The following is a 72,089-nucleotide window of genomic DNA, read 5'->3' as shown; positions in this document are numbered from 1 at the left end:
CTCAGTTCAAAGGAGAAAGTTGTTTATTTCATGAAAATGTATAAGTGTCATTGACCATTGGAATATCTTTCATAGTCCAATTTTATTTTAGCCCACTTCAGTCCTAGTACTCTAACAACTTGCTTGCTACTAGCACATAAAACTGGAAGATCATGCCAAGAAATGCGACCTGAACCTCAAATTCAGAGGCTTATGCTCCCACGGAACCAATCTGGTGATGTTGCCTTTTTGTTTGAGCTTCCTTCTGCCTTAGGCCAACTGGATCATCCTGGCACCAGGGATGCTATGTTGAGCCATAAATACCTGACCCATTTTCTAGCAGCAACAGGCAAGGGGAGAACCAAGATGGCATAGATGACACATGGGAAATGGTTCTAGTTTTGTCCTGCTAAACCAGAACTACAAAGGTAATTTTAAAATGTTCTATGAGAAAAGAGCATGCGGGATTCCCTGTGTTGAGCTTCATCCCACTGTCTGAATAGATAATGAATATTTTCAGATAAACAAAAGGAGTGGGAATAGCAAGCACAATACTAGGAAAGCGTTAAGACAACTGCTGATTGACCTGTACCTTCAACCTGGCTACTCAATATTGTTCCCAATGTGTGGGTTCCCCTTGTATCACCCTACCTAATAAAATTCTCTCCTGTTTCCTCCACAGGGAGGTGATGAACAACTTAGCAAATGTTTGGGAAAGGGCAAGGTAGATTGTCAAATCCTGAAAATGCCAGCTATCAGTGGCATTCTTAGCAACTGGGATAGATGCTATAAGGGGTAAAAGATAAAAATCTCATGACCCCCAGCTCTCTATGAGTGAGAGCCAGTGAAAACTGGCAATAGGATCGCCAACAAGAAAAATCACTGAGCATTGTGCAAGAGGATTAATAACAGAACAAAAATGCAAATGTTTAGGAAAATGCCTGTGCTATTAAGAGAGTCAAAACCAAATGGGGTAATTATGGAGAAGAGGTTACAAATGTCTTAGAAACCGTCAAGGAAAATCATTTTTTTGCCCTCTGCAGGGACTTACCAATGCATTCTCTGTAAATCATCATTAAACCTGCATGGGCCTAATGAGGTAACTCCACATCATCCAGTTATTAAACAAACAAAAAGGTCTGCTCCTACTTTCCAAAGAGCTCTCCAGCCCACGCACCTTTACTTGAGTTCAAATTTAGGAATTAAATACTCTCACTTCTTGTACCAGACTGTACTCAAATCTTTGATTTATGGAGTTGGGAACAGAGAGGTAAAAAGAGAGTTTATTTTTATTAAAAAGTTTATTTTTAATAAAAAATAATAGTTTATTTTTCTCATTGGCATCTATTCACTAATGCTGTTTCTCATAAAGAGAATATAAACTGGAAACACATTTCACTGTTCTAAACACTTGGGGGAAAAACAATATAGTAGAAAAAAATAGGAAAAATGCTAGAATGAATAAGACAAAATTGTGTAGGTGTGTCTCATGTCATAGGTTTTTGCCTCTTCATTATACACTGTTAATTTTTAAATATATTTTGATAGCATAGGAATAAACTAATTCCTATTAGTTTATTTTTTTGTTCTAAAAATCTTTGATAGACTACATATGACCCAGGAGTTTCAAGTTGGCTTTCTGATGCTGGAGTGTACCATTCCTGTATATTCTCAGGGGTACTATATATGGAAAGACACAAAAATGGAAACTACTACCTTGAGACAAGTGGGTACTTGAAATGTATTATTTTAAAAATACTCCCCAAAAGTTTACAGAAGTGGACAATCAGACTATATGATGTGTGTGGCCACTTGGATTCTTAAATTAATAACACTGGTGTATGAAATTTTACTCCTGAAATCCTAGTAATGCACAAAAAACAAAAGACAAAGGAACATGAAGGTTTTATCCAAGACCATTTTTCTTATGTTAGGAAGCTTTTACAAGGCCTCAGTCTCATTATGTAAATTCAGCAGAATGAAAGACTTTTAGATACAGTGAATTCAGCCAAGACTCCTGTCCTTGCCTTTCCCTCGCTTCTTTCTCAAGGAATAGAAACCATTTCCTCTTGGGCCTTTGTCAGGAAATGCAGATGACTAACCAAGCAGGAAGTGCCTCTACCTTTGACATTTTACTTCTGACACCCTGGTTACAGAGATAACAACAGCTGCTACTCTGTCAAAATGCATAAAAGCTGAGTCTTCTCCAAATCACCAAATAGCAAAAATTACAATTTTAATTCTACCTGCATGACCCATTTATTTAGGCCACTTTTTCCCTACTAGTTTATTTTTTGCTGTTCTAAAAATTTTTGGTGGCCCACATTTGTCCCAGAAGTTTCAAGCTGGCTTTCTGCTGCTAGAAAGCAGTGTACGTCGAAAGGAGTGGTATGCATGGCAAGTCACAAAGATAGAAACTACCACCTTGAGACAAGTGGGTACCTGAAATGGCATTAATTTGAATGTTTCAGTTCTGCCTAAATGCTTAGTCAAAGCCTGCATACTGGAAAGACGGCATTCAGAAAAAAGTGACAGAGGAGACCAAGACTACACTGGTGTGCTGAAACCAGCTCACAGTGGCTCACACAGGCAAGCAAGACCAATTGAATGCAGCTCTTCCCAATTCCTTGTTCAGTGACTTCTTGATGTTAGCTAGAAATGAGCCATGTGGAAGTATTTACACCATGGAGATCAGTAAACATCACAAATTAGAGTGTTTTGTTTTGTCCTAGAAAGTCAGTTGTTAAATTTTTACTAGCACAGACCTTCCCTGGCTAAAGGCCTGAGGAAAGTCCATGTTTAAAGAACCATCTTGCTCTCCAAAGCCTTAGAAAGGCCTCTTCTTTCTTGTGATTTCTCAAAGAAGTGCCAGCAAGAAAGGAAGATCCATCCTGTGACTGTTTTTCTTTCCATGCTCTAAAACAACCAAAACTAGAGTTCTGGCCAATTACCTCCTCTCTTAGCTTTGTGTAGTGTATAAACTTCAAAGTGGTTAAACTCCTTTAGCCATACAACTTTTTACACCTTTAATTGTGCTACAATCTGGCCTGTCAAGTTCTGGAATCATTCTGTGAAGACAGTATTTAAATTTTCCTTTTCTTCTGCTTTACCCATCAGGTCCTAACTTTCATTCCTTTCTAAGCAAAGCTTCCCCAAATTGGTTTTCTCTCCTGCTGCGCTGACTCACCTTCCATCCCTCCTTACTCCCAGAGGTCAGCCTGCTTCAGTTTGAGCCTCTGATCCTAGTCAATAATTGTTGCTTCTCCCTGGGGCCATGGCTGGCCCATATCCGCTTCTTTCTCTCTTTTAGGAGTTATGTCCCTAAAATTCCTCCCTTAGCAGCACAGCTATTCTAAGCTGTGAGTCTCAGCCTACATTTCTGAATGATCTTCTCTCCCTTCTTGATTGGGTTGCTTTTCTACCCCAAGTCCCTAAATGCAAGGCTTTTCAAGTAGTCTGAGAAGAGGATCAGCCATTGAATCCACATGGAAATCTCTTTTATAAAAATCAATGTTTGTATTTGTAAATATGATATTCTGTATTCTTTACAGATCCTTTTAAAGTAAGAGATGTTATGTGGAACAACAACTTCCACTGATGACCTCTCCAATGTCCTCAGTTTCCCAATGTATCATATAGCAGCAGTTCTCAAACAGGGATAATTTGCCCCTGAAGGGACATTTGACAAAGTTGGCTATTTTTTTTTTTTAATCTCACAACACAGAGGATGTGCTACTAGCTTCTAGTAGTTAGCCCTGATGGATACTGCTAAACATCATACAATGTACAGAACAGCCCCACAAAATAATGACTTCTCTGGCATAAAATACCAGTGTGCTGAGGTTGGGAAACCCTGACTTAGGATGACTCTCATTGCAGTTTCCCATAGCAGTTCACTGGCTAATGGGAATAAGAGTTGGGTGGTAGCTAAAGGGTACTTAAAGAAACACTTGTTCTTGAGATACATAAGCACAATTTCATTTTGTCAATTTCTTTAGTCACACTTGTTTAACCACTCAATACCTCAAAGGCATAAGGTTTGTTGTACTCGTGTAATTATCTCAACCTTGGGAAAGGAGGGTACCCCATTAGATTTCCAAAAAGTCTTGGCTCTGACCCTCAGTCCTCACTGAGTTCACAGCAGATGAGCAACTCAATCCGTGGATGTGTTTATAATATGCAATAAATAAGCCATAGTATTAGAACTATGTGTATGCATGCAGAGTCAGGAATCTGAATCCTTAACAAGTATGTCAAATACATCACAAGCTCACCCACATTTGGCAATTACTAATTTAGGGGAAATATAAGTTAGGGCCTAGAATCAAAGAGCTCAAAGGTTGAACAACAGTTGTGCTCCTAACTGCTTGAGTGACTGAGTCTTTGCTAAATCTCTTTCAGTTTTCCTGTCTGCAAAATGAGAATACTAATAAAACACTCCCCTTGGGATTCCGAAAACTAAATGAAGTAAGGCAAGCAAAGTGCATAACAAAAATGCCTAGCAGCCAGTAAGCACTTAGCAAATAAGAGATGTTGTTAGTAAACCAACCTTAGGGGTTTTTTTTTTTTTTTGGTTGGAAGAAAAAAAAGGAAGCTAGATTATTTTAACATTAGGGGATTATGGATTATCATCAAATAACCTACTTTTATAAGTACTCCATCAATGTTTGTTGTACTGAATTGAAATGAACTGATTTTAGTAGAGTATACATTTTGTCAGGCCTCTGAGCCCAAGCCAAGCCATCACATCCCCTGTGACTTGCACGTATATGCTCAGATGGCCTGAAATAACTAAGAATCACAAAAGAAGTGAAAATGCCCTGCCCCGCCTTAACTGATGACATTCCACCACAAAAGAAATGTAAATGGCTGGTCCTTGCCTTAAGTGATGACATTACCTTGTGAAAGTCCTTTTCCTGGCTCATCCTGGATCAAAAAGCTCCCCCACTGAGCACCTTGCGACCCCCACTCCTGCCCACCAGAGAACAAACCCCCTTTGACTGTAATTTTCCTTTACCTGCCCAAATCTTATAAAACAGCCCCACCCCTATCTCCCTTCGCTGACTCTTTTCAGACTCAGCCCACCTGCACCCAGGTGAAATAAACAGCCACGTTGCTCACACAAAGCCTGTTTGGTGGTCTCTTCACACCGACATGCATGAAATTTGGTGCCGTGACTCGGATCAGGGGACCTACCTTGGGAGATCAATCCCCTGTTCTCCTGCTCTTTGCTCCGTGAGAAAGATCCACCTACGACCTCAGGTCCCCAGACTGACCAGCCCAAGAAACATCTCACCAATTTCAAATCTGGCAATTGGCCTTTTTTTACTCTCTTCTCCAACTTCCCTCACTATCTCTCAACCTCTTTCTCCTTTCAATCTTGGCGCCACACTTCAATCTCTCCCTTCTCTTAATTTCAATTCCTTTCATTTTCTGGTAGAGACAAAGGAGACACATTTTATCCGTGGACCCAAAACTCCAACGCCAGTCATGGACTAGGGAAGGCAGCCTTCCCTTGGTGTTTAATCATTGCAGGGATGCCTCTCTGATTATTTACCCAGGTTTCAGTGGTGTCAGACCACGCAGGGACGCCTGCCTTGGTCCTTCACCCTTAGCGGCAAGTCCCGCTTTTCTGGGGAAGGGGCAAGTACCCCAACCCCTTCTCTCCGTGTCTCTACCCCTTCTCCACCTTTCTGGGGGGCAAGAAACCCCCAACCCCTTCTCCTTCACCCTTAGCGGCAAGTCCTGCTTTTCTGAGGGAGGGGCAAGTACCCCAACCCCTTATATCGCTGTGCTCCAATCCGTTATTTCTACATCCCAATCTCTTACATCTTGGTGCCCCAATCCCTTATTTCTGTGCCTTGACCTCATATCTCTGTGCCCCCAACCCCTTTCCTGCTTTTCTGGAGGGTAAGAACCCCCGAACCGCTTCCCTCCATGTCTCTACTCTCCCTTTTCTTTAAACTTGCCTCCTTCACTATAGGCAACCTTCCACCCTCCATTCCTCTTTCTTCTCCCTTAGCCTGTGTTCTCAAAAACTTAAAACCTCTTCAACTCACACCTGACCTAAAACCTAAATGCCCTATTTTCTTCTGCAATGCTGCTTGACCCCAATACAAACTGGACAGTAGTTCCAAATAGCCAGAAAACCACACTTTCAATTTTTCCATCCTGCAAGATCTAAATAATTCTTGTCGTAAAATAGGCAAACAGTCTGTGGTCCCTGACGTCCAGGCATTCTTTTACACATCAGTCCCTTCCTAGTCTCTGTGCCCAATGCAACTCATCCCAAATCTTCCTCCTTTCCCTCCTGCCTATCCCCTCAGTCCCAACCCCAAGAGTTGCTGAGTCTTTCTAATCTTCCTTTTCTACAGACTCATCTGACCTCTCACCTCCTCGCCAGGCTGAGCTAGGTCCCAATTCTTCCTCAGCCTCGGCTCCTCCACCCTATAATCCTTTTATCAGCTCCCCTCCTCACACCTGGTCCAGCTTACAGTTTTGTTCCATGACTAGCCCTCCCCCACCTGCCCAGCAATTTCCTCTTAAAATGGTGGCTGGAGCAAAAGGCACAGTCAAGGTTAATACTCCTTTTTCTTTGTCTGACCTCTCCCAAATCAGTTAGTGTTTAGACTCTTTTTCATCAAATATAAAAAACCCAGCCCAGTTCATGGCTCATTCAGCAGCAACCCTGAGACGCTTTACAGCCCTAGACCCTAAAAAGTCAAAAGTCCATCTTATTCTCAATATACATTTTATCACCCAATCTGCTCCCAACATTAAATAAAACTCCAAAAATTAAATTCCAGCCCTCAAACTCTACAACAGGACTTAATTAACCTTGCCTTCAAGGTATACAATAATAGAAAAAAGTTGCAATTCCTTGCCTCCACTGTGAGACAAACCCCAGCCACATCTCCAGCACACAAGAACTTCCAAACGCCTGAACCGCAGTGGCCAGGCATTCCTCCAGAACCTCCTCCCCCAGGAGCTTGCTACAAGTGCCAGAAATCTGGCCACCAGGCCAAGGAATGCCTGCAGCCCAGGATTCCTCCTAAGCCGCGTCCCATCTGTGCGGGACCCCACTGGAAATCAGACTGTCCAACTCACCTGGCAGCCACTCCCAGAGCCCCTGGAACTCTGGCCCAAGGCTCTCTGACTGACTCCTTCCCAGATCTTCTTGGCTTAGCGGCTGAAGACTGACACTGCCCGATCGCCTCAGAAGCCCTGTAGACCATCACGGATGCCGAGCTTCAGGTAACTCACAGTGGAGGGTAAGTCTGTCCCCTTCTTAATCGATACTGAGGCTACTCACTCCACATTACCTTATTTTCAAGGGCTTGTTTCCCTTGCCTCCATAACTGTTGTAGGTATTGATGGCCAGGCTTCTAAACCTCTTAAAACTCCCCAACTCTGTTGTCAACTTAGACAATTCTCTTTAAAGTACTCCTTTTTAGTTATCCCCACCTCCCCAGTTCCCTTATTAGGCTGAGATACTTTAACTAAATTATCTGCTTCCCTGACTATTCCTGGGCTATAGCCACACCTCATTGCTGCCTTTTCCCCCACTTCAAAGCCTCCTTCACATCCTCCTCTCGTATCCCCCCACCTTAACCCACAAGTATGGGATACCTCTACTCCCTCCTTGGCGACCGATCATGCACCCCTTAACATCTCATTAAAACCTAATCACCCTTACCCCACTCAACACCAATATCCCATCCCGCAGCACGCTTTAAAAAGATTAAAGCCTGTTATCACTCGCCTGCTACAGCATGGCCTTTTAAAGCCTATAAACTCTCCTTACAATTCCCCCATTTTACTTGTCCTAAAACCAGATGAGCCTTACAAGTTAGTTCAGGATCTGCGCCTTATCAACCAAATTGTTTTGCCTAGCCACCCTGTGGTGCCAAACCCATATACTCTCCTATCCTCAATACCTCCCTCTACAACCCATTATTCTATTCTAGATCTCAAACATGCTTTCTTTACTATTCCTTTGCACCCTTCATACCAGCCTCTCTTTGCTTTCACTGGGACTGACCCCGACACCCATCAAGCTCAGCAAATTACCTAGGCTGTACTGCTGCAAAGCTTCACAGACAGCCCCCATTACTTTAGTCAAGCCCAAATTTCTTCCTCATCTGTTACCTATCTCGGCATAATTCTCATAAAAACACACGTGCTCTCCCTGCCAATCTCCCTGCCAATCTGACTGATCTCTCAAACCCCAGCACCTTCTACAAAACAACTCCTTTCCTTCCTAGGCATGGTTAGCATGGTCAGAATTCTTACACAAGAGCCAGGACCACACCCTGTAGCCTTTCTGTCCAAACAACTTGACCTTACTGTTTTAGCCTAGCCCTCATGTCTGTGTGCAGCGGCTGCCGCTGCTTTAATACTTTTAGAGGCCCTCAAAATCACAAACTATGCTCAATTCACTCTCTACAGTTCTCATAACTGTAGCTTCCCAGCTCCTTCAGCTGTACTCACTCTTTGTTGAGTCTCCCACAATTACCATTGTTCCTGGCTGGGACCTCAATCCGGCCTCCCACATTATTCCGAATACCACACCTGACCCTCATGACTGCATCTCTCTGATCCACCTGATGTTCACCCCATTTCCCCACATTTCCTTCTTCCCTGTTTCTCACCCTCATCACACTTGGTTTATTGATGGCAGCTGCCCAGGCCTAATCGCCACTCACCAGCAAAGGCAGGTTATGCTATAGTATCTTCCACATCCATCATTGAGGCTACCACTCTGCCCCCCTCCACTACCTCTCAGCAAGCCGAACTAGTTGCCTTAACTCAAGCCCTCACTCTTGCAAAAGGACTACGTGTCAATATCTATACTGATTCTAAGTATGCCTTTCATATTCTGCACCACCATGCGGTCATATGGGCTGAAAGAGGTTTTCTCACTACACAAGGGTCCTCCATCATTAATGCCTATTTAATAAAAACTCTACTCAAGGCTGCTTTACTTCCAAAGGAAGCTGGGGTCATTCACTGCAAGGGGAGTCAAAAGGCATCAGATCCCATTGCTCTAGGCAATGCTTATGCTGATAAAGTGGCTAGACAAGCAGCTAGCTCTCCAACTTCTCTCCCTCATGGCCAGTTTTTCTCTTTCACATCGGTCACTCCCACCTACTCCCCTGCTGAAACTTCCACCTATCAATCTCTTCCCATATAAGGCAAATGGTTCTTAGACCAAGGAAAATATCTCCTTCCAGCCTCACAGGTCCATTCTGTTCTGTCGTCATTTCATAACCTTTTCCATGTAGGTTACAAGCCACTAGCCCATCTCTTAGAACCTCTCATTTCCTTTCCATCGTGGAAATCTATCCTCAAGGAGATCACTTCTCAGTGTTCCATCTGCTATTCTACTACCCCTCATGGATTGTTCAGGCCTCCTCCCTTTCCTACTCATCAAGCTCGGGGATTTGCCCCTGCCCAGGACTGGCAAATTGACTTTACTCACATGCCTCAAGTCAGAAAACTAAAATATCTCTTAGTCTAGGTAGACACTTTCACCGGATGGGTAGAGGCCTTTCCTACAGGGTCTGAGAAGGCCACCGCAGTCATTTCTTCCCTTCTATCAGACATAATTCCTCAGTTTAGCCTTCCCACCTCTATACAGTCTGATAACAGACCAGCCTTTATTAGTCAAATCAGCCAAGCAGTTTTTCAGGCTCTTAGTATTCAGTGAAACCTTTATATCCCTTACAGTCCTCAGTCTTCAGGAAAAGTAGAACAGACTAGTGGTCTCTTAAAAACACACCTCACCAAGCTCAGCCACCAACTTAAAAAGGACTGGACAATACTTTTACCACTTTCCCTTCTCAGAATTCAGGCCTGTCCTCGGAATGCTACAAGGTACAGCCCATTTAAGCTCCTGTATAGATGCTCCTTTTTATTAGGCCCCAGTCTCATTCCAGATACCAGACCAACTTAGACTGTGCCCCAAAAAACTTGTCATCCCTACTATCTTCTGTCTAGTCATACTCCTATTCACCATTCTGAACTACTCATACATGCCCTGCTCTTGTTTACACTGCCGGTTTACACTGTTTCTCCAAGTCATCACACCTGGTATCTCCTGGTGCTATCCCCAAACCGCCACTCTAAACTCTTGAAGTAAATAATCTTTGCTGGCAGGACTATGCTGAATCTCCTTAGGCACTCTCTAATCAGATGTCCTGGGTCCTCCCAATTCTTAGACCTTTTATACCTGTTTTTCTCCTTCTCTTATTCCATTTAGTTTTTCAATTCATACAAAACCGTATCTAGGCCATCACCAATAATTCTACACGGCAAATGTTTCTTCTAACAACCCCACAATATCACCCCTTACCACAAAATCTTCCTTCAGCTTAATCTCTCCCACTCTAGGTTCCCACGACACCCCTAACCCCGCTCGAAGCAGCCCTGAGAAACTTCACCCATTCTCTCTCTCCATACCACCCCCCAAAAATTTTCACCACCCCCACACTTCAACACCATTTTGTTTTATTTTTCTTATTAATATAAGAAGGCAGGAATGTCAGGCCTCTGAGCCTAAGCCAAGCCATCGCATCCCCTGTGACTTGCACCTATATGCCCAGATGGCCTGAAGTAACTGAAGAATCACAAAAGAAGTGAAAATGCCCTGCACCGCCTTAACTGATGACATTCCACCACAAAAGAAGTGTAAATGGCCGGTCCTTGCCTTAAGTGATGACATTACCTTGTCAAAGTCTTTTTCTTGGCTCATCCTGGCTCAAAAAACTCCCCCACTGAGCACCTTGCAACCCCCACTCCTGCCCACCAGAGAACAAACCCCCTTTGACTGTAATTTTCCTTTACCTGCCCAAATCTTATAAAAGAGCCCCACCCCATCTCCCTTCACTGACTCTCTTTTTAGACTCAGCCCACCTGCACCCAGGTGAAATAAACAGCTTTATTGCTCACACAAAGCCTTTTTGGTGGTCTCTTCACACGGACATGCATGAAACATTTATCTCATCATTTGTTACGGAGCAACAATTCAAAACAACAATGCAGTGTCTGAAAGGAGTAATTCATGGGGCTTTAAAGCAATGAGAGAAGAAAAAAGGAGAATACAGTACATAGAATACAAGACGTATTGTTCTGAGGCAAGTCTTGGATATCATCTATTTCTACATTAGGTGTGTCTCAAGAGTCCAAAGCTTCTTGCTAATCTGATGACTCCCCACAACATCCTGGTATTATCATTCCAATTTTTTGAAACCTGAGCAAACTGAACCACAGAAAATTGGAGTGAACTGACAAGGTCACATGGAAGTCAAGCCCAGAATAGAACTGATGTCTGCTGATTTCTCATCCAGCCATGAACCTTCCCAATACACATTATTTGAAGCAGTCTGGTCAGCAGTGGCTAATGGCTTTAATATTTGTGAACCATTAATTTTTTTTTCTGAGTAACATTCTTGGCAAGCTTGCTTATTTTCCAGGGTGAGAGATATGTCTGAAAATAAAGTTAATGGACAATGTTGATTGTCACCCTAAAAATATATAGCCTTAAAGCAGTGAATGGATTTTAACCTAAAAATGTGGATTTTTAGGTTGCATTTAAATTTATATAAATGTCATACCAATATTGTGCATCTTGAAAAATAGAAAGGTTGAATGAAAAATATTGAATATCAAGGTAAGAGTTTTTGAAAAGGTTACAAAACCTGGATTCAGAATAACAGCAGGCCTTTGGCAATGAGCTTGAATTCTTGCCAGGACATGTAGTCCATCTTGGCATCCTGCCCTGACCTCACAATCCTGGGCATTGGCTTATATCTCGTGCTGCAGCCAACTCATTTCCTCCAGCCCAATCGATGACTTTCTAATAGCTGAGCATCCTGCTCTGAATCACTTGCAAACCACTAAGATACACTTTCACTGTTTATTTTCTGACTTGAGACAGAGAACAGCAAGGTCAGTTGATTCTTTCAATGGTCGCTCTTAAAATAAAAACTTTCACTGCAGTCGTTTGAACTTCTGAAAACCAATGTCCAATAATACGGCCATTTCAGCAAATACAGTTGCTCACGATTTCATAGTTTTTCTATAGCTTTATCATCTCTATCTCTATGTATATCAATACATATATTAATGCATCAGTAATTAGTTAATGGGTATGTGCTTTTATATCTGTCAACCATAGTGCCTTATGCCACATAAATACTCAATGAATGCTAAAAAAAAATGCATATAAAGGTAATAAATGGTTCTTTTGCAATTAGAGAGTTACTTTTCATGCCAGCTGGAATGTTCACATTAAAATCAGAATAATCATATGTTTATCATGTGATGGGAAGAAGAAAAGTTTCACTAATGTAAAAGGAGCTTGTCTGAAAGCTGTGGAAGACAATATTGAATGGGCTTATTAGGCACAGAACATAATCTTGATGTTAAAGGAGAATACGAGCAAAAGAATGGAGAGAAATCAAGTCACAATGTGAAAGTTTTAGTGTAAAATTGCTGTAGGAAGTAAATTCACTGCTCACAATCTTCTTGATAGCCAACATTTTCATAAGCTTTTCCACCGCCATCATCAACATCATCACCATCTTACAACTATAGGTCAAAGAAAACTAGCCAAACTGGCCATCAACAGGTCAGGAAATTGGAACATCAATATTATTATCAGTTAACATTAGCAGGATTTCGTAGTTGATGTGTGTTTAAGACCACTTTTACATCAACTGAGATAAGATTGCTTACCTTCTCAGGATTTTAAATATCATAAAGTATGTGGCAAATAATCTGCCTTTGGGCACTTTATTTTCAGATTTACTTAGTCATCATGTACTTTGTGTGAATGTGATGAATTAGAAGACATGAACCAAAGGCTAGATTAAACTGCTGACTAACCATGAAGAAAATGGTCAAAGTATGTAGTAAAACCAGTTTATCTCTGTATTTTAAAGCCATGTTATCTTTAACTTAGTTGCTGTTGTAAAAAGAAGATGCTTTTTTCAGATGCCAGTCCCTATAAAACAGTGACTGGAATAACCTGAGAATTTTTTTTTTTTTCAAACTCTAAATTCTGTCTCAAATGTTAGTAGCTAGTTGTTAAGGAAATCATTAAAGGCCAGTTATCATTAAAACAGTCTCTGAAATTAGGTAGCTGATGAAGGGAGAATTGTTCTCTATTCTCTTAAAGGCCAATGCTTGGACAGGCATTTTCTCCGGTTAGAAAATCCCATTTGTGTTCAGTTACTTTTCAATTTCTCCCTGTTTCTTAGGAAAACAGTGAAAGACAATTTCAAAAAAAAAGCATCTGTGGAGAAGAGAAGGCAATAAGATTGATAAAATTGATAAGCTCTTAACATCAGGGTGAATCTATAGACTCTTGATGGCTACTATAAAAGGAAATTCCATTTAAATTTGGGAAATGGTATGAAGCATTTTTCTTTTACTATTTTTTTAAATAGGGACACGATTTACATATAATAAAAAGCAGATTTTATGTGCATTTTGATGAGCTTTAACAAATGCATAACAAATTTGTGCATCCAGACCCTCAAGTAACAGAATATTTTCATCATCCTATAGAGGTCCCTTCTGGTACCTCATTCTGGTCAATTCTCATGCCCTAGAGACAATTACTGCTCTAATATCTGTCATCATAATTGTTTAATAAATAATAATAACAATCTGTCATCATAATTGTTTTACCTATTCTAGAACTTCATATAAATGGAATCATACAATATATAGTTCTTTGTTCTGGTTTCTTTTGACTAAACATAACGTTTTTGAGATTTGTCAATTCAGTTATGCTTATGAGTAGTATGTTACTTTTCGTTGCTAAACAGTATTCCACTGAATCAATATGCCACCCTTTTATGCCCATCAACTGTTGGTGAGCATTTAGTTTATTTTTAGCTACTGAAAATCAGACATTTTGTCTTATTTTAGTTATTTTTAGCTAAATATTCATATACATATTTGTGAACATCTGTCTCCACTTCAAGTTTAGAATTGTTAGTCACAGATTTGCTCTGATGATCCTCTTTAGAAGAGACTTAAGTGGGGAGAAGATTATTCTGAGCAGAAGAGCCTTTTCTTCATCGTTAGTCCATTGGTTGTCTCAGCCCAGGACTTCAAACCATCCCACCATTACCCATCTCCAACCTTGATTATGCATTGTAGGCATACCCCAAATTCTATATTTCCTTGCATATGACAGCCAAGCAGTATAATAAAGTCAAGGTCTCTTCCTCTTTTCCATTCTCATTTGAAAAATTAGGACTTCTTTTAACATCTCAACATTTTGCAGCTGGTAACGAGGGCCACTGTAGGCAGTGTCACTGAATAGATTAAAAAGTTGCCCGGTATTTTCAGAGTAGTTACTTCAAAAACTTACCTGGGAGTAAGCACTTTGGGAGGCGTAGGTGGGCAGATCACTGGAGGTCAGGAGTTCAAGACCAGCCTGGCCAACATGGTGAAATCCCATCTCTACTAAAAAAAATACAAAAATTTAGCTGGGTGTTGTGGCAGGCTCCTGTGATCTCAGCTACTTGGGAGGCTGAGGCAGGAGAATTGCTTGAACTGGGGAGGTGGAGGTTGGGTTGCAGTGAGCCTAGAGAGATCATGCCATTGCACTCCAGCCTGGGCAACAAGAGCAAAACTCTCTCAAAAAAAAAAAAAAGGGAAAAAAAAAGAAAAAACATATCTGGGAGTGATATCATCAAAATGGCAAAGTAGAAGAAATCTGATTCAACAAGGTGAGCCCAAGTAGTGGCTTACATTTTGCAGTCATGGTAAAAAAGAATCCAGATTTCAACATTTCATATTTTAGGAAGATTCTGAGTGTCTCTCTAACTTTTCTGAGTTTTAGTAAGGGATCTATTAAAAAGGCCATCCCAATGCTGTTTTGAGATCCTTGCTGAGAAAGACGTGCTGAGATGTTTGCTGTAATCCATAATAAGGCCATTCTAAAAATTTAAGGACTTTGTCCCAGTGGAGAACATTTTCCTGGGGAATGGTGGTCTGGCATAGAATCACCAGGGCACTTCTGCTGTCTGATGAAGTAGTAAGCACTCTGTCAGCTCTTCAACTCTGTTATGCACAGGTTAGGCCTGAAGCTCTCACGTGCTTCTGGGAGTGCCACATCTTTGATCCCCATGAGCTCATTCTTTCTGTTCCTCTTTCTTAGATGAGCTGAGGGCACCATTTAAACACCCTCAACTGTTTCATCTCCTCCTGGTTATTTTTTGTTGTTATTACTGGTCCCAATTTTAGCCACCTTCTGGACTTAGGCAAATGGCCATGGAGCTCTTTGCCTATTTTACAGATTGTGCAGCATCCAGTGGCTTGTCATGTTGCATGATAAATTATGTAGCTTTGAGCATTACCTTTTTCTGGGTGGGGACAGCACATTGTCTCTGTTCTGAGAAAAAATCACTAGCACAGATTTAAATTTCGGTGGAAGACAGGGAGATGCATGTATAATGAACAAGAAAGTGAACTCCCAATTCCCATTGATATACATAGTTGGTTGATAAGGCAAGGATGAGTAAATTTGCATAGGAGCCAAGAAACCTCCTGAGATAAAACAAACCTAGACTCTGACTCCTTTTGCTCTTAGGAGTCAATATGTGAATGTCTCTGATGAATTAGGACGGTCAGAACTGAAGGGTGCTAGCAATAAAGAACAAGTTCACCAGAGAGGAGATTATCATGGGGAAAGATGTAGTCTACGCAAGTAACCTGAAAACACCAAAGGCTAAAATAGCAATGTCCAATAGAAATATTATGCAAGTTCCATATGCAATCTTGAATTTAGTAGTAATTGCATTCTAAAAAGTCAAAATCAAAAAATGAAATTGATTTTAACACATTTTTTTAACCTAGTATATCCAAAATATTATCATCTCAAAAAATAACTAATATAAAAAACTATTGATAACCATTTTATATTATCCTTTGTGTATTAAATCTCTCAAATCCAGTGTATGTTATATTGACAGTACATCTCAATTTGGATTAGCCATATTTAAAGTATTCTTGTCCTTAAGTGGTCACCATATTGGACAATGCAGGCCTAGATATTCACAAGGCATCTGTGTCAGAACTGTGGCATGCATTTATATGTAATACGGAGAGCTGTAACTATGAAATGGTGAAATGTTACAGGCTATATGTCAAGGACACAAAGGTTAGTGAAAATGATACCAGAGACCAGTAAAAGCGAACTATAACCACATGCCGGTGACCCCAAGGGGCCTTATAATTTTCCTTTTCTCTCTTCCTGTTTTATGGAAATAGAGTTGATCCCAGAATTCTTGGCAAGTTCGTGGAGAGAAAAGAAGGACTCAGGAGAGTATTTGATCTTACGGCAAATTGAAGCAAATGAGACTTTGGCCAAGAATATGAAAAATAAGACAAATATAATGTCCTCTGTTCTGAAGACTTTTCCTATAAATTTGTTCAAATCAGTCACAACTATCTGGTTGTACATCAGCCTTTCTTTCCCAATGTGCTATGAGCACCTTGAGTCAAAAAATTAGGACTAATTTTTTTTTTTAATAGCTCCAAAACCTTATGTAGCTCCTCAGTTGTGGTAAGTAGGGGCACAGTCTACTTCAACCTCTTCCTAGCACCTAGAAAAGGACCTGGCACAGAGTCACATGCAGTAAAAAATTGCTGAAAGATTGACCAGAGAGACCTGATCTCCCTTGTTTTCCAACTGCAGTTGCTTCCTTGAAAAATGGGCATACCTAGGTGGTTCAGTCTGTTCATATCTCAAGTAAGTTGCTGTGCAGATATAAGTGGTATTATCTTTCGTGGGAAAAAAAGTGATAAGAATAAAAAATGTTACAATTTCATATTGCTTTTGATCATATAGAAAGGTTTTATATGCAAATCCCATTTATATATCCACATTTTACAGATACAGAGAGGGTAAGACACTTGGTTAAAATCATGTAATGAACAAGCCATTCAACTGAAAATTAAACCAAGAATCTCCAACTCATTTTCAGTTTCCCTTTCCCCACATCACAGCCACTGCCAAATCCAGGCCCACTTTTTGCTGACAATAAAATATTCTTCACAAATGCGTGTATTTTTATCATGTTGTTATCAGGAGTATCTCAGTAATCCCTGACTAAGAAAATGTCATCATTATTTGCAACTGCCTTTGATCTATCTTTACATATATTAAATATAACTATTGACCAGTCAGAAAATCCAGAGTGGTTCTACATGAAGATTTTTCATTTCCCAAGTTGTACTATGATAGTTTGTCTTCCATGATAAACTAACTTTGTTGGAAGCAGGGGAGAATTGATTTTTAAATCTGACCCAAACATGGGATGGTGTGGTTTATTGTATGAGTCTAACTGAATGCTTTCTTAGTAAGATCTCCTGTTATGAGAACAAGTAGATTTTGCACGATTTATTCATCAAAGCATGGGGGAAAATAAGGCCAGCCACACAACTGGCTTAGAAAGCAATATAAATGCATTTTTGTTCAGTAAACAATTGAAGAGAGAAAATAATTTCTTCCCAAGTCAATACAAAGTGGAAAAGGACAAACATTTGCTCTTGCCAAATTCAGTCTGAATTATTTATTACCTGCTACAGATCAGGGTGTGCTAATAATATTGTAAGAAGTAATGAAGTTCTGACACCTCCTCAAGACATAGTTTGTGAACATCAGTAAATTATTGCACATCAGCCATTGCAAGGGTTGAGTTATGAACAGTAGTAACCATCGTTATACTCTTGTAGGATCTGCATTTTTGGAATAATGAAATCTTAACACTTTTCAACAAGCTGTTGAGAAATATTAGTGGACTTGAAATCCAGAGACCTACCTTCCCTTTGTAGCTGTGTCATCTTGCACAAATTACTGAATCTTTATTAGGCAGGTTAATAATATCGACTTCATAGGGTTATGATAAGAATCAGTGAGTAAATAGAAGTTAAATGCCCTTGTATAATGCCTAACCCATAGTAGAACACCCACAGGTAGCTGACCCATAGGAGAACATATAAACACCATTTTTCTTATTTAAATATGGTTGATATATAGGTGTTTAATGACTAGTAACCTGTTATAGCTGTTCCATACTGGACTTGAAATTTGACAGTAATACACCATTCATTCATTTATTCTTTCATTTTCATAGTCATTAAACAAGGATTTAATTTATGGTCCACTATGTTCAAAGCACTGTACTACATCCTGAAGATATACTAGTTATCAAGGCAGACAATATTTCTCTCTTCCATAGCTTACAATCAATAGGCTACTGTTTGGTAAATGTTGTTCTATAGGAAGAGACTTGGCTTCCTAGTATGGGAATCTCAATCTCTACTATGAACACTAAAGGACTTCATGAAAAAGGGTGTTTAAGTCACCAATCTCCATCACCCCAACTTATAGTTACAGGATACTAAGGTGAAAGAGCTGCAATATGCTACAGCAGTTCCTATTGACAAGTCCAATAGGTAAGCTGCTATTTTATGTGGCATGTTAAGAAGCAAGAGTTCATTGGTGATTAAGCTGAAAAAGCTCTGTACTTAAACAGTATTTTTTGAGCAAAAGTAAAAGAAGAAAGTCTAATATCTCACTTTTATTAATAATAAATATCCTGAAATAGAAAGCAGAAATTCCAGAATCTGCTTGATCATAGATGACACAGCAATCAAGACAAACCCCAGGTGAAGATGGACTTTAAAATACATGGTGCTAGGAGAATTGGGTAACCATTTGGAAAAAATAAAATAAAATTCATATCTCACACCCTACACAAAGATGAACTCCAAATGGATTAGGGATCTAAATATAAAAAATGGAACTGTACAAGTATTACATGGGTGAATTCCTCTTAAATTCAAGATAGGGGAAGAATACCTAACCATGATGCAAAATCCAAAGGCAACAAGAAATGAAAAGATTGATAAATTTGACTGTGGAAAAATATTATTTAAATGCATGGCAAGAATCACCATACACAAAATTAATAGACAACTGAAAAAAAATGAGAAAATATTTGTAATAGATACCATATACGGTTAAAGCTTCTCGAGACATAAAGAATTCTTAAAAATTGAGGGACAAATAATCAAAATCAACTCACACAAAATATAAAAATGGACTTCAAACAGATTTAAAAGCTCAAGCTGACTCATAATTAAAGAAATCCAAGTTATAACAACACTGAGGTACAATCTCTCACCTTTCAGACTTACAAAGACTGAAATGTAGGACAACAAATGGTGCTAGAACAGTTGGACTTTCACAGAAAAAAAATGTGAATCTAGATGCAGATGTTATACCTTTAACAAAAATTTACTCAAAATAGATCATAGATCTAAATGTAAAACTCACAACTGTGAAACTCCTAGAAGATAGGAGAACATTTACACAAACTTGAGTATGTTGACGCTTTTTTAGATAAAACACCAAAGCCATAATCCATGAAAGAAAAATTAATAACTTGGACTTCATTATAATTAAAAGCTTCTAATTACCAAAAGACACTAACAAGAGAATGAGAAGACAAACCACACACTTGATGAAACATTTGCAAAAGATATATGGGATAAAGGACTGTTTATCAAAATATACAAAGAACTTTTAAAACTCAATGATTAGAAAGTAAACATGCTGATTTTAAAATTTGACCAAAGACCTTAACAGACACCTCACCAAAAAGAAAAAAGATAGGTTAGATTATAAATAAGCATATGAAAAGACACTCCACATCATATGTCATTAGGGGACTGAAAATTAAAACCTAGTGAGATACCACTATACCCCTATTAAAATGGCTGAAATCTGAAACACTGACACCATCAAATCCTAGTGAGCATGTGGAATAAAATAAACTCTAATTCATTGCTGATGGGAATGCAACGTGGTACAGCTACTTTGGAAGACAATTTGGCAGTTTCTTACAAAATTAAGTATCCTCTTACTATACAATCTATCAATCACGCTCCTTGATATCTAGTCAGAGGAGCTGAAAACTTACGTCCACACGAAAACCTGCACAAAGATTTTTATAGCAGCATTATTCATAAGTGCCAGAAGTTGGAAGCAACCAAGATATCCTTCAGTAGGTGAGTGGGTAAATGTACCACCAGTAGATTCTGGTGCATCCAGACAATAGAATATGATTCATAGCTAAAAAGAAATGAGCTATCAAGGCATGAAAAGTCATAGAGGGAGCCTAAGTACTGTCTGATGAAAACCTAAGTAAACTCTGATGGAGTGACAAGGAGATAGAGCACCTGGGGCATAGCCCCCACCTTATTTCCAATGACGACCTGTGTGATCTTGGTTGAATAGCAAGTATCTTGAACTTCAAGTCCTCATCCATAAGTACCTAAGCCATAGAGGAAACCTAAATGCATATTATGAAGTGAAATAAGCTGTTCAGCAAAGGATATATACTGTGTGATTCCAACTATATGACATTTTAGAAAAGGCAAAACTATGGGGATTGTAAAAAGGCTAGTGGTGGCCAGGAATTAGTGGGGAGAGAGAGATGAAAAGGCAGAACACAGAGGATTTTAGGGCACTGAACCGTTCTGCATGATACCATAATGGTAGATACATGTCATTATGCATTTGTCAAAACACAAGCAATGTACAACACTAAGGTGGAAACTGTGGGTTGGAGTAGTAATAATGTGCCAATGTAGACTCATTGATTATAACGAATGTACCGCTCTGGGTTGTGATGTTGATGGTGGGGAAGGCTGTGCTTGTTGGGGGCACAGGAAATACGGGAACTCTGTATTCTTCATTTCATTTTGCTGTGAACCGAAAATTGCTCTAAAAATAAAGTGTATATATTTTTTTAAATGCAGGACAACACATCTGGTTAGCAAAGCTGCAAGGAAACAGGCTTTCTTCAAACATTTTGTCAAACAGAACATTTTCTGAGTGCATGGCCAACAAAAAACTATGATGCACTTATCTTTTAACCACACAGTTCTACTTCTAGGAACCTACAGTATGAAAATGCGTATATGCACAAGGATATGCATTGAGGATTTTTTTTCTATTACAAGATATCAGAAACTATCTCATACCCATACCTAGAAGAGTTAGTGAAATAAAATGGTACATCTACACAGTACAGTAATTTGTAGCTATAACAAGACATAAAGGAAGATCTTTATTACCTAACATGCAGTGATGTTCATGATAATTGTTAAGTGGAAAAAGGAACTTACAAAGGTCTATCTATAATAAGCTACCCTTTATGTTAGAAAGGAAGAAATATAAGAAAATACACATACACACAATTTGTGCAAAAGGCATACAGGAAGGATAAGCCAAAAACTAAGAGGAGTTACGTGCAGGATATGGGTAAGAAGAGGCTGGAAAGCAGCAGGGAATTAGAACAGGTAGTAAGGATAAAGAGAAATGCTTCTCTAAGCAGAACTTTTGTGTATCTCTAACTCTGAGAATCACAGGATAATATGGCAAACCCCCAAATTAAATAACTAAAATCATCCAGAATTCAAGGGAATGTGAAATGCCATAGACACAGTACTAAATGAATGTAGTTGCATGGAGAGGAATAACAAAATCACACTGAAGTGGGTGGCGATGAAAAGAACTAACCCAAGAAACTTTGAAAATTTTATTTTTTCTGGACAAAATAGTCTGTAAAGAGAAAGACAATAAGAACTGTACACAAATGCTGTAATGTAGTTAGTTCATTTCTTTCTCATTTGGATGTGGGTTAACAATTCAGAAACTATGAGTTTAGTAGGATTGTAAGGATTATCTATTATAAGAATTAAATGTTTGTGATGAGAACCAGATTTCTTGCAGCTAGAGAGCTGGGTGATGGATCATGGTATCTCTCTGCATTATCTTTGCAACTTTCTGGAAATTTATACGTTTTTTAAAGTTAAAAAACAATAGAATGGCAAAGGTAGCAAGTAATTTTAAGGACTGGATTAAGATGTTTATTGTGGTTAGGCTAAGGGGTCCTAAGGCATTTATAAGAAATCACACTTGCTTTTGTGGGGAGAGATGTGTGTGTGTGAACACACACTCATACATGTGTGCATATATTTATAGAAAGGTGATGATTTCGGCCGGGGGTGGTGGCTCACGCCTGTAATCCCAGCACTTTGGGAGGCCGAGGCGGGTGGATCACGAGGTCAGGAGATCAAGACCATCCTGGCTAACACGGTGAAATCCCGTCTCTACTAAAAATACAAAAAAATTATCTGGGCATGGTGGCAGGCGCCTGTAGTCCCAGCTACTCGGGAGGCTGAGGCAGGAGAATGGCGTGAACCCAGAAGGCGGAGCTTGCAGTGAGCCAAGATCATGCCCCTGCACTCCAGCCTGGGTGACAGAGCAAGACTCCATCTCAAAATAAATAAATAAATAAATACATAAATAAATAAAGGTGATGATTTCAGGAGGGATTGTAATTTGTTTTTAGTTTGTGCAATTTTTAATTTTTCTACCATGAACATATATTATTTTTAGTTAGGAAAAATAAGGGCATGTTTTAAGTGTGTTAGAGAAAAATTTAGGAATTACTTGTCCAGCTTAAACATTGACATATGAGGAAACCAAGGCTCAGAGAGCTCAAATATCTCAGCTCAGGTTGTCCAGCGACTTCATGGCAGGGCCAGGACTACTGCCACCTGTACAGGGGCTTCATCCACTGGGACTGTGACACTCTTTTCTCTGATGGGATTCTAGTATTTTTCTCCTCACAGAGTCCATGTTACTTCAGAAATCTGAATGGCAGGGCCAAATAAATATGCACAAAGTAAATAAAAAGATATAATTAATATTTCAGAAATATACTTTTAAATACTAAGTTGGTAACCAAAAGCATTCCAAGTGAACTGTCTCTACTTATCAAATTCTAGCATAATTGTTCAATATGATGTCATTTTTTCTATTGATGGAAATTCTTTCCAAATAAGGTAAATCATACTTGTAACACAGTAATGCAATAAACTTCAAAGACTTTTGAAAGTCCCCAGTGCATTCTCATTTACATAGGGTTGTTTTGTTTCCCAAAACTCAAGTTACAAAATAATCTTAAGAAACTATTTCTAAAATTAAATACAAAATTAAAAGGCTAGTATTTTGTTGAGATTCTTCAAGTTGGAGATCTTAATTATTCCTTGAATGTAAGAACAAAGAATGTTAAAAATAAAAATAAAAATTCTAGCAGCTTGAATACCCTAGATTTCTTCAGAAATTTCTGAGACTATTTCCATCACATGCTAAAAATCTGATATGAAAGTTTCACTTTGAAAGTAGCTATTTCTCAGGTGTGAAGAAAAGTCTATTTTATAAGAAGTAAAATGAGTATAATTGTTTTCAAAAATAGTTATTTTGTTTTTAGGTTCCATTTTCAATATGTGTGTTTGACAAAGACCTATTAAGCGTTTCCTGTGGACAAGCTCCATTTCCATTCTAGGTTCTGAGCATACATAAATGAATTAGATCAACAGTGCTTAAACTATAAAAAATGTCTCCAGGAATTTGGAGAAAAGACACTTTTTTTTCCCATATTGAATGAGCTGTTGCGGCAAGTATGAGAAGAGCCCTCACTCTACTTTATTCTGCACCCAACGGGAAGGAGTATTGATGTTGACTGAAGAGCCTGGCATATTGCTAAGCACTTCACCGACAGTCCTTTGTCATCATCACAACCACCCTCTCAGGCAGGTGATGTTCCTACTTTTTTACAGACCTGGAAACTATGGTTCAGAAAGCTGAAATAAGTAAATAAGAGTAGATGTAGTTAGTAATAGGGATACGATGGGAAGAGGTTTCTGACTTCTGCAAGTATCCAATAGGTCCTTCATTCTCATTGTCCTGTTGAAAATTTTAAAAAATGAATGAATGAGTAAATGAATAAGTAGATGAACAAATGGAAAGACAGAGATTCTCATTCTACAGCTGTTCCTTGTTCATGTATGGGCGAGTTTCATGTTGTGCTTTAGAGAATAAATAGCTGTCCCTTCAGTTTCAGGAAGAAGCCTTCTATGGAGCAATAAAGCATCAGAAATTAGAAAGGATAAGAATGTTGCACAGCTCTGATACAGTGACAAGGAGGTAGAGAACCTGGGGCACAGCCCCCATCTCATTTCCAATGACTACCTGTGTGATCTTGGTTGAATAGCAAACATCTTGAACTTCAAGTCCTTATCCATAATATCAGAATAATAAAACATGCCTCATGGTACAGTTGTGAGGGAAAAAAAGTAAGAAGCGTATTGCATACAAATCAACTGGGGGGTTAGTTGTCACTGAGTTAACATCATCTCTCTTCATGGGTCCCCTCCTGAGGTCAGAGAAGGATTATCAGGAACACTGACTTTGGGTTACCTGAACTTCGAACCCAGAACAGGAACAAGTCCAGAGCTGAGGGGGGCAATGGGAGGAAGCAGCTAAAGGAATTAGGATCCAGATGGGCAGAATCCACACAATGTGTTTGAACAATGCCACAGATTTCATGATTGAATTTTGGTGTCAGCCTCTGAAGGTCTTTAAAAGTCAAATTGAACCTAATCAAATGAGGTTTCACCTAGAAGGGGCAGATGGTCTTGATGGTTTTCCAAGACCCTTTCTAGCCCTAATGTTCAATGCTAGAATCATCTTAAAACTAGTTGGCCTTTAATTTTTTCCAGTACTGTTTTTTTTCTTTTGTAAAGTTGGAGTGTGCAACTGATTGCTTATCTTCCATTGCCTCTCAGTGGGGTTTATTTATAGAATACCCACATGACAGCCAGAAATACCTTTAGACCAGGAGGGACACCGACCATCTGTTCCTCCGATAACATGCTTCCAGTGATTTCTCTGGGACTGTGGTACTTAACAAAATGTTGCCACAGCATCCTCCAATCTGTGTATTTATAGGAGGGAAAATGTGTGTATGTTACATATTTGGACTTGTTTCTTTCAGCAGGAGAAATATAGCCTCTGCCATATGTTTGCCACACACATAATTACCTCCCCAATCCACACATCCCATTTTAAATATCTCACCATTCAGAGAGCAGCAGGTTAGAATCTTCCCCTTGAGTCCAGATACACTTAAACCCACCATCCTGGAACAGAAGCCCTTTGTGGGATGGCCATTAATCAGATAATTACTAACTTTCAAGCTGATTCTCTAAATAAACATTCTCTGATTTTTGATATCTCCTGCAGCCTGGGAGAAGGCCATGTTTCCCATGTTGGCTCCTAGGCATGAGCCCTCACACCCGCTCTTTCCACCTCCTCCCAACGCCCACTGCCCCTCATGTGTAAATAAAGGAGTGGATAATGATAACGAAAATCACAGGTCTATTTACTGAGCTTGCTCCTTACAGCATGCTGTGCTAAACATGTTATGTGCATTATCTGATTTTGTTTCTCAGAAACAGCTCCAGATGGTGGGATTTATTATTCCCATCTTACAAATGAGAAAACTGAGGCTTAGGGAAGGTAAATAGCTTGTAAGTGACAGAACTGGCTCTCTATTCCAGATCTGTTTCTCTAAAGGGAGGATCATTTTGTTAAATTCTTTCAACATTCATCTATCCAACCAATATTTACAAGAAGCCTTCCAAACGCCACACCTGGCTTTAGGCTCTGGGAACATAGCATTCCACAGAGGAGGCAGCATTTTTTTTGTTTCTGTCTATCTCTGTCTCTCTCTTTCTCTCTGGACTAGTAATTATGGTAGAAGAAGACATATGTTAAAGAAGAAAATGGCAGGTAATAATGAAGCTGGCGAGATGGGACAATACATGGAGAGATCCCTGTGGCTGCTTGGACTTTCAGTTTGGAGGAATGAGCTGAGATCAGAATGAGAAGAGGTCTGGCAAGTGAGGCTCTTTGGGAAGAACATTCTAGGCAGAGGAAACAGCTCACGGCTTAAGCGAGAACAAGCTAATTTGCTTCCAGGTTCAGGTGGAAGGCTGGTGGGACCAGAGCCTGGGTGAGGAAGGGGAATACAGTAGGGAAAGAAGTCCCCAAATCAGGCAGGGCCATGTTGCGTGGGCACTGTAGACCAGGATAGGGAGATTGGCTTTTTTTTTTTTTTTTGAGATGGAATTTCACTCTTGTTGCTCAGACTGGAGTGCAGTGGCACGATCTCGGCTCACTGCAACCTCCGCCTCCCATGTTCAAGTGATTCTTCTGCTTCAGCCTCCCAGGTAGCTGTGATTACAGGTGCCTGACAACAGACCTTGCTAATTTTTTGTATTTTTTTTTTAGTAAAGACAGGGTTTCATCATGTTGTCGAGGCTGGTCTCGAACTTCTGACCTCAGGCGATCCACCCGCCTTGGCCTCTCTAAGTGCTGGAATTACAGGCAGGAGCCTGGCTGGGAGTTTGGCTTTTATGAAGGTATTTGAGTGGCCACTGGCAGGGTAGAGATGTTAAGTGGAGGAGTTTTATATTATTTACCTGTTTTAGCATTCAGAATTGATTACAAGATGGGAAAGGACTGAGTACAGAAGCAGGAAGAACCATAAATGGGCTGCCACGGTAACACCAGGGCAGTAGAAGGAGTGTTACTTCTGCCTGGGTGGGCAGTGTCCAGGAAGGGAACAGGAGGTGCCTCTCATTTGAGATCTTTCTAGAAAGTTCAACAGGATTTCATCAGGCAGAGAAAAGATGAAGGGTGCTTTAGTTAGAGAGGACAGTGATTGCAAATGTACAGACATCTCTTAAGTACACAGTGTGTGTAGGAAACAGTAACAGTTTATCTCCAGATTGTGGTGGGGTCAAAAATGTCACAAGCAGACAGTGAGGGGCCTGGAGCAGGTGCATCCCTTTCCCATAGGATGTCTCTCACCGTGCTAATAAGCAAAAGGCACTGCTTCCTCCAAGTGGTTGGGGCCCCAAACCAGAGCACATGGGAAGGAAAAGCAGTAATGATAATCAGTTCTGCCTTTCTTCCTGATCTCAGTCAGAGCCCCATCAAGAAGAGAGTACAGAAGTCTCTAATTTCGCTTACCTATTCCCACCCCAACCTCACCCTCCCACCCTCTCTCAGGGCCCATTCTGGACACTTGCTCAGTCTGCTGGAATCCATACTGAAACATACATCATGGAATCAATATCTATCCCATGTATGCAATAGTAATCTAAACCTCGTCTGGGGTCCCAGGACTGATACCATCATCAATAGCTCCATTCCAGAAGTTTGTTGAAGATCCTTGCTCCTCAAAATGTGGCTCACCAAACAGCAACATTGGCATAAGCTAGGAGTACATTAGAAATGCAGAGTCTCAGGCTAGACTCTGGAACAATTAAACCAGAATCTATATTTTAACAAGATTTCCCAGGTGAGTTGCATGCATGTCTGAGTGTGAAAAACACCGGTCTAGATAAGCCTGTCCTTGCTAATGGTAAATCCTGCCTGAGAAAGCCAGAATGGATTGGAAATGTGCAGAAACCCACAGTGTGCTGTAGGGGGATGAGCTATGGTGTGTCGGGGCAAAGATGGACAATGGATTTTTTTATTCCCCTTACCAGCTGTGCTTCTGACATAGAGATGTGGGCCAAGAAGTGTTCTCAGGGCCCTGCCTGTGTCCACCTGAAAACATACTTGGTTAGAGAGATGCAAACTTAAGTTTAAAAGGCTATACTAACAAATAAATGAATTTCCTTGAAGAAAAATATAAGATTTTCCCTCGTTGTCTCAGAAGATTGTACACTGAACAGAATAGATATATGAAGAAAGTGAGAAATGTCTAAATCACTTAATGTCTGCAGGAAATACCCAGTGAGTTATCTATTCACATGGAGTATTAGTCACTCTTGTGCACTTGGGGAATCCACTCTTTCGTTATGCTGTGTTATTGATGTACAGGTAGAAACCGCCTCTATACAATATTTTTTTTTTCATTAAACTTACCATCTTTTAACACACTATATAATTTCCTAATTTTAATGTTTGGGTCTGAATATTTTCAGTGTGAAATCAGAGTGAGGTGGGCTCCAGCCTGAAGCATTAGATCAGAGGGAAGACATTTTTTAAAACCCTAAAATATTAAATTCCCACTCATTGTATGTGAAATGTGCCTTGAACCTCATGCAACTTTTTTATTTTCGTGTTAGATGGGATGCTGCTGTGTCTTAAATCTTTGCAAGAAAAAAATCAATTAGCATGGTAGAGCTGGTAATACTACACTATATTCTGCAACAAGGGGAATGACAGAGAAAGAGCAATTTACGCTGATAGCTACATCAACCACAGTACAGTTGATTAAAAATTTAACAGTTTTTCTGATGAATGTCCTAGCTCAGATTTGGAAAACACTGACGAATTTAATTTTCCACTGACTAAATAATCATTTTATAAGCCATGTATAATTCATGTAATGGCAATGTTATGGGCTTGTTAAAAACGACTGCTACTAAACAGTTAACACTCTGTAGCAAGCAGAGGCTTGTAAAGGATCATTATTGGAATTAGTTGGCACCCGTTAACAGAGAATGGGTTTCCATCTTCTGAATTTTTAAAATGAAATGACTTCAACCTTTTAGTATAAATAACATCTGACCCCACAACCATCACCAAAACACACACACACACACACACACACACACACACACAAAATTGTGCATTGGGGAAAGCATTATTTGTTTTGTTCTAACCTGGTTTTTCAGTGGAATAGCATGGAGCAAAAGTTTCAGCTTTCCCAAGCTCAGTTTTCTTACCTGGATGATGGAAATGGGAGTGCCTACCAAATAGCATTATTGGGGGAAGTTAATGAAGTGATGCTTCTGAATTCACAGTGAGGCCTGGTGTTATACCTTTACACCAGCTGTTCCTTCTACCTTGAAGACCATCTCCTGGGTATCTATAGGAACAGTCCTGCACTTTTTGCAGAATTTGCTCAAATGACCCAATAAAACACATGCAGGCAACCCAATTTAAAATTTCAAAGTGAATTTTGCACCACCGCCCCCTTTATCTTCTTTCTCTGTTTTATTTTCCTTGTCCCATTTACTGTTAACATACCGTAGAACTTATTTTACTTATTATTAATTTATTACATATTTTATTCTTTATTAATTATTTGATGTTGTTCCTCCGTCTTTCACAAGAAAAAGGTAAGCTGCAAAAAAAAAAAAAAATACTTTTTTATTGTTTTATTCCTTGATGTCCTCCAGCACAGGGCTCGGCACATAATAAATGCTCAAAAAGTATTTGTTTGATGAATGAGTGAACACTTCAGACATTTTAAATAATATTCTGTTTTCCGCACTGTAACAGAGGTTATAGACTCACTAGGTGGAGCTATAGAAAATGCAATTTCTTGGGAAACATTCCGAGATATTCTACAGTCAGGGTAGTACCTAAGAATCAGCGTTTTTGATGCACACGGGCAAAGGCCACAGTTTGAGAAGCATTACAATCCTGGCTGTGAGGCCTTAGCTCTGTACCCATACCACCCAACCCAAGGCCTGGCACATATGAACTTACCAATCCACAACCAGTCTTTAGTATTAATTTTTCAGACATGTCTGGAGCATAAAGTATGTGTTAATTTGGATTCCGTACCCATGTGTTGGTAAACCACCCAAACCCTCACACAGAGGTAAACCTTGCTGCTACCTTCCTCTACCAATGGACAGGGAGGCAGCCTAAAAATGAAATACAATTCTTCCCAGACTCTTTTGTTCAACGGGACTTCACCTTCTTGGATCCCTTACAATCCACTCTTTCAACTATATTAAGAACTTAGAGTTTGAACTTAGATCCATGTGATTTTGATCAAATTGCTCAATCTCCCAAAGGCTTTATTTTTCTACAAAGAGTGACTGATGAGTCTAGACTTTCCTCTCTTCTTCACAAGATTGTCACAACGATCAAAATATTTAAAATAATGTGATCTATACAATAGCAGTATGAATTGTAAAACGCAAAACAATAATATGAATAGTAGGGCTCCTACATGGAGAACTGTACATCATTTTATCCATGAATTCAGTTCACACGTCAGAGAGAACTTTGTAGTAGAGATGTAAAGATTTAGAGATATTCCTGTTTAGTGGCTCCTAGACAGCACTGCACAGAGATCTGCCTGGAGATTATTAGAGGTGGATATTCCAGGGCCCCAGTGCTAGAGATTCTCGGTCCGTTGGTCTGAAATGATGCTATGGATCTCCATTTTTCCCAGCACCTGCCACAGCCAATTCTAAAGCTGAGCTTTTAGATTCTAAATTCTGAAACATAGCTTGGTGAGCGCTGGGCTAATCAACTTTTCTTTAAGAGGAGGAACCTAAGACAAAGGAAGGGAGTCACATGTCGTGAGGTGACAGTGCATGGGGAACACAAGAGTAGGGATCCACTGGGCATTTCATGTCAGATTCTAATTCACCTTTGAGTGCCACTGAAGCTTAAAGTCATGTAAATCCACTGGGAGAAGTGATGGCATGAAATGGGAAATGAAATCACAAAACAGGACCCAAGACTACAGAGAACAATTTTTCTTGTTTTCACCATGTAAAAAGCCAGATGCCTGAAGAATCTTTGGGCTGCATAAATGGCATTAGCTAGGATTAAAGGGAGCATCCCAGGGCAAACTAACTTACCTAGATGAGCTGAAGGAAAAGAAGTTGCAAAAAAAGAAGGTCTGTGAACAGTTGGGTTTGGAAATCACACTGGGGAGACAGTAAGATTGATTTGTTGTTGTTGTTTATTTTGTTAGCTATAGCAATCAGTATGCCTGTAAGCCTTTAAGGAAACCATATGTTTACCTTAAAGTATAAGGCTTCTCTTTTGTACTTGGAAAAAAATGTGGATTCTTATCTAACTGGACTCATGAAACTAGTATGGCCGGCAAATTCTAGTTTGTGCTAACAATCAACTAGCTTAGAGGACCCCTATTTCTCTTTCAACTGATGGAGTATAAAGAAAAAGGTACTTAGCAACTCATGACATGTCAGATAATAAAACTGAATTGCTCAATTGGAATTTTCATCTATCACATCATTATCTTGGGATCATGCAACTGTGTGATTTGTTTCTTTACCTTTGCCTTTTCCTGCTTGCTTGCTTCATTCTGCTTTTTTGTGCTGGGTACCACGCCAGAGCTTGGGATACAAAGATGAATAAAACATGAGCTTCAAGGATCTCTCAGTCAAGTGGGGGAAATAGACATTTTCAAATACTCACAGTACAATGGGGTAAGTGCAGAGAGACCACACAGGAGGAAGTGATTTCTTCTTTCTTTTGCATTCAAAGAAAACTTCTCAGAAAAAGGACCTTTTAGTTGTCTGTTAAAAGAGGAGTAAGAGTTTCACATTTATTAAAAAAAAAAAAAAAAAAAAAAAGGAGAATTATAGCTTCTGCAGAGAGAAAAGTGTACCAAGGGCAAGAAGAAGCTTCGTCTTACTGGAGCTGAGTGTGAATGCTTATTGAAACTTTTCTCATTATGGTACATTTAAGGAATCCTACCAAGAAGCAGGCACTATTACAGAGAAACACAAAGATAAATGCAGGCCTACTCTTTGGCCTAGAGTTCATACTTTGGACAGATAGCAGTCATGTGTGCACATATGGTACAGAATAAACAGTGTACCTCTAGAGGGATAAAAGAGTTGTCACGGGAACAGATATGCGGAGTGACAAACTTGGCCTTACAAAGGGAGAGAAAGTTTTACAGAGAGTTACCCATGACCTGTGAGGAGTTTATTAGGAAGGGAAAATGTAGATGGTGACCTTCCAAGCAGGTGGAGCATCATGTGGCAACAAGCTTGGGGTTGGGGCAGCCCATGGCTTCATAAGGGAACGTGAAAAAATCATTAAGAATTTCAAAACACGGACAGCAGAGCATTAAGCTAAGCAATAACCCTTCTAAGTATGAGGGCCTGTGAGACAAAGTCACTCTGCCTACGGATGGATGTGCATGAAGTTTGCCTCTGCTGTTTTTATGTCTCAGAGTCTTTTGTTCAAATCTGCGTGAAGATCATTAGAAGCATGACTGCAAGGATGTTATTTTTCTGCAAAATAAAACTCTTATGTTGGAAAACTTTCAACTAAATAAGGCTTTATTGCTACCAAAACCAGTCTAAGTAAACTTTATTAAAACTCAGTGCAATAAGCAATAGTGAAACAAAAGGAAATAAGAGCAACCAGAGAGAATTTTAAAGGAACCAGGAGACTAAAATCCCAAGTAGACTAACTCCTGTTGAGCAAAGTAGTTGTCTAAGATCAGAGGCAGCAAAGAACTCCTTGAGTTCCAGAATTCCCTCATTATAATTGAAAAACACTTTAGACTTTCCCGAAATCATTGATTTTTTTTTCCCAAACAGGGTTTGAAAATAGAATGCAAGATAAACAGAAATATCATGAAAAATTGTCTAGGAATTAGAAACATAAAACCTTTTATGTTTCAGAAATAAAGGCCATAAAAACAAAATATCTATATTTAACTGCTCCTGTGGATGGTAATGAGATATTTGTAGAAGAGAAAAAGCTTATAAGGCATCTGTGCGCTGCCTTGTTTAGATCAGGTTAGATTACAATGTAATGACTAACCAACTGCAAGATTTATGGTTAAACAAAATTTCATCTTATTTATGTGTGTGTTCTCTTTATTGCTCTGCAAAATTTCTGCTTCTTAGCATTGAATACGGACTGAACTCTCATCTACTTAACATTCAGGAAAGCAGGGTCATTTTTTCTTAAGGGATCAAGCGTACCAATTGAAATAAATTACTGAAGTAAAGTAGTTGTGGGGGTCTCAGAAGAGGTTCCAGTCTTCCCACTCAACAACCTAGGAGATGTGCTCATTAGCTAAGCCTTGGGACCTCTGCCCAGACCTCAGTTTCTCTTGGTTTCTTCTGAGTCTATGACCTCCCCTTCCTGTAAGCATGTGTCCTGTTGGGATCCACCTCCACATCAAGGCCTACCACAACTCCTGTGCAAATCCTTAAGAATGAAACAGCAGCCTGAGCCTTCCATTCAATGGCATTTAGAACACCATGTAGGAGTTGAGAAGATGGTAGTTATGTTATTAGAGCAATGATTAATAATAATTGTCATTTACTGAAAAGCCACAGTTGATTGCCAGAGGGTTTAGCATTTTGCATGGATTATGTATTTCATTTACTCATCACAACAACTCTATGGGGTAGGTACTATTTTAGCCCCATTTTAAAATGAGGAAACTGAGGCCTAGAGGAGCCAAACCCTTTCCCAAGGCCATTCAATTTGTTTATGTCAGAGCCAGGATTAAAACCCAGACAGGTAAACTACAGAGGTTGTGTGATTAGCCACTGGGTCAATGTTTCCCAAACTTTGGTCAGTTTCATACCACTGTGAATGTCTTTATTCATTTCCTTAAAATTCTATTTTTATTAAATTATTTGAAATAAATAAGATGTTTAAAAAGATGTAGCTACCATAAAGTTACCTGAAGTTTTTATATAGTAGTTAAACATTTTTAATGTTTAATAATAACAGATTTATTAGATTTTACTATGCTAGAAAAGAAAACTTTGCAATCATTACAGATGAACATATATATATTAATACCTTCAGTTTATATGTTCAGGGTCTTTAAAAAGACATTAATCTATTGAATCCAGTTATATATCTTTCTTACAACATTAAAGTTAATATTAATATATGGAAATGTAAGTTGTTTACCACATAACTTCTAAGATCATCTTGAACGCCACTCAACTTCATTTGACAAACATTTATTAGGTCTCTGCTAATGTGCCAGGCATGGCATATAGCAAGAAAATAAGAAATGCAAAAACCTTTGGAGAAAGACATGATTATTGAAGAATAGAACACTCTGCTGATGTCCCATAAGGAGCCCAAGGAGACAGTTATTCTAGAAGAGCACAGCTGGGTTGGAGTGGACAGATTTGATAGGAACAAAGGAGGCATTGTCCCATTTTATGTTATGAATAGTTGGGTGCTCTCAAGACAGGACACCAGAAACAAAGAATAGGACACAGCCCTACTGTAAGTGACCTGCAACTGAGAGAAGGTAGGACTCAGCTCACTGGTGGAGCGTACTGGTTCTCCTCAGGTATCCATCCCCCCTGGTTTCTGGATGTGCAGTCAGAACCAGAATAGAGCTCAGCTTTTCAAAAAAGCAAAATGCCCAAAGGAACAAGTGTGTGGAAAGGCCTAAGATCTTTCCACCTAGGCAGAGAGCAAATGAAATTGATTAGCCATTTTCCTGTCACCTCTGCAGGGTTCTTACCTAGCCTGGATTTCTACCTCCTAATCATCTGTGAAAGAAGCACAACAGCCAGGAAGCACAGAGATAAACATTAACAACCACTGAAATGAAATCTTACTGGAATGGACGCTCCCTGTGGACAGGAACTTGCTGTATCTTGATGCCTGGAACATCCCATGGCATAGGGTCGATGCTCAATAGCTATTTGTTGAATTAATAGATAAATTAGAATAGGTACCTTCCTTCCTTTGTAACAGTAAGTTGAAGAGGTAAACAAGTGATGTGAGTCAAAGATTCACTCATGTATTGTGGAGTTTAGACTTTTCCAGTATCCCCTGAAGAAATACCCCTGCCCTAAGAGATGTGATATTCAATCTAGTTTTATAATGATGCAAGTTACTACACTTTCCCAGAATACCTTATCTCCCCAAATCCTTCTACCATAAAAAATTCAAAATTTATTGGGAATTTACTGCTCTGAGTGAATCATATATATTATTTAAATATTTTAAAACTTACAACCCGGGAGGCAGGTACTACATTATCACAACTTTACAAAAAAAAAAAAAAGAAAACATTTGGTTACAAAAAGTTTTCAAAACATGCAGCTTGTGAGTGTTAGAAACAAGAGTCAAACCCAGGCAATCCATGTTCTTAACCACTGTTTTATTGCCCTCCCAATGCTCTCAACACCAGCTCTAACCCCCGTGCAAAATTGCAAGATACCGGCACCCACCTTCAGGGCTTCATCCTCTCTTCTCTGTGACCATTCATCCATTTCAGCCTTGAATACCACCCTCACTGCTTTGTCTAGAAACAGCATGTGATGGTTAATTTTATGTGTCAACTTGACTGAGCCACGAAGTGCCCAGACATTGGTTAAAGATTATTTCTGGATATGTCTGTGGGTGTTTCTGGATGAGATTACCATTCAAATCAGTAGACTTGAGTAAAGTAGATTGCCCTTCTCAATGGGAGCTGGCCTCCTCCAATATGTTGAAGACTTAAATAGAATAAAAGGCCTCACTGTCTTTGACCTGGGCTATTGGTCGTCTCCTGCCTTCAGACTTAGGCTAAGACTGAAACTACATCATCAGCTTTACTAGGTCTTAGCCTCTTTAATTGTGTGAGTCCATTCCTCCGTTCCTTATAATAAATGTATTTATATATATATAAATAAACAAACACACACACACACATCCTATTGGTTCTGTTTCTCTGGAAAACACTACATAGCCCCACCACCCTATTCTTATTTCTAAATAGGAAGATAGGTCTTTTATCAAAGCATACATTTACTAGGGCGTGATTCCGAGGTTAACTGCCATGCATCTGTTGATGAGTAGAAAGAAAATGGATCATTTTTTAGGTTAATAATTTATATTCCCTCTTTCTCCTCCCATCTCATTTGAATGAGAGTGATGTCAAGTCTTGAGTAGTGCACCAAGATGGAAACAGTATGTGTGGAATAAACTAGACCTCTGCAGTTAGACCCAGTCAATTGGGGCTAACTCCATGTCTATCAGAACCCATCTTGTTCACTTCCTCTTGTGCTTGTCCATGATGGTTTCTCACGTCAAACTCTATGCTCAGCTCTAACGTGGTTCATCCTGTGTCTTGGATACCATCCTAGTGGTCTTTTTACCTCCCTTAGTTTGTCAGCCAAGAAGATGGCTTTCCTTTTTGGGTCTGATCTCTGTTCCTGGCACCTGATTAGTTTAACAATTTGGCTTAAGGAGCTCTCCAGGAGCTGATACATTAAGGCCTCACCCCCCAATTCCCTTCATAAGTCAATGTTTTGACTAATTAGCTGCGATCGTGATGCCTTTTCCCTATCTCAGGTTCTACAATTCTACACACTGAGGGACAACTATTAAAAAGTTACTGATTTTTCACTTTATTATTTGTACAATCAGAAGCAGCAATGAGTCAATGAAAAGGTCATTGAGATTAAAATCAAAAGAACTAAATTTGAATCTCTACTTTATTACATTAAGTCCTTTAGATTCAGTCATCTCATCAATGTAAATGATAATAAAGCCTCACTCACTGATGTTTTAAGGTTTCATTAAGATAATGTGCATGAAAGTGTGTGTTACTAATTATAAACTACAAAAAAAAGTCAAATGCGTTTTTATTATTGTCAGCTTCATCCTGTACTGAGATTTTCTAAACATCATTGGAACTAAAAGAGAGGATCAATTCAAAGCAATACACATTTCCTGGTTGCCTGCTTCTATGCCAGACTTTGTGTCTGCTGCGGGGCACAATGGGCACACAAGGAGCTCACAGCTTGGGTTGGCACCAGAGATGGTAAATAACCCCAGTTAAGATTTGGAAATACCTCGTACCCAGTAGGTATTTTTTCAAAAAGAAAGAAAGAAAAAAGACTTAGAAATACCAAATTACGCCTGAAGATTAGTGAAGACTCATTTGTCATTTGGAAAAGCAAGCCAGGCATGAGTCTCACCAAACAAAAGTCTTTTAAATACCTGTATATCACCTTTAAAAACAAGTGCTTCCTGGAGTGATGTCTGGTATGTCTTCATTAACTAGATTCGATTTGTAGTAAGCCCTCTAGAGGTCAGTTGACATTATCGTCTGCATTTTCTCCTAGGAGCCATTAGTTCTTGCTTTAAGTAGTAACTAATTTCCAGGTGTGGACTGCTAGATCTCAGAGAATTCAGTACTCAATATCAGCTTTTAAAAAGAAAAGTAATATTAAAATGGTAAAAATATTAATTTACTTGAACTTCATTTATATTTTCAGAAAAATGAAAACCTTGGAAGCAAAATTTGAAGAAGCATAATACTCTCGTATTCTCTGGTATGTTTATTCCCAACTTGCAGCTATCTTCATTCTTTGTTTAACCGAATTCTTCTTTTCTCCTCTTACTACTTAGCAGAAACATATTCTTATGAACTTTGAAGTTTGTAAAGAATACTGTCTGTTAAATGTTTGCTCAGGTTCTTGATTAACCCTTACATGTTTACTTTCTTTTATCTTTCAGAAAAAATAAAAAAAAAACTTTTAGGCTTCAGAAAATAATGAGCTATTTTAATGCCTCATAAATTCTAGTGCTCCACCTTATCTTTATTTTGTGACAGGTATAATTTTTGCACAAGAAAGTAGTTTTTTAAGTTCCCTCCTCTATCATTATCTATGGGCCATATAGTTAAACTGGCAGTTGATCCTGGGCCATCTTTTGATAGTTGTATCTTGGATATATTTTTTTAAAAAAGTGTAAGAATCAAACTTAATATTACTCTTTTTGAGGTCGATCAGGATTTATACATGATAAAAAGTCAGTGAATGGCTGGTGATTGAGTTGAAATAATTCTAGGTTTCCAGCTTCTCTTCCCACCTTAAGCATCTGAAAGAAAGAAAAAGGTTTTAGAATTTGCTTGTGCACAAGAATAGATTCTCAGTGATAGCCATAGATTTTCTCTGACCTTGATGGCCTTGAAGCTGTTTAGTAATTATATCTAGATTGGAATAATGAATGTTGAAGCTGTTTAGTAATTATATCTAGATTGGAATAATGAATGTTGAAGCTGTTTAGTAATTATATCTAGATTGGAATACTGGACGTTTGAACTACAAATGATAGATAGACTTGATATCCTTGTCAGTTCTGGGTATAATTTTTAAATATCACTTGTCTCAGGAAGAGGGAAAGAATATAAAGACACTGGGACAGAAACCCAAAGTCCATGTGAGAAAGAAAGGAGTTGCTGAAATGGAATGAGGGAAGAGGCAGAGGCTTGCCATTTATGCTAGCTACCTTGATGGAATAATCAGATCATTACTTGATTTTGTCTTTTTATTTTCTGGAAGATTTTCTCTTTCTTCCCTCTCTTCCTCCATTTCTTTCTGTATACCTGTTTTGGAAGAATTTTCACTCCCCTGAACACTTTGGTTTCCAAAAGAAGGGACATATACCAGACAAAGAGGGTTGACCTCTTTTAGCTCTCACTGCTTCCCGGGTATATTCATCAGGGTTCTCTAGAGAAAAAGAACCTTCTTTAAGCTTCTCCAGAGAAACATAGATTTCTCTTATAAATATATTATCATAGGTAGCAACAAGCTGGAGCCTGTGGCATGGGCAGTAAAGGAATTTACCAAGACAGTTGTAGGTAAAAAAAAACAAAAAGACAGATTTTTTTTTGGAGAAATTATGAAAATACATTGCAAGGGCCAGGTATGATGGCTCACATCTGTAATCCCAGCACTTTGGGAGGCCAAGGTGGCCGGATCACGTTAGGTCAGGAGTTCAAGGCCAGCCTGGTCAACATGGTGAAGCCTCATCTCTACTAAAAATAAATAAATAAATAAATAAATAAATAAATATACACACACAAAATTTGACCAGGTGTGGTGATGGGCACCTGTAAGTCCAGTTACTTGGGAGGCTGAGGTAGGAGAAGCGCTTGGACCCAGGAGGCAAAGGTTGCAGTGAGACAAGATCACGCCATTGCACTCCAGCCTGGGTGACAGAGCAAGACTCTATCTCAAAAATAAAAATAAAAAAATATAGAAAATATGTTGCAAGGATGCAAGGGGCAGGCTAGCAAGAGAGGAAAGAGAGGAGCTGACTGCAAGGAGACAAAGGCTTGCTGGGAATTTTATAGGATGGTGCTTGTGCTGGAGAGGGCTACATGCAGTACTGATAATGTCAAAGTTGCAGTGAGCTAACTTGTATTTTTCTATCAGCCGAGGGTCTGGTGATAAGTCAGGTGCAGGATGATTGTGAGTTATTTGTGCAGGAGGGCTCTGAGTCCTGGACCATGAAAAAGGCAGATTTATATCTTATCTCCATTTTCTTTTTGCTTTCCTGTGATCCCACGAGCCTGAATCCTTTTTGTTATTAGTACTCCACATGTATCTATAAGATAATATTTTATTAAATATAACTGTAAGAGAAGATTTATTATAGGAATTGACTTGCAAGATTATGAAGGCTAAGAATTCCATGATCTGCTATCTGCAAGTTCGGGAAACATGAAAGCCAGTGGTATAATTCAGTCTGAGTCTGAAGGCCCAAGAACCAGGAGCACTGAGGTGTGAGAGCAGAAGAAGATAGATATCTCAGCTCAGAGAGAGAGAGTGAATTTATGATATTTAGGCCCTCAAGAAATTGAATGATGCCCACCCACATTGGGAAGAGTGATCTTTTTTACTCAGTCTACTGATTCAAATGCTAACATTTTCCAGAAACACCTGCACAGATGTACCCAGAAATAATGTTTCATCAGCTTTCTGGGCATCCCTTAGCCCAGTCAAGTTGACACATAAAATTAGCCATTACACCAGCAGAAGAGAAGTAGTTTATATAAGAAGTGAACATGTGAGAAGTAATTAAAAAGGATCAGCTCAGCTCTTTCCAGGAGGAGCCTGTGGCTGCCTATCTGTGGCAATGGCTAGGTTTATAAGTCTGTGTAATTTGGGGGTAAAATATAAGCAAGTCTACTTGATTATAAACCTGAAGTCATATTCTACCCCAGATTTTCTCCTGCATCTTACCCTCAATGGTTCTTGGGAGTATTACTTACAGCTACCTGAAATTTCCTTCCGTGTCCTTTTGATTTGAGGTGGATTTCAAAATTACATATAAAACAAATAAGATAAACTAGTAAGTAGAAAAACAGAAGAGAAGGATAAAAAGTTAGAAAAAAATAGAATAAAGCGAGTTTATTTTTATTTTTTTATTTTTTTATTGTTTATTTTTTTAATATATATATTTTTTATTATACTTTAAGTTCTAGGGTACATGTGCACAACATGAAAGCTTGTTACATATGTATACTTGTGCCATGTTGGTGTGCTGCACCCATTAACTTGTCAGTTACATTAGGTATATCTCCTAATGCTGTCCCTCTCCCCTCCTCCCACCCCACAACAGGCCCCAGTGTGTGATGTTCCCCTTCCTGTGTCCAAGTGTTCTCATTGTTCAATTCCCACCTATGAGTGAGAACATGCGCTGTTTGGTTTTTTGTCCTTGTGATAGTTTGCTGAGAATGATGGTTTCCAGCTTCATCCATGTCCCTGCAAAGGACATGAACTCATCCTTTTTTATTGCTGCATAGTATTCCATGGTATATATGTGCCACATTTTCTTAATCCAGTCTGTCATTGTTGGACATTTGGGTTGGTTCCAAGTCTTTGCTATTGTGAATAGTGCTGCAATAAACATACATGTGCATGTGTCTTTATAGCAGCATGATTTTTAATCCTTTGGGTATATACCCAATAATGGGATGGCTGGGTCAAATGGTATTTCTAGTTCTAGATCCCTGAGGAATCGCCACACTGTCTTCCACAATGGTGCGAGTTGATTCTTTATTCATTCATTTGACACGTGCTTTTTGCTACTCCACTGTGTCAGCTTCCATTCTATGTTGGGCTGTGTAACAAAAGACAGACAAGGTTCCTTCATCTGGACTTTCACATACACAGGACCATGAGATCCTACACTTTCTTGTAGAGGTAAGAGGCAAAATGTGTACTGATCTTAAAATAACAGTCCAAGAAATGAAAAATCATGATCAATAAACGTGATGTGTGGAAATTTTTGCCTACTCAAAGAACAGTTGAACAACTATGTGAGGTTCATTTCCACTCTTCCACTAGGACACTGAACTTTGAATAAATTTAACTGCAGTCACAGAGAAGTACAACTATTTATTTTCAGTACTAATGAGCTTCACACAACTTTTTCTACTTATCTACCTGCCTTATTCACTTTCCCCATTAAAAAAAATAACTAAAATCTGTGACAGTTTTGACACAATGAACAGTAAAACCCTAAAGCAAATACTGCACTTTGGCTTGTTTTTAATATCTATTAAAATGCATCCCTTGCTTCTTTTTTCTTCCATTTCCTGCCATGTCTTTTGTTGATTTTTAAAGGTGCTTTTTATTAATTTATTTATCACTTATGCATCCTGGACCCTTACAAAATGGTACCAACTGATGTAAGACGGTTATTTAACTTTTCAGAACACATTGGGGGCTTAGCATTTCATCTCTTCATCTAATTTCTGACTTGTCATTAAAACTGATTCTGAACAACTACTTCTGACTCCCAACAATCTTCAGCATTTGACATTGTAAATATTTCTGCCTTGTGTAATTTAAACCTCACGAGAGGCTAGAGATGAAATGTGGTCACTGACTTTTCGCAACTTAGAAAAAAAGAAGAAAGATGTTTAGATTAAATAAAATGCTATGTTCACCCTGTTGGAGCCATAGCAGCTAAAACAACATTCCAGATAAAAGAGTAAAACAGTCTCTGAAACCCAGGTTGCTTTTCCACTCTAGGATGTCATACTTTCATGACAACACCTGGACATAGTTCACAGTGATGGTCTATGATTCTGATAATGGCTTCTAAGTGGTTTCCTAATAGGAAACCAAGCCAATTTTCTTTTGTCTAGTCTGTGATTAAGGAAACTAAAACTGAAGTATAATACACAAATCTTCCTCATATTAAAAACAAAGAACATCAACAATAAGAAAAAACAGAATCGCAGCTCAGAGGGAGTGGTAAAGCCAAAAACACAACTGTGTTGCAACATCTGGAGAATCCAGACATTCTCAATAGTTGGCAATGAGAAAGCTCAGATGGAAGTCACCATTAGAAGTTCTTCAGCAGTGATGATCAGAAGCCTTGGCAGTTCAACAAATTCATGGGACTTTACCACAAATCTGCATTGTTTTTTCTCATTGGTAGCTCTCTTGATCTAAAATCTTCATGAAATTTTGCTCTTTAACATCAAAAGTATTCAGTTAGCTATTTAAACTATTGGATTTTGTAGCAGTAATGCAAAAACAGGCTAAATAAACCTAATGAATTTTGTTCTTAGAGGCCTAATATTAGTCACTGACTAATTTTAAACAATTCAATAAGAATACAATTATTGAAATGTGGTATATTCTGTGAAGCACCATCTCTGTGTTAACCCCAAACTTGTATCATTGAAAGTGGTTCAAAATTTCCATTTCAGTCATTTCCAAAGGGAATACCTTCCACAGAGCCCAATAGACCCAATATTACAGAATCTGTTCACATAGTTACTAGTTATTGGATGTCTCTAGGATGTTTTTATCAATTTCCAAAATTCTTATGCTGTGCCATCTTCTTGGCTACTGTCTTTTGCTTCTGGTTGAATCAGGCCTTCTGGAAACTCAGCCTCAAAGATAGAGCAGATGCTAAATGACTGAGATAAACCCATAGAGTTGGAATCTAAAGGCAGACACAAAAACATAAGGTATGATTCATGCCCATCAAACCTATGAATTGTTTCTGAAATTAGGTTTTCATTTCCACTGAATAGCTCTACAATTCTTTGACAGCTGTGATTCCATTGACTTCAGGGTAGTTTAGCAATGGGAATTGGCCATAGTCTCAAGTCACCATCTGTTCAATCCTCATGTCCAGCTTTCTCCTGAGTGGCTTTACTTTCTGAAACCAATCAGCAGAATTGAAATATATGCTATCTTTTTACAGCATCAAGTTTGGTGAATCCATATCTCTGCCATGGCAGTCTAAAATTATAATTGAGGGTTTAAAGATGTGGGTTGTTTAGTCATCTGATTTACCAAACTCCTTAATCTGAAAAAGCAGATGAAAGAACCTCTTTCAAATTTTTTCCTGACTCAATCATCCACCTATATTAAATAAACAAATTTATATTTCAAGTTTTTTAAAGTAAGTAGTACTAAGTATGCAGAAAATGTACAGCCTTTATCACCTCCTCAATTAAAATGCACAATAAACTAGTTTTTACAAAATTCAGAGCCCTAACTCTCTTGATGCTTGGAATAATTGAAACCAAGTTCACCAATGTACTCTTGTGACTCACATTTATTACATAACTCTTCTTTTATTCCTTTATCATAGGTCTTCCTATAATAATTGAATTCTGCTTTTAGTGCAGACCAAAATGCTTTAATTTCTTATGGGAAGGTAGGTTCACACATTCTATGTCAGTAGATAGTGTTTATGTTTTGTAGCATCCTCAAGGTAAATGCATTTGGCCTTATGTTGATTGTCCCTGTGAGGTGGTCAGACAAGTGACTAGGGAAGAGCTGGTGTCATAGTGCGTTTTGGGCTGCCATAATAGATGACTGGGGACTGCATAACTTTATATAGAAAAAGGATTTATCTATCACAGTTCTGGAGTCTGGAAAGACCAAGATCAAGGCACCAGCATCTGTGGTGTCTGGTGTCTGGTGAGAGCCTTCTTGCTGCATGCTTACATGGCAAGTAAAAAGACAAGCAGAGACCAACATTATGTCTTCATATGGCAGAAGAGTAGAAGAGAGTGAACCCACTCCCATGAACACTTTCTCTATAGTGGCAATATCTATTCATGAGGAAGGAGATCTCATGACCTAAACACTTATTAGGACCCAACTCCCAATGCTGTTGCATTGGGAATAAGTTTCCAACACATATGTTTTGGGGGAAATTCAGACCATAGCAGCTGGCTATCGGAACTGGGGTTCTTGTGAATGCCCTTGACGCTTTGGTATCTGATTTTAAACTATGAGGTCTGCTACTTTATAGAGCTGCAGATGGGACCCCAGGGGAGCTAAATCAAAGCCATTCACAAGTGGTTTCCTCCAGAGGTCCCTCCTTGTTTCTGCAGCTCCTTCTTTTTATCAATACCTGCTAGCCTGGCTTGTCAACCTACTTTTGGATTTGGATAACTGTTTCTATATACCCCCTGCGTTTGTATTCAGTAACTCACTTGCCAGTGATTCTTCACTCTATTTTTCCCACTTGTTTTTGGTCACTTTATGTATATTGTGCTTTGGTGAACTGCTTAAAATCTCATTGTAACTGAAACTGGCCAGGATCCCATTTGGAACCTTGCTGTTCCTGCATGCTTGTGGTTACCCAAAGGGCCATTGTTTTACCCAGGAGGGGCCGTGAGAGTCCTGACAGTGTCATGGGGAAGGGATTGAGCTGGGGTGGGAGTGAGATGCAGATGGTTTCTAGCCGTGTTCACTTCCCACTAAGGAAAAGCAGGCTTGTTTGTTTGTTTGCTTATTTATTAGTTTTTATTCTACTTGTGTCTGAGAAGTCAATATCTGAACAAACACTGTGAAGTTAAATTCAGACTGTTTTCTGTCTGGTGTTAAACCAAAACACTTCTCTTTGTGCTCCCTAAAATAATGCAACATATTAGGATAATGAGGTTAAAAAACAAGCCTTTAGAGTCAGACAGGCCTAAGCCCAACCTATCCCATCCCTTTCACTACTCCTCTGAGGCCATGAATGCTTAACCTAGGTCCTTAGCCCCTCTGTGTCAGTTCCTGTCTACAAAATGGGGATAAAAGTAGCACCTACCTCAAAAAGTGTTATGAACGTTATATGTAAAATCACATACAATGTGTCAAGCCAAGTACATGGAATACTTATGATGATAACAACATACCACATTCTGTTGACCAGGTTTTATTCTCTAACACTTTACATAGATTTGCTCACTTAATCCTCATAGGTGCTATCTTTGTCTTTACTTTATAGATGAAGAAGCTGAGGTTAAGAAAGATTAATATATCTTACTCAAGATCACAAGGCCAGCAAGGAAACGGGCTGGGGTTTGACACCAGATCTCTTTTATTCTATAGCTTCTGTTCTAAAGATAGTGCTTTAGAACAGAAAAGTAAGGCATCCTGTAGATCTTTCTATTAAGTGGTGAAGTGAAGGCAGACCTCTAGTGAGAAATTGAATCTGGAAGCCAATTTTCAGATAAGTGTGCTATACAGTGTACCAGGAGGAGAGTGCGAAAGTTATTGGTGAGATATTTGAATTCTCAAAAGCAGTCTTCCATTGCTATCAGTGTCCTTGATGCTTTGTGTGATTTTTTGCATTGATGAAACAGGTATTGGGTGTCTACTCAGTACCAGGTGGTGTAAAGTACCATTGATACCAATAGAAATAATTGTTACCCCAACCTTCACCTTCTTAGCCCCATTCCCTAAACCACATCTTTTACCATGGCTTTTTAGGGGACCACATGAGCATTAGTTAAAAAGAAGTTCTCCAGAATGGTATAATAAGAAAAATTACATTAGGACTTGGGCCTGGGATAAAATCATGCCAATAAAACCTGATGTTTGAGTATCCTAAGACTTGGTTTTCTCAGATGTAAAATATGAATGACTAGCAGGTAGTGAAACATCAGATCTCACCCTACTGTCCAGAGTCAGATCGTATCCTCCCAAAAAACATATGTTGAAGTCCTAACCTGCAGTACCTGTACAGGTGATCTTCTTTGGACATAGGTTTTATGCAGATTTAATTAAATTAATATGAGGTCATTACATTGTGCATTAATTTAATATGACTAGTGTCCTTCTAACAAGAGAAAAATTTGAACACAGACACAGAAACACAGGAATACTATCATGTGAATATACAGACATACAGACACAATGAGGACGGCCATGTGAAGACAGAGTCAGAGATTGGAGTGATACATCTACAAGCCAAGGAATACCAAGGGTTGTTTGTCTACAGAGACCAGAGACTATGACAGATGCCTGGAACAGATTCTCCTTCAGAATCTCTGGAAGAAATCAGCCCTCCCGACAACTTGATCTTGGACTTCTGGACTTCAGAACTGGGAAACAATAAATTTATGCTGTTTTAAGCCACAAACTTTGTGATATTTTGTTACAGGAGCAATAGGAAACTAATACACCTGCCACATAATGAAGTCGGGAAACAATTTCTTAGAAAGTTTAAAATGATAGCTGCAGGAAGAGAGAACCCACTCTTAGGTGGCCTGCTGCATCAAATAATGGAAGCCAAGTCACAGTGAGTTGAAGTCCAGTTCCTATTGGGGATTAGAAGATTATCTGTTAACACCTTCTCCCTTAGTCCAATTCTTCCTAGAGGAATATAATCCTCACGCCCACTAACCCACTGTTTTCAGCTTCTTCAATATGTGCAGTTGTCTTCACCCACCTGCCTTTTTCCTTTTTTCTGTTTATCTTTCTACACTGCTTTTTTAGTCCATCTGTACCTCAACTCAAACTTCATCTACTTTCTACTATCCCTTGTCACTTTAATTTAACTTGAGCACAGATACGCTGCTTCTGTGCCCAATAATTGATTTTGTTCTATTTGTCTTTAAACATGGCCATGTGTAGGGTCCCATCAACTCTCACATTTCACTCACTCCTTCTTGAAAAGCCTGTTTCAACACTTTTGTAGATACAAGGAAGCTAGTAGCTTAGTTTTGTATCTGATGTGTTTTAAATAGTCCCTAGATGTTCCATTCTTCATTGAAGAAAGAAGCTAAAGGGAGGGGAAATGAAAGTGTCTTTTCCAAATTAGGTGATTGGTGAATTTCAACAGGCCCAAGATTCCTTAATAAGAATAGTAACAGCCAGATTCAGACAAGCTGGCTTTGAATTCCCAAATCTCTGCTCTCCCACTGACTAGCTCAGTGTCCTTGCAGGAATTCCATAATTTCCGTATGCCAAAATGGTCAGGCTATAAAATGAGGTAACAGTGCTGCCTCTCTTAAAGAATAGTTTGGCCGGGCATGATGGCTCACACCTGTAATCCTAGCACTTTGGGAGGCCGAGGTGGGCGGATCTTCTGAGGTCAGGAGTTTGAAACCAGCCTGGCCAACATGATGAAACCCCATCTCTACTAAAAACACAAAAATTTGCTGGGTGTGGGGGCAGGGGCCTGTTATCCCAGGTACTTGGGAGTCTGAGTCAGAGGAACTGTTGGGACGCAGAGGTTGCAGTGAACTGAGATCACACCATTGCACCCCAGCCTGGGTGACAAGAGCAAAACTCCATCTCAAAACAAAACAACAACAACAAAAAGTTGGGAAGGTAAGTGGGTTAATAATGCATGTGTATTTTATGCCTGGTTCTTAGTAAGGTCTCAGTAAACATTAGCTCTTCCTATTTGTCTCCTAGATTTTTGGCAAATATTTCATTTTTACAATAATGCATTCACACAGTTGTCTTCATTATTTGTTTAACCAAGACCTTTGCATACTTATTTTTATGCAGTCTCTTAATAAGAAATTAAAGCATAAAATTGAAATATAAATCTAATAAAAAATGGAATAAATTTAAAAAAATTCCATGCTAGTAAATCTTAGTGGAGTGTTTTTTTTTAATTGCTTGCCACAGTTGATTTTACACCAGCATTTTATGAAGCATATTTTATTTTTTCTAAGTATTCAATTACATCAGATAGGTATACTAGTACAGGCTGATAGCTATAACTGGGAATAACAGTACATTTTTAAAAGCTTTTTTTTTTAAAAGAGAAAAAAACCTTTTAAAGTTACTGTCAAAGCTTTTCCTGTTTGTCTGAGATTGTGCACTTTAGGAATGAAAAGAAAAATTGAAATATACTAGAGGGAAGTTATACTCATTGGCATGAAATATAGGAGAAAAGCATGCAAAGAAAGCAGTCCAATATATCAAGGCAATTCTAGCTCTGGTCATTATACAAACTTAACATTACATCGTGGTGATATAAATTTCTTGAGTGAGTAGTTGATTCCTACTGGGATGGAGAAAATGTAAATGGAGCTGATATGCTTTCAAATAGATAATCTTTAGTTTTAATTTGAATAAATTTGGCCCAGAGGGTTTTTATTTGTTTCCTTTGATGAGGTTTTTTCTTTTCTTCTTTTGTTTATCATTTTTTGGAGGGGGCTACTATATTATATGATTTAGCAATTACATGATTTAGGCTAATTAGTGATTGAATGGAAAGATGAGTGAATCAATATATTTATAAAAGTCTGTTTTCTCCAAACAGTCTAAAAGACAAATACCAGATGTCCAGCATGTAATAGGCACTTGATAAAACATTTTGTCTGACTAATTCAATTTTATAGATCCTTTATTCTCCCAGATACCTGGTAAATTCTGCATCCAATAGGCATCAAATTTGGCTATTTATGTACTGTCGTTTGGCATGTATCTGTCTGATGCAAAGACAAAGTTACATGAGCCAGTGCCAGTGTGAACAGATTCTGATTATCAAGATCTACTCCCAAGAAAAGGTGAGGATACAGGAGGTGGAAGTACCAAAGGAAAGAGGAAACTTCCCTCTTCCCACCACTTACTTTAATGGAGGAAGTGAAGCATAAGACTTTAAAATTAGAAGGAATGAATTTAGTGTCCATATCTGTCACTTACTTGCTGTAAGATATTGGGCAATTTTCTTAGCTACCCCGAGTCTCATTTTTCTCACTTGTAAAATGGGAAGTATGCTTTCTCAGTGTTTTTCCAGTGGTGAGGATTCAATCAAAGAAATCTCATGAACATGTACATTAAACTTTAATGTGCTTCACAGATCTGAGACAATAACCACATCATCCACATTGGATGCAATAGAGAAGGTCAACTCTGTAAACCGTAAAAGCATAAAAGGTGAGAGACCTTCCACAGACAACTGAGGTTTAGAGACCTGTGAACTACAGGATCATATGACTCTGTTGAATGAATCTTTTAATTCTTTGTTTTTAAGCAGTTTGTATAATGTGAAATTAAATAGCAAAGCTTGACAGCAAAAGGAACAACACAGGTATATTTCAACACACCCAGCCTCTTCCACAGTCATTCCTATAACTCCCAATCATACTTTTACTAAGTAATAAAAAAGGTGCCTTCTTCTTAGCAAAACCCAAACAGCCACGATCTGGACTATGCCTGGAATCTCAGATGTTGTGTAAGACAGAAATGCATTATAAAACATGAGCTTGCCTCCCCTCAATGCAGCTTTATTGCATATTTATACCTGTAGTTCCTGGGTGTTTCTGAGGCAGGAGATATACTTGTTTATCATTTGGACTGGTTCCATTTCTACGCACCTGTGTGGAGTTTAATCTGGAAACCCCCTTCTGAGCCCCTTAAAGCTTTTTTTAATTTATTTTTTATTTATTTATTTTTGAGCCAGAAGGAGCCTGGGGAGTCTGCATAAATCCAAAGACTCCACATCAGGCACTGGCAGGAAGAATGTGTTGAGCTATGAGGCTTTTCCAGAACTTGCAGGATCAAAAACACAAGGGTGATATAGCAAGTGCACAGTGTCACAAAAGACAGGCACCAAATCACACATGCTGATCAGAATGCCTGAAGGTTGGCAGAATTCAGGCAGCAATTTCTCTTCCACCAATCTCCACTTGACTTTTCTTGGGAACCAACAGGGAGATGTTGGATTTGACTATTAATGAGTCAGTACACACTTTATTGGTCCTAAAGCACATTTGTCATGGCAATTTACATGAGTTAGCACCATGTTTCTAAAGCTTGCTACAGAATCTAGCAAGCATTTGTTTTAATGAGCTAACACACGCAGAATGACTTATACTTTTTATGGTATTTATTACATATTGTCATAAACACTATTAACTTAAATTATGGAACCATTTGCACACTCAAAGAAAAAACAAAGTGTTCATCATTAAAGCATGAAAGAATCTTTAGAGACACCCACTCCCGCACTTTGTATTCTGTTGTATATAGAAGAAAATCTGGTGGGATTCTTTGTCTCATCTTAGCTAAAAGGAAATCTGAAGCTCTGCAACTTGGCTGGGGTCCTGGAAGTCTGGGATGGAGAGGGAAGGTCCATGGACTACAGTGGGTTAAACATAGGGACCTTCCAGTGGGTAGACCCCATGAGAAAAACTGAAGCCAGCTTTAGATAAACAGGGAGCCAAGTTATCAATCCTTAATAACTAGGAAGGATAGTCCAAGTCATGGGAAAATTTAAGGATAATATACAGATTAACGGAGTCTGGAGAGCCTCCTGGAGTAAGCAAAACATAGCACCAGGCACATTTCATGTTAGACTGTACTCTTGGCTGTGTGGCAAGAAGCTCTGTCAACTTGGACTTAAGCTTTTCATAATAATTACTAATTTCCTGGCTCTTAGTGTACATGTCCACTTGCAACTGGCGTAAACTGGTTTTAAAGGCCGTATTTTGATGTGATGTGTCTCTCTAGGATTTTCTGGAATGCTAATATTCATCATCTCCCACATTTCATTAATCTCTTACACTCAAAGCTCTTTCTTGATGATGCTGCCTTCCTGAAAGTTAATGTGAAATGGTGATTTAAGAGTGTAGACTCTGGTTCACCAACAAGCTATTTGTCCTTGGGACACTTACTTAACCTCTGTGTTGTAAGCAAACAACTCAACCTCTGTGCTGTATGTAAACGGGCACAATAGTAATCTCTTTAGGGTTAGTCTGAGGATTGAGTTATAATATGCCAGGTCCTTAAAATAGTGCCTGGCAATTAATGAATGCTATTTAGGAGTTTCTAATATTTATTAATTTTAATTATGTATCATCCCTCCTCTATTGTCTAAGGCTAGCAATGTGCAGGGAAGCAAGCATGTAACAGTTTAGATTTAAAAAAATTAACAGCATTTGATTTTCAGCTTAATGGGTTTTTTAAAAATCGTTTTTCATTTTGAAATAAGAGAATGAGACACATTAGTGTAAATAAGCAGAATCGCTTTGAATGTAAACTGATGCAGTTATGTTAAATTGGTGACTCAAATTACATAATATTGTTATTACTTTTTTCCACATTTTGTTAAGACTATAAACCTTTGGATTGAAAAAAGTTCAATGAACCTCAAATTGAATAAATGTAAAATTCAAAATCATGCAAAACAAATCACTGTATCATTTAGAAATAGATATATATATGAGTAAAAGCAACAAATAGGAAAGGCAAGATTAACAAAAATTCAGGATTGCAGTTACCCCTGGGGAGAAGAATAGGGGGCTCAACGGCTTTAAGTGTATGGGTAAATTTTTTTCCTCAAGTGATCTAAGGGGTAAATAAGTAGTATTATTATTCTTTAAATTGAATATGTACAAAATATGTTTTGCAAGTATGCTAGATATCACAATAAACAGAAAATAAATTAATGAAGTTCATCCATTCTTTTTATGTGTTACTTATAATAACACTAGCCAGAAAACTGGGAGTCATTCTTGACCACTCCCTCACCAAGCAAATCTAATTAATTATCACGTTCTACTTCTCCCTACCTTCACTGTCACACCCAGGCCCAGGCCACCTTGACTCTCACCAAAAACACTGAAGTCCCTTCCTCTCTCTTAAACCCCTGCTCTAATCCAGTCTCCAGATAGCAGCCAAAGGAAGCGCTTTAAACCTTATCTCTCTTCAACTTCTCTATCTCTCCATCCCCTTTGCTATCAGAAGCAACAGGTGACAAGTAAATTGTCCAAAGTCGCACAGCCAGGAAATGGCAGAGGCAGGACTTTGGGTGATATTGGGAAAGGCTTAGCCACTGCCTCACACAGGGTAATCTCTGGATAAAGGACAGATTTATTTCTCTTTGAATTACTACTCATCTTCTTTGTCTGCTTAGTTTTCCTTAACTCTGACCTCAAACCACAATTTCCAAGAAATGCCTTCCTAAGTCCCTGGCCCCATTGCAGCAAGTCTCCACTGTGTGTCCTCCAGCACTTTGTACATTTCTAGTAACATCCCTCCTCCACTCTATTGTGACCTCCACAAGGGTAGGATCCTGTTTTGCCCACCATCATAGTGCACACCATATACCCTTGCTCACTCTGGTACTCTCCATGTCCATCTCTCAGTGAAAATGATAGGTTATCAACCAGATCTCTCATCTTACATTCCAACAATAAGCAATCTGGTCTGCTGATCCTGACCACAGAGCTGTGTGTGAAACAGGTGGGCTGGGGGACAGAGATCAGCCCTGGCCTATGGAACCCGAGATAGCCTACTCCGTGGAAGGGTTCTGGTGCCCAGGTGGAAATGAAAGTGAGTTTGGATACCCAAGACCTCAATCTCTGGAGCCAGTGAACAGGTCACAATTTAGCTCCTTCTTCCCCTGTTCTTTCAATCATATCCACTCCTCTCACTTGGAGATTGGGTGGAGGGCATCTGATGTCCATCCCAAGTATGCTGGGGCTAGTAGTGATACAGACCAAGGTGGCCAAGCAAGATAAAGTCAGGGTAGGGGTGGGAGGGTAGGGGCAGGCATGACCAAAGCTGTGGAGTTTCTCCAGAGAGCTGAATAAGCTTCATCCTGCTGAGGTCTGTCTCTTTTCCTTGGCAGCACTGAACATATTTACAGTTATTGTCCATGATCTTTCTGCTCCACAATAGAGGCAGGGTACCTTCATGCTCCTCTGAATTCTTGTGTCCAGCACAGAGCATGACCAAGGGCATATGTTCAAGAAATGGGTGGTGCGACCAACCCCCATGAGTCCTTCAGGTCTGACTCAGGTACTTCATCGCGAAGTCTTTATTCCTTGACACATTTTTTAGTTGTTTTGGTGTTCTTCACCATGGGACCCCATAGCCTTGGTGCTCTTGTATTGTGAGCTCAAAAGACATCTGCCGAATGAATGAATGGACACTTGCAGGCTGACTCTCTCCTGAACAGTTGCCAGGTCCAATGCTCTCTGTCTGGAATCCTCTTTCCTCTTCATTTACCTGCTCAGTTTATCTCAACATTTGAGGGATTACTAGATGCTACACTCTCTTACTGGGCTCAAGGGTCACTTCCTCCAGAAGGCCTTTCTGACTCTTTCCCTTAGGGGCTCCTCTACTCCATGGCCACTGCACCTAGGTGGACCTGTCTGCCCCAAGATCAAGATGGTACCTTGAAACCAGATCTGATCCATCTCTCTGTAGCCATCATGTGGCCATGCTTGGCACCAGTATGGGTTCAGGAAATACCTACTGACGGCATCATCTCTTAGGAGAGAGACAAACTCTGAAGCGGACTGATCCTGACTGGGATGCCAGCCCTGCACTTAATAGCATAGCGAAGTTCCTTTCTCTCTATTAGCTTTCTGAGGTAAAACAGCCTGCTGAGCCTGGAAACGAGGTCTAAACTCTCTGGCAGAGTTGCCAGGATAGTCATTATCTCCTCAACCTCAGGAGAGAGCAGGACAGGATAAACCCCTTAATATCTGGTACTTGGTAGTCTAGATAGCTGGGAACGGTGGGAGGAGGAGAAGTTAGAGTGGAATTCATCCTTTTCTACCCTAGTCTAAGGTTCTCCTTTCCCTCCACCCTCAAAGTCACCTAGAAAACAGAGCCCAAAAACTAAATACTGATGTTTTATTTGGGGAGGTAAAAACTCAAGGCATTAGGAGTGAGAAACAAGGGAAGAAACAAGAGAGGAAACAATGAGAAGTAATACAAGATGATGTATTACCAGGCTGGGCACTGCTTCATGACAAGCCTTGAGGAGAGACAGCAGTTGTTTCCACCTGCTACTTGGGAAGTCTCCCCATAGACTGTGCTATTTTGGAGAAATGGCACTTTGCAGCAATTCATGGAAGGGAGGGAAGAAGGGGAAATTTATCTGCCTGGCAGTTAGCTGTCTCCCATTTTCCATTAGTCAAATTTTACCCCATAAGTATTAACTCACCCACACTTCTAGATTTGCTGGTGGCAACTTGGGATGCCAGGTCTCATGCCCTGTGGTATGGCATTTTATCAATGTCTTTAGAGTGGTGGGAAGAGATAGAGACTCTATGCATGTGGCCAGGGAGAATCTGATATAGTACATATGTCCTGTTCAGTACAGTCCAATATTGGTTTTCTCATTTTCTGGAAGAGAACACGAGGCACAGTGATCAAAGATCTTTCCCAGGGTCACATGCTTATTAAGGATTTGAGTGCCGTCTGGCTCTGGAAACTGTGGAAGACCAAGATAAATAACTTGAATTTTATGTAGCAGGTAAATGAGTCACTACAGGGTTTTAAGCCTGAGAGGCACATGAGATAAAGAGCTTTTTAATGAAGCTCCCAATCTCTACTGTGCTCTACCTTCCCATCTGGCGAAACTCCAGCAGAAGCAGGTGGCCACAGAAGAGTTAGAGCATTGAAGACAGGTTTTGAGAAGTCTCTGGGTCCAGAGCTTCATTTGGGCTTCAAGTATTGCTCCATAATCATACTGTGTTCATCTAAGCCTCCACCTACCAAAGAGAAAGTAGAGAAGCCAAAATGAGAAGAGACTGACCTAAAGATGAGGAGAAGGAGGATCATCCATCTCTTCATCATCAGCCTATGGATCTGAAGATCTTGGCATCTGCTGATGAATCCTTTGGTGTTGCCTGAGGTGGTCAGATCTCATGAACTGTCAGTCGCACTGATCACATCTATGCAATCTATATCCGTTATATATCCACATATTTCGCCCAAGTTCATCAGAAGGGAAGAAAGGTCATGTACAGCCTTCCTACCTGCATGTGTAGGGCCTCTTACTTGGGCAGCCTGGTGCACCACCTGACACTGGCTTAGTTCCTCAGCCTCCTGATCCATTTCAGCCTGGTATCAGCTGTACATGGGGACTGTGTGGGGTCCAGATCCACTTCAGGCCAGACAGGAGACTGGTCACCGCAGTGTCACAGGTGGGTGTCCGGAAACCACCACATCCAATATTGCCATTTGGATCAACTACCCCTAGTAAAGTTCTGAAAAACTAGAACAACAATTGCTTATTGATTTGCACATACTTGCATTTCTGGAATTCAAGCATATAATAAAAATAAGCAAAAAAAAAAAAACTTTAGCATTTTATAAATACTAGACATATGTTCTAGGCCCATGCAATTATAATCAGGTTTTTGACTTACATGAGTGTCAGGTTGGCCATTCAAAATCATGTGGGGCACAGGATAATTATCTATTTCGTGGGAAGGACTATACAATGTATTACAGGACGTTTAGCCTACCTAAGCCCCGCCCTCCAAACACCAGTAGGCCCCTTCTGTCATTCATCATAATAATAAAAAACCACCTCCCCAAATTTTCAAAATGCCTCATTGGGTAAATTATTGCCCTAGAGAGTATCCAGGGCTGGGAGGTAGCTTATTGGTGGAGTGAAAGCCACAGAGTGGGCCAGATTGCCCAGGAAGTTCAGAAAGAGTAATAAAAGACCAGGGACAAGGTCAAGTGAAATACAAACATTTAATAAATAGGAAATGGTAAGAAACACCCTGAAAAGACTGGAAACAGACAGAAGAAGAACAAGTTTCAAGGCCAAAGGAGAAGAGGAACAGAAAAGGGGAAATAACGTTTTCTCTAGAAGACACGAGTCAATAGTGTCAAATGAAATAGATAAATTAGGTGAAATGAGGAACTGATGTAAGTCTACTGAATTTCACAATTAAGAAGTAATTTCCGAATTGTCCCAAGGCTGTCAGTGCTGCCTTTGTGGATTGAGAATGTATTGCAGCAAATTTGAAATTGGACATCAAAACTGGAGACACTACATTGTCAAATCTTTCTGAAAGGGGGAGAGAGATGGGAATTACGATTGACATGACTCATTGGATCAAGGCAACTGAATTTTAATTCACATTCCATCGCATTTCCTTCAAGAAGTACCTTATCATTCCATGCTTGTAAAATGCACAAGCAATGCCTGGCTTCAATCAAACTCTAAAGAAGAGTGTTTACTTGTTCATTTATTTGCTTTTAAAACAAAAAACATTTCTGATTTAAACAAGTGAGACTTTCTTGAATAAATTCTACAGTGGGAAACTGAACATGCATAGACCTTTGTCTTCCTCTTCTTGAAGTCCCTGGTAATATCTTTAAGTGTGGTCTGTGTACAGCTACAAACTACAGCTCATGTAAACAATAGCATGTTTCTTTCTCTTTCCCCAACATTAACGACTCTGACACTTCTTCTGTTTCTTTCCAGGAGACAGAGGTCAATATTGCTGTGTCTGAAATCCCATTGCAGAGTGTCACTAGGGCTCTTCACAATAACTATACCTCTTTTCAGAAACGTCAACAATACCTGGGCTGCAAAGAATCTCTTTGCCAAAATGTGTCTTTAGTCTTGAAGTTGAATTGGTAAAGAATATCATCCTCAGCATTTTATGTTAAGGGTAGAAAACTAGAGCATGTTTACATGCCAAAAAGGGCAAGATAAAGAGGGGGAGGCTGATGGAACAGGTGTTAAAATGATTCAATGATGAAATAAGAACATCAAGGCTGGGAGAAATTGAACTAAAACTCTTAGATAGAAGGAGACCCTCTTTCAGCATATAGAAGGAAAAAAGAAAGGTATAATCACACCTCTAGGGAGTGGGGCTTGGAGGGTGAGATGGTGCTTTTTAGAAGCTCATATAAAAGGGCCATATCACTTGAGATGCATTAGACTACAAATAATAGATGTCCTAAGTAAACTTGGGTTAAACAATAAAGATATTTATTATCTCATTTAAGAAGAAATATATCCAGATTTATTTAATAATAATGTGAAACAGTAAATCGAATTATCGGCAAATGACCATAAAAACTCACTCTCAGTTGCTAGGAAAGCAGGCCGGCTGTCATAAGGGAATGCAGAGTGGTTGCTACCTTCTCTAAGTGGGTGGAACAGTAACCAGCCTAAGCATTCTGTGGAATGTGACCATTGGCTCCCTTCCCCTAGCATTCCCAGACAATTTTTGTAAACTCATCGTTTTCAATAGATGATCCATGGTCCCTAAACCAGCAGCATCCATGTCACCTGGGAACATGTTAGACATGCAAATTGTCAGGGCCCACCTCAGAACACTGAATTAGAAGCTCTGGGGGTGGGGTTGAGTCATCTATATTTTATCAAGCACTACATGTTCATGCTAATGGTTAAAAAGCACTGCTGTGAACATCTGATAACCAAAATCCAGATGCAGGGACTAGATCATTGAGGGTTTCAAAAGCAATGAAGAGAACTTTATGGAGTCAAGCTGGAGAACAGTTCTGTGTGATACCTATACCATGCTGCTAGTAGCCACCCTCCTGAAGTCATTTCAAATTAATTCTCAAATTCAATTAGGAAAAGCAAAGGTTGCTGTTTTTTAGCAAATGTTGCACAAATTTGATCAATCACAACGGTATTCACAAGAATACTGCAGAGACAATGCCCTAAAGGGCTGATTCAGTTTTACCTGAAAATTTGCCTCAATAATATAAATCTGAGAAGTATAGTAAAAGAACACGAGAAAAGAAATCTGAGAAGTATAGTAAAAGAACACGAGACAGACCTAGATTGGCATCCGAGATCTATTTTTGACCATATGTATCTTAACTTCTCTGAGATAACTTTACTCATAAAGCTTATACACACTGATGTCTTAAAGTTACAGTAAAAGAAAGAGGATAACATGCACTATACATAGCACAGTGTTTGATGTGTCAGAAGAGCTTAGTAAATGATGTGAAAAAAAGCTCATTGCTGCGTGGTTTCTGTTGTGACTCTTGTAGTTATTGGTGCCTGGGTGTGATATTGAAAATGTAAAGAGGAGGAATGATAATAGCTGAAGTGAATGTCTTAGAGCTTTCGTAGGAAGTGCAGACTGGGAGAGGAGGGACATATAAAAGGCTTCCAATGCTAGAAATGCTTAAAATAAATCTTGAAGAATGAGTAAGAGAGAGAAGAGGCTCGAGGAAAGGTGATTCAAAGCTGAGGACACAACATAGATATTGGCATGGAGGCACAAACAACTCTGCCTTTTAGGGAATATCTAAGGAGTGTCGTTAGGATGAAGAGCAGGACCCATGACAAAGAGAGGGATGAGATGAAATTGCAGGCTAAGCCAGGGTCCTGATGTGAAGACCCTACTTGGTCTACCTAAGGAATTGGATATATATTTGAAGAAAATGTGAGGACTGGTGTGTTTTTAGCAGGAAAATAAGACCTGCTTTCAAAACCCTATAGAAGCTAAAGGGAGGAGAATGTACAGAAATGAAGAAGAACTTGGAGTCAGAGGACTTGTTTGGAGCTTGTTTTCATAAATCAGGAGAGCAAGATGAGGGCTGGGAAGAGCCATGAGGGGAGTGTGAGCGATTACCTTAAGAGATTTTAATTAAAATATGTTTTCTGATACATAACAGTATCCTGACTATCAAGACTTCCCACATTAAGAAAAAAAGAATAAACAGAATGGACTCTGAATATGTCTTATGTGACTATCAATGTGCCAGGAAAAATGCGGCTTGGTTCTTGAGTTTAACACCTTACAGTATCACAGGAAGAACAAGCCACACATGCCATGTACTGTTAGGAAAAGTCAAATTAAGTATGTGCTAAGTGCTAGTAGGTGTGCTTGAGACACAACTAAAGCAAGGTCTTAAAAAAAGTATTCTGGCCCCAAACCCAGAGTCCCAGGATATAGTTTCAACTTTGTCATTGCCTTGGAGAGCGGTGACCTTCACTGTCCCCTCTGTGTCTTATTTTTCTCCTTTATATAAATGACAAGATTGATTTGAATTGAAAAGATAAGAAAATGACCCAGGCAATGCTTCTCCAAACAGAGCTTATGCCTGCAACCTGGCATACTGAAAGTTACAGAAATGACAATATGCATCATCTCCTGATAATAAATCATTCAGATACTGTCCTTCTGTTAAAATAAATGTAGACATATCATTTGCATATAATGTAAATATTCATACATTTTAAAGATAGAACACAAAGCTTCAAAGACATATCTGGCTTGCAAGGTATAATAGACAGACTTCTAAGATGGCCATCAATGATCTACACCTCCTGGTATTTACTTCCTTTTGCATTTCCTGTCCTTTGAGTATATGCTAACCCTAGTCACAGAAAAAGAAATAATTAATAGAGTGAACAGACAACCTGCAGGATGGGAGAAAATATTTTCAATCTATACATACAATAAGGGTCTTGATATGATTTGAACCTGTGTCTTGCCCAAATCCCACGTCACAGTATAATCCCCAATGTTGGAGGTGGGGCCTGATGGAAGGTGATTTGTTTATGGGGGTGGTTTCTCATGGTTTCATACCATCCTGTTTGTACTGTCCTCACGATAGTGACTGAGTTATCATGAGATCTTGTCATTTTTAAAGTGTGTAACAACAACCCCCTCTCTCTCTTCCTCCTGATCCAGCCATGTGAAGTGCCTGCTCTCACTTCACCTTCCACCATAATTGAAAGTTTCTTGAGGTCACTCCAGAAGCCAAGCAGATGACAGCATCATGCTTCCTTTACAGCCTGCCGAAGTGTGAGTCAATTAAACCTTTTTGCTTTATAAATTACCCAGTCTCAGGTATTTCTTTATAGCAATGTGAGAACGGACTAATGTAGGTCTAATATCCAGAATTTACAAGAAACTCAAACAACTCAAAAAACACCAAGTAATCTCATTAAAAAGTGGGCTAAAGACATTAATAGACACTTTTTAAAAGAATACAAATAGCCAACAAGCATACAAAAAGATGTTCAACATCACTAATTATCTGAGAAATGCAAATTAAAATCACAATGAGATACCTTTTTACACAAATCAGAATGGCTATTACTAAAAAGACAAAAAATAACAGATTTGGCAAAAATTTGGAGAAAAAGGAGCTCTTATACACTGTTGGTGGGAATGCAAATTAGTACTACCTCTATGGAAAACAGCATGGCTATTTCTCAAACAACTAAAAATAGAACTACCATAGAATCTAGCAATTCTACTACTGAGCATCCACCCAAAGGGAAAAAAAATCATAGCAAAAAGATACCTGCACTGGTATATTTATCACAGCACAATTCACAACAACAAAGATACCGAATCAACTTAAGTATCCATCAATGAAAGATTAGATTAAATGAGGTATATATACACAGTGAAATACTATTCATTCATTAAAAAGAATGTCTTTTACAGTGACATGCATGGAACTGAAGGCTATTATCTTAAGTGAAACAACTCTGACACAGAAAGAAAAATACCAAATACTCTTGCTTATAAGTGGGAGCTAAAGAATGTGTAAACATGGAAGCAAAGAGTAGAATGATGGACAATAAAAACCCAGAGGGTTGCTGGGGTGGGAGGGGGGTCATGATGGGAGATCAGCTGGTGAGTTCAATGTGTGTTGCTCCAGTGCAAGCCTTGACTTCACCACAACGAAATATATCAATGTACCAAATTGCACTTACACCCCATGAATGTATATATTAAAAAAAATAGAATAGAACAGAATACAGCAAAAGTAATAGAAATAAATTTGCAAGTTTGGATTAGAAAAAACTAGAAACTCTCACTCTCTCTCTCTCTTTCCTCTCATTTAATCCCACCGATGAAGCCAGTTTTCATGTTCTCAGCTGCCCTACTGAGATGACCACCCGGTCAGAAACAGCCAGCAAAGAACTAAAGCCCTCAGTCAGACTATCCACAAGGACTGAACCCTGCCAATGCGTAGATACATGAACTTGGAAGCATATTCTTCCGTATTCGAGCCTTGAGATGATTGCAACCCTGGCTGACCCTTTAATTGTAAGAGATCCAGTGACCCCAGATAAGGTGTACCTGGATTTCAGCCCCATGGAAAGGATGAGATAATACAGGTTTGTTACAGTGGTAATCTGTTATGTAATGCAACATACACAAGGGGTCACTTTGGGCTGTGGTCAGAAACACCCACTGAAATAGTTTTTCCCTTGTCTCTGCCCTTAGCAGCAGTTGGTGGAAATGTCTATGAAACATCTTTAAGAAGAGCAACTTTTAATGAGGTGAGGGTAAGTGAAGGAGTGTTCCATTGAAAGGGCGACCTCAGATTCCAGATCTCTAGAAAAAAAAAAAAAAGAGAGAGATCCACTCTTCTCTGGGTGAGAAAGAGTTTATTTCTGCTGCTCTTTCTCAAGAACTTTTTTGAAATAAATGAAAGTAAGGGAGATTTGTAAAGACTGTCTTTAGAGATAATAAGTGAAATTATTATTGGCATCCATAACTCAAAGACAATGTGGATGAAAATGTGTAATGTGAATGTAAACTGTGCAATTTTATATGTGTTTTATTTCACTTTAACGTGGAGGTGTGGGTTGGCAGACAGATATATATGGGTGGCAGATATTTCTTATAATTAGCAGAAATTATTTACTAGTTTGCGCTTATCATAGGAAAAATGGAGGTTCTAGAGCAGGACAATCTGAATTAAAATTCCAGCTCATCTGCTCACTAGTAGGGCAAGTAAATTGCCTCTGTTTCTTCCTCTGTAGAATGAGTAGTATAATAATAATAATAATAATAATAATAATATCTCTTTATTGGTTTGTTGTAAGGATCAAATGTGTTAATTTTTGACATAGTATATAAATTATCTATTACTACATCTATGTAACAAACAACCTAAAATTTAGTGGCTTAAAACAACAATGTCTTTTTGCATGTGAGTCTACAGGTCACCTCGATGGCTCTGCTGATCTGAACTAGTATTGGTAGATCTCAGCGGGACTGGCTCATGAGTCCGAGGTCAGCTGGTGGATGGGCTGGTTTCTCTAGGGTGGTCTCATTTACATTGTCAGGAAGTTGGATAACTCTTGGCTAGGGTGATGGAGTTTGAATGGGCCACATGTCTCAGATCTTTCAGTAGCCTACCTTGAACGTCCAGAAGGTAGCAGCAGTGTTCCAAAAGAAAAAGAGGAAGCATGCAAGACTCTTGACACCTAGGGTTCTAACTGGTAGAACACCATTTCTGCCTTGTTCTATTGGTCAAAGAAAACCACAAGGCCAGCCTAGACTCTACCACTTGATAGAACTACAAGCTCATATGACAAAGGGAAGGGAATAATTGTCACTATTTTTGCTAACAATCCGCCATAGTTGTTGGAATTGAAATGCTAGCTGTTGTTATTATGATTAGACGAGGTTGTGGCATAATGATACATAAAGTCCTAGAATATCAGAGTTTTAAGAGCCCTCAGAGAACAATTAGTTTATATATTCAATGCTTTTATTGTATAAATAGGGAATGTAAAGAAAGCCAAGCCATTTGTTTTAGGTTTCCTGGTTAATGATGAGCTTGGACTAAAACCCAGATCTTCTGACACCTAGGCAATATTCTTCTCAAAGACTCTGAACCCTAATATATATGACTATCTATGAATGTACATGACTACATTATTATTATTTTTATATATATGTAATTAGAGTCATATTTTTACTTAGTCTACAAAATATTTTCTAGATACTTGCTTCTTTACTTGTTAGTTTAAGGCATATGAATGCAAAGATTTTGTTTCGCTTTTTGTGTGTGTGTGCTGATAGTACTCTGTGACGCCTAAAGGAAGCTATCAAGGATCTTTGGACAAGGGTCACAGAATGTTGAATTGTAAACATTTCCCAAAGCCCCAAGACATATTTCAACACTCACCTCCAGAAACCATTGTTGCATGGCTACCCAAGATAAGACCGGCCCTATTTTATAATTCAGATTTACTTCAGGGCAGAGGGAGTGAGGCAGAGCATCATAAACCCAGCCAATGGAATGTGTTATAAAAGCCCTTGTCCTTTCACCCTAAGGACAAGCTGTGGAGAAATGATATGGGAAATGTGGATAGAGAGTCCCTGCTTCTAGAGAGCAGTGAATTCTTAGAAAAGCCAGGCCAGCCCTCCCAGTGACTATAATTGCCATGGAAGTCCAGAGGGCTACGCATGGAGACACAATTGTGTTTGCTGCTCCTGCTGCTGTTGTTGTATTGCCATTTTTGGTTGTTGTTCTAATGGTCCTCAGCACATGGCATGGTGTCATTCATCCATTTGGGGAATATCTCAGTAGTGGGGAGCCAAGTGTTTTTTTCTTGTGTGTTGCTTTTGTCAGGATGATCTAGATTATGCTGCAGTAACAATCAAAAATTCCCAAACCCCAGTATGTTAAAACAAGAAATATGTGTTTCTTACTCTCATGAAATTCTCATTATGGATGAGCTGGAAACTGTACTATTTCTCTCTTCAGTGCCCAGGCTGGCAGAACAGCCCACTCAAAATCACTGCAGATTGTTGTGGCAGAGGAGAAGACAACATAGTGACTGAGAACTGTTTCTAAGGTGTTTTCTCGAAAGAGATAGCCTGGCATTTAACTGGGTGGGCAAAGCAACTCCTACAGCCATGCCTAACTGCAACGGAAGACAGAAGTGCAATTTTACAAGACGCCCAGAAAAAAAACCCAGAAACTATAATACTTTGAGGACTTTGAGGAGTTTGAACGTCTACTAGGCACATACTCTCAAGTTAAGGTTATAGTAGAGGCTAATGAGTGGCAGGTATATGAATATGTGCATCAACATTAAACCCTCAGATGTTATGACAAAGCTTGCAATGTCCCATTCTCTTTAGGCAAATGAGATTCTCCTTCATTTCACTCCTACTTATTAGAAAGAATACAGAAAAGGCAGTAAGACTTCTGTTCATGGGTAATCTCTTCTTTACTCCCATCCCATGGTAACCACCTCATCTGCTATTTTTATGGGATTTTGTTTCATGAAATTCCCTCTCTCTTCTGTATCTCCAGACACATCATGTATGTGACGTCCCCACTCCCAGGAATCACCCTTTCTCTTCCCATCTTTTCACAATCAAGAATCTTTTTTCTTTTTTTTTTTTTTTGAGACGGAGTCTCGCTGTGTCTCCCAGGCTGGAGTGCAGTGGCACGATCTCCACTCACTGCAAGCTCTGCCTCCCGGATTCACACCATTCTCCTGCCTCAGCCTCCCGAGTAGCTGGGACTACAGGCGCCCACCACCAAGCCCGGCTAATTTTTTGTATTTATAGTAGAGACAGGGTTTCACCGTGTTAGCCAGAATGATCTCGATCTCCTGACCTTGTGATCCACTCACCTCGGCCTCCCAAAGTGCTGGGATTACAGGTGTGAGCCACCGCGCCCGGCCTAAGAATCTTAAGCATACTCAGAATCAACTCTGCTCACTCTCTAGTCTCATATTCATTACATTTTCAGGTTCTACTCATACTCGAAGGGGAGGGAATAAGAAAAGGGTGAGAGTCAATGAGCTTATCTTAGAATTCTGCCTGCCACAGCAAAGGCCAAAGAACAATAAATGTCAAGTATAGGTGGGAGCACTATTTCACTTGCTTAAAATCTCTAACCCAATAGGATAACGCCTGTTGAATGAAAAAAAAAAAAAAAAAAGTGAATGAATGAGTACACGACTGAGTACATTCAGTGCTCTGAATCATCCTCTATAATGCTACCTTTATCCCTAACAGATAGTATCTGTAGTACTTGTTAGTAGTACCCTGGAGGGGTGTACTACCTGTTAGGGGTAGACTACCCAGACATCATGGATATCTTGGTCATATGAAAATCCTGGCACCCCAACAGGAATGCTTCTCACTATCTTACCTTCAATGTAGCATAATGCCCTGGCATAAAACCTCTGCCACTGGATGGTCAGGGTTCACATTTCACCTATCTTTTTACTATTTTGTCATGCTATCCAAAGTCACTGAACCTCACGTAGACTCAGCCTTCTTTTTTTTGTAAATATAACAATAATAACTGCCTCATAGTGTTTTCACAAGGATTAATTAAAATGTTGTAAGCACACATCTAGGTACACACTGAGTGCTCAACAAATGTTAGTTAACATTGTTATTATTGCTGTTGTCACTTTCGTCTATTCCTTTAAAGCATCAACACCTTGTTGTTCACCTCTTTTCTTTTTCCTCCCTTTAGTCTTCTTCTTTCACAGAAACAATCAGAAGCCTATTACATTTGCTAAAGTGCTGATACCAAAAAAACAAAATCACCTTTTAACCAGCTCACTCTCCCAAAAAGTGATAGGATTAATTTTTGTTCCCTCCCCATCACCCACTTCCTGGAACTAGACCACAAGGCAGAAAGTAGAACATGGGGGCTGAGAAGGCCTATTTTTTTCTTCATTTGAATACAGTGATGTGGATAGAAAGGGCCTAAAGAGAGGCTAAAGGTCTCAAAAAGAAAATCACAGATGGTTTATTAGAAATGGCTTTTCCATTAACCATCCGTGTGACTTTGGGTATGTTGCACTTCACCACTGCAGTCCTGTGTCCCCTCCTCTGCAGAAAGAGGAGCTTACCCTGTGATATCTGGCATCTCACACTGACATTCTGACATCCATGATACGAGGGCAGCACTGCAAACAGCCCAGAGCCTCCTGTGCAGGAATGGAACACACATTGTCCTGATAACTGAGGAAGGCTTGGCTTATTGATTTGACCAGCCTTGTATTGCCAGCAAAGAAAATGGTACCACCCTCTATGAGATAAAGCTGAAAGTCATGGAGCAGAAAGGCAGCAGGAATGGGAACTCATTAATACCAATACTCTCCAGGTCTATAATATTACATTGGATTCTACAGAGCACTTCCATGTATATCATCAATCTGGATTTCACAAACAATGGCATGGGGTAGGTAGAGCGGTTATTAGTATCTGCATTTGTGAGAGACCTAAGTTCAGGCGTCTGCCCAAGATGAGAGAGCAAAGGTTAAGACCCAAATGTATCATGGTAAACAAGTTAAAGAGATTTTAGGTCTATAGCCTTAGAGTTTTGTCTATTGTCTCTCTGGTAGTTGACCTTGGAACATGACCTTTTACAAATTCTCTACTCTGAGATTTGCACCTTCCTGACCTATAAAAGATGAATAATAATAATAATAATTAAAATATCAAAGGGTGGTTGCAAGGTCCACATCAGATCACATATATGATTCCACTTCACTGACTATGAAATGGTGAGCTTAGTTAGTTTTTTTTGAATTGCCTTGGCACCTGGCACTGCATTGTATTCACTCTTCCAGAAATGATAACTCATAGACAGGCAAAACAATCTACATCATGTGTCTGGCAGATTTATATTCCCGAAACTACTCCTTCATCTGTCTCACTCTATGTGTCACATTACAGGCTTAGCAAGCCCCTGACACTTCTCTCCCCAAATCTATGTCCCTGTCTTAAAAACTATCATAAGCTTCAACCCCACCAAGGACTTTTACGGTGATTAGATCCTCTTAATTCAGCCACTGCCCCCTCCACTGAACTCAGAGATGGATGGTCGCCTGTCAATCTGTCCAATTGGGCAATATCTACCTTGGTAGAGAGACACTACCTACCTACCTTGTTATTGGCAGGCCACAGGAAACAGAAGGAACACATACTTGGGAGGGGTGAAAATAAGTAATTCCAACTCTAAGCTGTTGGAACCTTCAATTATTTTGAGCCTTAAAGGAATAAGATCATAGGGCCTGAGTCAGATGATAGGCAGCTGTAACATAGGCAGCTGTAAACTTTGTTTCTGTTACTATGGATTAGCCTCCTCCTTCACCTATATTGTTTTATAAAATGAAAATGACTAAAGGGCACCAGGGAAGGGAAGACCCCTACCCTCTTATTGTTGATTTTTGTTATAGAGTAACTTCCCTCTTACCTCTCTCACACAAAGACCACAGCTGTCACATCATCTAATCCAGTAGTCCTAACTTTTTTGACACCAGGGACCAGTTTCATGGAAGATAATTTTTTCATGGGTAGGGGTAGAGTGGGAGGAATGGTTTTGAGATGAAACTGTTCCACATGAAGTACGCATCGTAGATCCCTTACATGCACAGTTCACAATAGGGTTCGTGCTCCTATGAGAATCTAATGCTACCGCTGATCTGACAGGAGGCAGAGCTCAGGGGGTAATGCTTGCCCACCCACTCTCACCTCCTGCTGAATGGTCCAGGACCACTGGTCTGTAGCCCAGGTCTTGTGGACGTCTGGTCTACTGGAATGTTAAATATACTCTTTTAAATTGGGAAGGAAATGAAAACAAGTTGTACAGAAAAGAAAAACTGTAAGTAATTAAATTGTTGTAACTCATAAACCAGCCTTGTATACAAAATGTTGTAATCCTGTTAAATTTTTTTGTTTGTTTTCTTCCTTTATAGGCAAAATCTTAACTTTTAACTTCAAAGAACTGACCTCACTTCTCTGATGTCTGTGTTTTCTAGGTGGCCATTCCCAGCTTTTCATGTGAATACACTCTTCAAACTGGATTCTGATCTTTCTGATTATTTCTCTCCCAGCTCTGCCACTGGCCAGCTGGGTGACTTTGGTGAAGTCACTGAATCCATCAGAAGCACAGTTTCCTCTTCTACAAAGTAGAAAATACAATTCCTGTCCTCCAATCCCACAGATTTCTGAGCATCAATAATGGAGGTGTTGTAGAATCACTTTGTGAATTCATGTGCTACGGAGACAGTCCTTGTTCCTGATTTGTTATTTAAATATTGTAATTTTGTTTGATTGTTTACTGAGGTCATGTCTGAAAACTCCCATCTGTAACTAATCTCTGACTCAATGAACTTCCATGATAATGTTTTAAGAGAGAAAAAGAAAAAAAAACCATATTCTGATTACCTACTAAAAGCTAGATAATGTATTAAATTGACTTGTATTGCTTATCTCCTTTTAGTCCCACAACAACCCTCTGAGGAAAATAGGATTCTCACTTCCCAGAAGGTAAGCAGCTGTCTTGGGTTTCTGGCCTGAGTGACCACAGGCTTAGTGAAGCTAATGACAGACAAAGGAGGACTCACGGGCTCTAAGCAGATCCTTGCGGGGTACTTGCTGATATACCCAGAGGGAGCTGTCCCACAGGCAGGCAGAACTCAGATCTGCACCTGGAAGGGGTCTTAGCTGAGCCTGGACACTTGTGGGTCATTCATGAGGAGGAAAATGAGACTGAGTGTGTAAATGTGGTCAGTCAGGGAAAATGTATAGACTGAAATATGAAGACCACAATGGAATACTTGGAACTAACATTTTAAAAATGGACTGAAGAAGAGAATGAGATGGAGAAAACTGAGGAGCTGCTAGAGAAGCAGAGGGAGTATGACAGTGAAGAAAGGTCTCACTTAACATTGTCAATAGGCTTTTGGAAATGGCAACTCTAAACAAAACAATGTGTGAGTGTGACAAAACCAATTTTACCATAGGCTAATTGATATTAACAAGACTTAAGTTTGTACCCCATATTCTGGTCAGAAAAACATTATACTTCTAAATGGAAACTCCAAACACTTCTAATATTAAACATTGAAATAAATGTGAGATATGCATGTGTTTAAGAAAAAATAATAAAAACAAGTTAGATAATGATTTACTTATTTACTCTAGTGCAGGATCTTGGGTGGCTGGAGCCTGTCCCAGCAGCTCAGCAGCCAAGTGGGACCCAACTCTGGCCAGGAAGCCGTCCCATCACAGCACACACTCACGCCCACATCCACACTCATTCAGACTAGGACCACTGAGACACACCAACAAACCTATTGTGCACAGCTTTGACGTGTGGGAGGAAACTGTAGTACTCAGAGAAAACACACGCAGACACAGACACGGGGAGGACTTGCAAACTTCACACAGACAGTGGCCCCAGCTGGGCATCAAATTTTTTTTCATAAACATTATAATGAAACATTGTTGAATTAAACAACATTATTTGAGAAACTGCCGTATGCCGCTGCAGAATTCAGCAAGAGGAATTTCAAGTAGGAGGAAGAGTTTGACAATGCTTACAATTGTTTGATTTTTATAATATAAGGATTAAAAAGCATCCAGTGAATTTGGCAGTTAGTTCTTCATTAATCACAGGGAGGCCATCTTCAGTGGAATCATGATGGCAGAGAAAGGCTGCATCACTGCAGTTTAAGGAATGACTGGGAAGTGAGGAGCATGCAGAGAGAATTAGTTGACAACCCCATGAGAAAGTACAGACTGGTGAGTGATAACCGGGAGAGGATGAAGGCTCCAGGGAGAGGTTTGTGCATGCAAAATGGCTGATAAACTTGTAGAAACCCAGCGGTTGTTCACAGAGGAATGGTGAGTCTGGAGTCCTGCCATCTGTGCACTACTCAGAGATATCTGAAGAAATGTGGTTCCAGCAGCCCAAAGCTAAAAAGAGACATTGGTAAGCTAGAGCATGCCCAACAAAAGTGATGAACATAAGAAAGTAATTCAACATTTCCGATGATGCACATACACACAATACACACAAAACACATATACAACATATGTATCACACACACGGAACACGCAAAACACACAACACACAAACACATATACAACACATGCATATTACACGCATACACACAACATGCATTAACCATGTATACAATGCATCATATGTACATCAGACACACATTACATACACAACACATCCAGTACAGGTAAAACACCACATACACATATATATCCACACACTAGACAACACACAGCATATATGTGATGCACATGTGCATATATGCACCACATACTTGTATGCACAAAACATCCACATAACACACACACAGACGCACACATACACACACACACACACAGTAGAGTTGCCTAGCAAGCCAAGGATATACATACCATAGTCTCAGCAAGAAGCATGGGAGGAAGGGAAGAGACTGATGTGTACTAGTCTTTGAAGGGCTACAAGCTCACATGTTTAACCAAGCAGAGAGAAGAGAAGGCAACCAAGAAAAAAAGGCATGAGAACAAGATGTGATCACCCTCAATCTCTGCCAATGCAAGCCACAGTACCATTGTGGGAGCAGAAACTGTAACCCTCTGAGCATACTGTTGGGTGTCCAGCACTGAATCAGAGTGAGCTACTATTCCTTTACAGAAAAGAAAAGACACTCAAACTGCTCCCCAACCACCATTTTTTTTTTTTAAACAATGAATGAGTGGTCTCTTGGAAACTCCCATGTCTACTTCAAATGTGCTGTTTGAAATGCTGAATATAAATCATTGTACTATAAAGACATACACACATGTTTATTGCAGCACTATTTACAATAGCAAAGACAGGGAACCAACCCAAATGCCCATTAACGATAGACTGGATAAGGAAAATGTGGTACATATATACCATAGAATACTATGCAGCCATAAAAAGGAATGAGATCATGTCCTTTGCAGGGACATGGATGAAACTGGAATCCATCATCCTCAGCAAACTAACACAGGAACAGAAAACCAAACACCTCATGTCCTCACTCATTAATGGGAGTTGAACAATGAGAACACATGGACACAGGGAGAGGAACAACACACACTGGGGCCTGTTGGGGGTGGGGGTTGAGGGGAGGGAACCTAGAGGATGGATCAATAGGTGCAGCAAACCACTATGGCACACGTATACATATGTAACAGAGCTCCACGTTCTGCACATGTATCCTGGAACTTCAAGTTAAAAAAAAAAAGAAAGAAAGAAAGAAAAAGAAAGAAAGAAAGAAAAAGAAAAAAGAAATACTGAAGGCATGGGAAGACCATTACATATAGTTGCTATAGACTCAATTTCTGTTGATAGAAAAAAGAGACTTAGACAAAGGGCACTGGGCCAAACCTGAGGTAGAAAGAAAAGAGATTTTCTGCCATCAATGGGCATCATCATTTCACACTAAGGCCACCGCTCCATGATGAGTCTTGGAAAGTGTTTTTGTTTTATCTGACTGAGTTCTTTTTTTGTTTTCTACACAGGAAGAATCCTAGACAAACATGAAAATTCATTCCTTTCCTTGTTGCCTCCAGTGAAAAAAGATGGAGATGAGGGAGAAATTTACTGTTTACTGTTTTTTTTTTTTTTAAGGTTTTTCGTATTTTCTTATTCCCCCCTGAGTAAAAAACTCTGGAAATGGGCTCCAGGCTCTCAACAACAATATTCTGTTTCCATTTCTTACTGCATTTCCTTTCTTTCCCAGGACTCTTCTGACAGTGCCAAGTTGCACACTGGGTTGTCATTGAATGTTCTGAAGTCGTGTAAAAGAAACTGGCACAAAGGAAAAAAAAAAAAGTTTTTCTCCTACTCTGCTTAAATTTGTCGTTGTCTCCAGCAGCGATATCCTTTCACTTTCCTGGTCTGACTTCTTGTTCTTTTTCTTCTTTTTTCTTTTCTTCCTGCAGATATTCTGATTTGAGCTCAGCACATACATTCACCCCAGAAGTTCCCAGGATGCCAATAAAGATCCTTGCCAGCAGACCTCATCATGTTCCTCTTGAAATGGTTTTGTCATTCTTTGGATGACTGTGGAACATCTAGTCTCATACATGCCTGTTTTTTTATTGAGTTTCTGCACAGTCACAACCCAATAATGCACCATGGTAAGATGTCCCAACTGACACAAAACTAAAGAGTCAAAATGCTCTCCGTTGTCAATTGCTGCTTAGCTCAGAGGCTATTCCAAGATTTGCCTTGAGTTCAAAGAATTGACCCAAGGTGCATTTATCTTTGAAAATATATATTCTGTACAGTGCTTCTTCCTTTTGCCTGGGAAAGTCCTGGTTTGTGTCTATCGCCCAGGAGTAATCACTTATGTCACCCATTTCATTCTCACAAGTGTCTCAGTTTGCACAGCAAGTTCCATAGCTAACAAGGATACAGTATACACTGGAGACACAAAGATACAAAAGACAGTATTCTTGCCTTAGAAGAGCTCAGTCTTTTTAGAAAGACAGGCAAGTAGATGATTATAATATAAGAGCTAAGATAAAGATATGAATAGAGTTATCTGACTTTGTCCCATCGTCTCTATGTTCCTTCTGTCCAGCACACTGTCCAGAACACAGAGGTGTTTAGTAATTTTATTGTTGCTGCTTTTGTTTTAACCAATCACAGTGTTCTTACTATAGACCAAATGTTCCCAATAATGGGCCATTCTCCCTTTCTTCTGCCCCATCTTTTCTTGCTCCATTATTTTCTTCCATAACTCTTGAGTCTCCTGGACATAAAACCTCAAAAAAAAAAAAAAATCAAGAGCATGGATGAAAATCACAAGGGTAACAAACTGATATGCTAGCTCTGAGTCCCTCCTCAATCTTTGCATAAAAATCACAGGAGCTGCTGTTGCTGCCCCTTTCCACGTGTTCTGTAGCCCTGAGTGTCAAGTTACATCTGCCGCTGATGGCCCCAATTTATAGCTTTTTCCAGCTGTTTCTGCTTCTGCTGTCTTGGCTACTGGTAATATAGGCAGGTCTCGCTAGTAGTACTTAAGATCAATGCTGATATTTTATCCAAATACGGTCAAGTTAATGCTGGGATTGACCTAATGGCTCCTGCTACCCCCAGGGAGGGCATGATCACTGCCA

At 39.4% G+C, this 72,089-nt stretch overlaps 1 long non-coding RNA gene across 1 annotated transcript; it reads right to left on the bottom strand.

Moving 5' to 3' along the window:
- Positions 1-40,822: 40,822 nt before the first annotated feature.
- On the bottom strand, positions 40,823-70,916 carry LOC129035680 (uncharacterized). The gene is made up of 3 exons (XR_008502279.1): positions 70,685-70,916; positions 53,615-53,796; positions 40,823-42,406 (listed from the first exon to the last, which is right to left on the bottom strand). It is a non-coding gene; the product is annotated as an uncharacterized LOC129035680 (long non-coding RNA).
- Between the last annotated feature and the right edge of the window lie 1,173 nt (positions 70,917-72,089).

This window comes from Pongo pygmaeus, chromosome 3, assembly GCF_028885625.2.
Source record: "Pongo pygmaeus isolate AG05252 chromosome 3, NHGRI_mPonPyg2-v2.0_pri, whole genome shotgun sequence".
Taxonomy (NCBI): domain Eukaryota; kingdom Metazoa; phylum Chordata; class Mammalia; order Primates; family Hominidae; genus Pongo; species Pongo pygmaeus.
Note: the sequence above shows the minus strand (reverse complement) of the source record. Positions and strands in the feature narration are given on the sequence as shown.